Consider the following 60,948-nt stretch of genomic DNA (forward strand, 5'->3'; position numbering starts at 1 on the left):
TAAGAAGGGTGGGTACTCTGAGCTGCCGTTCGGTGCATAGACACAAACAACAGTCAGGACCCGTCCCCCCACCGGAAGGCGGAGGGAGGCTACCCTCTCGCTCACCAGGGTGAACCCCAATGTGCAGGCGCCCAGCCGGGGGACAATAAGTATGCCAACACCTGCTCGATGCCTCTCACCGTGGGAAACTCCAGAGTGGAAGAGAGTCCAGCCCCTCTCGAGAGGGCTTGTAGCAGAGCCCAAACTTTGTGTGGAGGCAAGTCCGACGAAGTCTAGTCGGAACCTTTCTGCCTCACACACCAGCTCGGGCTCCTTTCCAGCCAGAGAGGTGACATTCCATGTCCCTAGAGCCAGCCTCTGCAGCCGGGGATCGGATCGCCAAGGTCCCCGCCTTTGGCCGCCGCCCAGCTCACTATGCACCCGACCCCTTTGGCCCCTCCTATGGGTGGTGAGCCCATTGGAAGGGGGACCCACGTTTTCTTTTCGGGCTATGCCCGACTGGACCCCATGAGCGAAGGCCCGGCCACCAGGCGCTCGCCTTCGAGCCCCACCTCCAGGCCTGGCTCCAGAGAGGGGCCCCGGTGACCCGCGTCCGGGCGAGGGAAAACGACATCCATATATTTTATTCATCATAAGGGGTCTTCTGAGCCGTGCTTTGTCTGGCCCCTCACCTAGGACCCTTCTGCCATGGGTGACCCTACCAGGGGCATGAAGCCCCAGACAACATGGGTCCTAGGATCATAGGGGCACGCAAACCCCTCCACCACGATAAGGTGACGGACTCACGGAGGGGTAAAGAATAACATAAATAAGTTTTTCAAACCTTGTGTCACTCCAAATCATTCAATCCTTCAAACGTGGGGCCCTTCGGCATCTTCGTCATCCCGTGATTTAATCCTTTGTCCTTTATGTAAACAACCGCCGCGTGGCGCCGGTGACATCACTTGCAGTTCAAATGACAGTCATCCTTTGCTGCATTGCCGTTCGATTATCGCGGTTTCACTACATCGCGGATTTTGGAATTTTGAAAATTTGTGAAAAAAATCACATATAAGTCGCTCCTGAGTGACTCCATCCAAACTATGAAAAAAAACTGCGACTTATAGTCCAAAAATTACGGTAGTCCCCTCCGTGAGCTGTCGCCTTACCATGTCCCAGTGAACACAGGCTCTAAGTGAGGGTGCCCACAGTAACATTATATTTGGCCCGCCCAAAAAAATTTAACTTCATGTGCCAATAATAAAATTACAAATTGTCTTGACTAATAGAGAGAATGCTATCAAGCTTTATTACCATTCATCATTTTAAATAATTGAACAGTTTTTACTCATCTCCGATTTCAAAACTAGTCATTCTGTCATAAAGTGATTGGGGATGCGCGACCAAATGCAGCTTGGACCACGGTTTATTGAAGAACTCAAAAGACAGACTATAAGAAGCTCGACTTGGGACGAGAATAACTGAACAAAAAGACAAGAACGACGACGACAGACGAGACGAGAACAATCCGACAGGGGTGTGACACGCAGACAGGACTTATATACGCAACAGGTAACGAGAGGCAGGTGACTGTGATTAGTACATAGATTGAGAGTAGACACAGGAAGGGAGGGGCGAGCAGACAGACACTGACAGAACTAATGACAACCTACACATAACGGACTGACCGGGGGCGAGTCGTGACACATTCATCAGCTTGTTGTGGAGACAATACTGTATGGAGTCAAGAGCCCCTATCCAGCCTGATTTAGATGCATCCAGACGCACCTGATTCAAATCATCAGGATCATTATCAGGCTCACAGGCTGTATCATAGTCATCGTTTCCTTCGGCGGGTCACAATGACTGTCAATCCAAATAAATGTATGAATGTCTAATATTATATATACGTAGCAGGGTTGCCCAAGTCCGGTCCTCGAGAGCCCCCGTCCAGCCTGTTTTAGGACGTTATACTAGTCTGTCATGGTAATGAGGGAGCTGAGTTGGAAGGTAAAGCACTCAATTTGCCGGTTAATCTACATTCACCTACGATCATGACCTGTGGGGTCTTGACCGAAAGAACGAGAACGCGGGTGCAAGCAGTTGAAATGAGCTTATTTTGCAGTGTGGCACTCTCATTTCAGATAAGTCGGTTTCTTTGGTATGGACACAGAGTGGAGCCGCTGATCCACCGCAGTAAGAAGAGCCTTGAGCTGGTTTGATATCTTATTTGAATGCTTCCTGGACGTCTTCTTGATGAGGTGTTCTGGGTATGTCTGACTAGAACGAGGCCCTGAGGTTAACCCAGGACATGCTGTGTCTCGGCTCGCTTTGAAACTCCTCGGCATTCCTAAGGACAAGCTGGACAAAGTGTCTTGGGAGAGGGAACTCTGGGTTTTGCTTTTTAAGCCACTGCCACCTTGGTATGATTTCAGATAAGTGGAAAACGATGATGATGATTGTTAGGGTTTATAAACTATCTTGATCGTATGATTATGTTGAGATGTAGACTAGAATGATGAACTTTGTTTGAACCTTTTACCTTTCCTTGACCCTGAAAAGTTTAACCATTCAGTTGTTGAGACTTTTCAAATGGTGTAAAAACATCCTTGTTTTGCTCCACTAGGTTTTATTTCCACGACCTCGTAAAACAATAAACTGGGACCCTCTGCACTGATTAACCATTTGCTGAGGTGACCACCACACATGTCAAATGTCACCCCCACCTTGGCCACTCTCACCCCCACCCTTCTCTCAATAAATACTCTCTTGCATGAATCCAACGACAGACTTTGTTCGAACATTACTGTATCTACAGTAACGAACGAACTCTCCACTTTCAAGTGTTCAAAGGGCATACTGTCTCCCGTGTGGTTCTTGCAAAATAAGTTAGAGTCAGAACATCCCTAACAATGATGCTAACTTTTTAATGTTTACCACAGACAAAAGCTCCCCTTCAATTTATTGAAGACAGTATATTATTCATAGATGTGAATGTAAATGTGTATTGTCTACATGTCGCCACTATGATTGAGCAATTCATGGTATACTTCTCGTCTTTGCAGTGTTGATGTCTTCAAGTATTTAAATAACACTTGTATCTAATAATTCTTACTACCGTAATTTTCGGACAATAAGTCGCGTTTTTTGTCATAGTTTGGGTGGGGGGGGGGGCGACTTATACTCAGGAGCGACTTATATGTGATTTCTTTTCACAAATTTTCAAAATTCAAAAATCTGCGATGTAGTGAAACCGCGATAAACGAACCGCGATGTAGCAAGGGATTTCTGTCATTTGAACTGCAAGTGACTTCACCCGTGCCGCGCAGCGGTTGTTTACATAAAGGAAAAAGGATTCGATCACAGGATGACGAAGATGACGAAGGGCCCCACGTACTACCGGCATCTTGAGCGGCTTTGTTTGTAAGTGACACGGAGGACGAAGAGTTTGAAGGATTTAATGATTTGGAGTGACACAGAAGGTTTGAAAAACTATTATGGCTTTTACACACGCCCGGTCCTTCTCGACGGGAGCTCTCTTTCACCTCCGTGGATGGAAGTTGGGGGCCGGCGCTCGGCTGGGTGGCTGTCCGGGGACGGTGGATGGGGCTCGGACATGGCTTTTACGCACGCCCGGTCATACTCTACGGAGCTTTCTTTCACCTCCGTGGATGGAAGTCGGGGGCCGGCGCTCGGACGGGTGGCTGTCCAGGGACGATGGATGGGGCTCGGACATGGCTTTTACGCACGCCCGGTCCTATTTTATGGAGCTCTCTTCCACCTCCGTGGCTGGAAATTCAGTAGTTGTTGGCTCGTTGAACTCTAGTTTTGTTAAATAAAGAGCCATTTACCAAACCCACGTCTTTCCTGGTACTTCGTTAACGCTACAATATAGTTATATACTAAATCTCTGCAGCGCACGCGCTGCGTTATTGACATAAAGAACGAGGAATTTGATCGATGGATTTAATGATTTGGAGTGACACAGATGGTTTGATAATATTGTTGTAATATGATAGTTATTTAAAATATACTTTATATGTATATATATGTTGGGTGTTGGGTATGTGTTGGGTCTTCAACGTTTACAAAGAATTTCACAGAGGCAGAGAGTTGTCTTCAATGGCCACAAAGCTTCTTTTGCCAAAGGACGGTGATTAAACAACAGCAAGTGTTGCTCAAAAACCGTGCCCTTCTTCAGGCTGCCCGCTTTTTATTGAGTAAATACAATGGGTGGGGTTTACACAAATGTATAGCTTCTCATTTGTTCACAGCAGTCAGTGGAACACATAATCGCAGAAAACACAGATGTTATTACTTAAGGAGAGCAGTATAGACCTCTCAACGGTGTCAGCATTCAAATCCAGGACGTTCTTGCTTAACGACTCATGACTGTAAACATGTATATCTCGACTCATGGCTCCAGACATATACATCACAACTCATGGCTCCAGACATGTACATCCCAACTTAAGGAAGACCAAACCCAGATGTTTTTGCTTAACATTCTATAACGGTTGGAAGCTCCCTGGTCACAAGGTCAAACTGCCATACAGCGAACATTTTGCATTAAACCCATGGGATCTAATGATAATGTAGAACATTTTTCCCAACAATGGGTCTGTGGAATAATTAGAAATGCAACTTACAACGGGTCCGACATCAGCCTTTGCATTGTTTACACAAAGCAAGATCGATGGATTTAATGAATTGGAGTGACACAGATGGTTTGATAAACGTGTTATTTATGTAATACTTACTTGAATAACTCTGAATGTTACATCAGGCCCGTTCTCAGTTCCTCGTTTGTGTATATGTCACGTTAGCATACCGTATCGTTTAGCCTGTTGTTGCTGGTTCATGTCTGTTTTTGGTGTTGGATTTTGACAAATAAATTTGCCCCAAAAGTACGACTTATACTCCGGTGCGACTTATATATGTTTTTTTTCACTTTATTGTGCATTTTATGGCTGGTGCGACTTATACTCCGGAGCGATTTATAGTCCGAAAATTACGGTAATTGTTCCTGGAAATAAAGTGGTGCACTTCGATGCGCTGTGGCTTCATAGCAAGCAGGTTTTGCAATTCACTTTACTGGTCCTTTTGAGCCCTCTCTACAGATTTTAAAGGTAAAGTACCTTTGTGGTTTACTTGCACAACACGTATACTCTGTTAAGATTCTCAAATACTCTTGGCTGTAAATGACTGGGAGTAAGAATGATTGTGTGAAGTAGGCTGCATTGCATACCTAAATAGAGTCCAAACTGCTGAAAATGAAGGGACTCTAAAAAAAATGGTTGTAATGACTGCAGTCGTAGAGGAGTGGAGCCAGATATAGTTGCAGAGAATGACAAGTGGACTGTGGGGATGTCAACAGAATGCGACTAAAATTTTACACCCTGATGAGTAGCAAAGACAAGAGCACCATGATCAAAATTGAATGCTCTTCCCATGCTGCAGACTCATCTGGTCAAACCTTCTGTTTGCTCTTAAAATGCTTCAATAGCTTTTAATGCTGACAAGCAATTTTCCACAGATGACAATCACGTTAAGTTAAATTAAACTGCATGATCCCACATCCATTGAAGAGGCTTAATTACTCAACAGATGGTTGCTTTATTCTTTGTAAATGTGAATTGTGTCTCTCTGAATCTTTCACGTTTGCTCATTTTATTCATAAATGGATCCAACGTCCTTGGATCTAGTTAGTTCCTGAAGGTTAAACAATAGTAATTATAATTTGTGGTGTAATTACATTCATAAGAACACCAAATGAAGATAAACCTTCGCATTATCAAGAACAAATACTGCCTAAAGATGCAAATTTTCTGTACTCAACATAAGTGTGTTAAGCTTTATAGCATTTTGAATTCACAGTTGTATCATTCCAAGTTTGCAGTCTGAAAACTAAGTCTGTGACATGCTTTTGTCAAGATACTGCAAAGATCAACAATTCTAGCCCTGATAATACATCAAAGGCTAGACGGATTCAAATCACAAATGCTGCATGGTCATTCTTTGAATCTGTCATCTATGGTAGTCATGATGTTAATCTTCATCAGATTTGTCTTCCCTGAGGCCTACTAAAATGAATGTTGTGATCATGGTTGAGCGACAGCAGGGTCAGATTGTCAGCAAAAATCAAGGTAATCTAGTTGTGGCCAGAGGGTATACTGTTTTTTTCTCCCTGTTGTTGTGGTTTTCATTGTCCAGTCAATTATGACGAGAAACAGAGAGTGTGACAGTAGACATTCCTGTGGAACTTCAGTCCAGATCTCAAAACTGTCTGACAATTCTAAAAAGAATAGCAGGGGTTCACTGTATAGTATTTCATGGTGAACCAAAATTCGGAACTGGTGACTCAGACACATTTTCAGAAAAAGGCAGGTCACGACTCACAACATACTTTGTTTCTTTGCTTGGGGTTAAACAGGGCATGAGTGTATGTTAGTAACTGCAGTACCGTTTGTGTATTCTGTTACGGGAACAGACAGACAGGACGACCAAATGCGACACACTGTTTATTGGGGAAAAGAGGAGATCGGGCATAGAGCTCAATGAGCAAGATGGAGTCGTGGTCAATGATTGGGCATTCAGTCAGGGCTGGCGGCGTTCTGGAATTCACAAGAGGCAACAAGAACAACAAGGCACAGAGCAAGGGCACGGACAGGTAGCATACTGGGACGAACTGACAAGTGTAAACTGTGTGGCGTTTAAATAGTGGACCGGTGGAGGGCAGGAACAGGTGTGGGTGATTGACCCAATAGAAGGGGCGTGGCTGTGAATGGTGACTGAGTGACAGAGAGTTACCGGTTGATCACAGGGGGCACGGCACGTGACATGTTTGTGTGTAGTTTCTTGTGTGTGAGCCTCCGTCTACGATTTGTGATGTGCTGCGAATTGCATCTGTTCCTAATTACAGAGTGCTAATGAAAGCCTGTACTCCTCGTGGGTCCTGGGGACACTTCTCTGCCTCATGTTGGAGGTGATGTCACACACAAGTCCAAAACAAAATGAAATACACACTAATGAAGACAGGGAAAGTGATAGGCGGCAGTTGAGGATCATAGAAGGACAGCTGCTCTACACTGCAGCCCTCATGTTGACATTACATCCTTCCTCTTTCAAATCCCAAAAGGCATCTGGCAGTTCTGCTTTAATTATGCTACAGATTAAGCTTCAAAGTGCAGTTTGAGTTTAGTAGATATTCATTTACACACATGCACCATTTGCGGTCATAAATATTGTTTTAACATAGTGGACCAAACAAACCGTCCTGGCCAAATTTGCTGTTCATGCGAAATTGTGTATACATCCATCCATTTTCTGAACCGCTTTGTCCCCACGGGGGTTGCGGGCGTGCTGGAACCTATCCCAGCCGTCATCGGGCAGTAGGCGGGGGACACCCTGAACTGGTTGCCAGCCAATCGCAGGGCACACAGAGACGAACAACCATCCGCACTCGCACTCATACCTAGGGACAATTTAGAGTCTTCAATCGGCCTACCAAGCATGTTTTTGGGATGTGGGAGGAAACCGGAGTGCCCGGAGAAAACCCACGCGGACACGGGGAGAACATGCAAACTCCACACAGTGAGGGCCGGAGGTGGAACCGAACCCGCACCCTCCTAACTGTGAGGCGGACGTGCTGCCCAGTGCTCCAGCCGCCTTGTGTATACATATTTTACATATGTAATTATTTATTAAATATTTGCTGTCGAAATGTCGCAAGAAAGTGACAAAAGACAGTGTTAGAAATCTTAGTTAAAAATATTTAGCGGTGAAATATTTGACCTTTTTCAGAAATACAATGTTTTACAACATGGATTATAAAAGGAAATCTGGAGCTTTGTTATCAATTAAAATGTGCTTATACTACATAAATTGGTACACAACTTTATGTACAAACAAAAAAACAATGTTGCAAGTACTTTTTACTTATTATTTATAGTTAAATGAGCCATTTAAGCCACAGTGGTGCACTGGTTTGCACATCCGCCTCACAATTCAGAGGTTACGGGTTTGATTCCACATCCGGCTCTCCCTTTGTGGAGACCCCCGTTGGGACAAGCGGTACAGATCATTGATGGATGGAGCCATTGGGCAAATAAATAGAAATTAAATTTAACTCAAGATATAACTAGAGTGTTACAAATGTTAGGCTGGCTCCATATGTTTGCTTACAACTAACATTTTATGTGTATCACATTTCCTTCAAGTGTGTTTTAGTGTTTGCTGTAATTACCTTTGACATAGCGTATACAACTAAGCTAACATGCAAATTAGTCAGCCAGCTCTCAATTTAGAGGTCAATTGAGTCAAATACAAATTTGTTCCTACTCCTCTTAACCGGTTTAACATTTGCTTTATTGGGAATAAATGAATACAAAAATCTCCTTTCCCCTCCTGTGTGGAAAGAAATATCAAAATGTCTTCTAGGTTTCCATCCAAAGGTTGAATGCCAAACTAAGGCAACGACCTTCCATGTTACTAATTCATTTACAGATTTAATTAGATGGATGGAGCCCTTGCTGATATTAAAACAGGGAGGGGTAGAATGTTGCCAACACAACAGGACTTTTTAATTACAACTCCGCATCCCCCACTTGCTGATGTCAGGGGAACCAGTTAATTAAAATCCTCATTATTTTACTTTTAATTAGTTCCCCTCTCTTTTTGTTTCCCTGCACCATATGGCAGTGATCCGTAGTCAAATCAACTTAATTAAACTAATTAAGTTGATCAGTTTAATTATTCAAAGTATGCTGATTGGATGAAATATCTACCACACCACCTCAACGCTTCAAATTCATTTGTTAATTACTTATAATAATGGATCCATTTCAGAGCTACTGATTGTTATCGTACACTACACTTATACTGCACACACACGTGATTAGTATAATTCAAATATCATACATTAAGCACTTATGTAACTTTCAGTGTATTGCAATACAATTATGGTCTACTGACTGTATATTCAAATATATGCTTAAGAGTGCAGTACTACTTCAGACACATGGTTCATCTCAGTATAATATAGTATCTCCCTCTCTTGTGCATGTAGTTTTGAGTAAGTGAGCATTGAACGAAAGTGGGGAAAAAAAGTTCTTTTATTATAAAAAATGGACATTGTGTTGTGGTGTTCCGATGCCAAGAGAAGTGCTATTAGCTTTCCAGGTGGATCATGTTGCGTATTCGATTCATCAGTTGATGCTTCCTGCCGAGATTTCTAAACCCCCGCGGAAGCTCTTGGGCTGAAAGAATGGTGGATTACAAAGAGCTGTTTTAAACACCAATGTTCTTCTGCCCAATTCTTTATTTTCATTTACCGTATTGGCCCGAATATAAGATGACCCCCTCTTTTTCAAAACTAAAGTTTGAAAAAAAAGACTTTTTGAACACTACATTTAATTTTTATACTGAAAATAATTACAGTACATCGGAAACAAATGATTATAACAATATAGTCGACCATGTGAAAAAGCATGTTATTTTGCCTCATTCCAATCATGCAAAAACTGTCTATCACATCTTAATATCTGAACATTTAAATATATAAACTAAAGTGCAATCACATTTGTAAATGTATGGCTTCTATTTTTTTGAAATGTAAATAAACCAATCTACCGTAATAAAACAACAAAATTGCAATGACTGCATTAACCATCAAAGTAAAGTCTAACTGTAACTAGTCTTGAAACAAATCTGACGAAGGAAAAACATTGCAATAAAATAATGCAAACTGCTACCGCTGCTTTTCTTTTTCTTCTTCATGACAGGGGTTCGCTTTGGCCTGGGGAGTTAAGTTCAGCTATTGCTTTGAAGATATCTGGTGCCATCTAGCGTTGTGAATGGGTATAATGTCGAGACCCCGAATGTAAGACGACCCCCACTTTTTCAGTCTTATTTCAATGCAAAAAAACACCATCTTATATTTGTCCCAATACGGTATTTACGTTAAATGTATGGAGACTGATCATCCCTAACTGTTGTCAATGTCAGTTTATTGAGTAAAAATAAAATACAATCGTTTTTTACTTCTATGTGGTCCAAGTGCTGTGGACGCTCTTTACTGCCTCCTATTGTCTGGGAGAATATCAACTACACACTGTGACAAACTGTGTGAAATGGAGAAGAGTCGTCGGTGGCCTAGGCTCCACGGGGAGTGATGGGCCTAAGTAAGTAAGTTATCCAAAAGTTGACTGACAGCTGACTTTGGGCCAAAGTTGAGGTACACACTTGACTGGTTTCCAGCCATTCACAGAGGTTATTACGAGTTACAAGTAAATTATAACATCAGATCACAAAAACAAAATGTCAATACCAATACTTCAAAAGGCAACATTTTGTTTCAGATAAAAAGCTAAATTGAGTATACATACAAGATATAATATACAAAAATAAGATACAAAAAGCTTTGAAGCTAATTCTGTGTGCAGTATGAACACGATTAAAAAAAGCCACCAGAGTTGTGGATTTTTACTGTTTTACAGACAAACACAAAAAATGCCATAAAACTCACGAATTTTATGCATTCTGTATGCGTTGAGTTCAGTGTTACCTCCAGATTCAATATCCACTTTTTGGACAGATGGGCAAAGAGCATCGCGGTTTTTGCTGAAGTCACTGCTATGAAATGTCAATGTGTCTTCCCTTCCTTTCAGCCATGGCTAATCCTCACAACACTATTGTTGCTACAGTTCATTAGAGACAGTAAGGGAGGGGTTCAACCATCCTCCCTCAAATGAAGCAACAATTCAGCCTTCTCTCACCATGAAAAGAGTGACAAGCTGGTTTTTACAAGAGGAGGAAGGTGAATAAAGAGGCCGATAGAAGAGTTGAAGTTAGAAGCCACTCAAATTTTTCCATCCAGTTTCTCAGCATACCTGTAAATAATGGAAATAGATCATTAGCATGTACTTGACATAAATATAAATTTCAGTACATAATTTATATTTATCCGATCATAAATATAATACAGACCATAATACAAAGGCTGCTATTGTACAAAGCAGACATCTTAAGTTCAGGTCTTATGAGTTAGGGAGGTGTGTAGTGTGATTTCTAAAATGCAAATGAACACACAGAGCAAAACGCTTCTCACCTTCTGGTCGGACATCATGCCATTGGCATGCATTTGAGTTGGGTGTCCACTGAGTAGTCCACCTCCCGGCCGATCATGTTCACAGAAGATCGTTTCGTTGATGTAGTGAAAGCGATCACCAGGGACAAGGCGGTTCCGACAGGTTGCACAAATGAAACACTGACACAGAAAGACACATGAAAGATTTGTTAATAATTTCATCTACAATCATGCACCACTGACCTGGACCAAGAACAAGTACTACAACAATTGCAGTTTTATGATACAATGCTATATATATTGAGGTGATGAGACACATAATCAACCTCACCTTCAGGTGGTAAACGTTTCCTTGTGCCCGCATCACCATTTCGCTAGCAGGGATAGCCTGTCCACATGCACTGCAAGCTCCGCTGTGTCCAAAAAGTCTGTGGAAACACAAACTATTTTACTACCATCAAAAGCATTGATTCAATTTGGATGACGAGTTAAAAAAAGAGAGTAGCGGCTCTCATTTTGTGGCGGCATTAGCATTGATGCTATTTACCCTTTTTACATTTGTCTGATCAATAAGAATGTTTAAAGGTCGACTCACCTCTGAAACCTCCCTTTATGTACCTATCCTTAAATGCTACCTCTCTATCATGCTGAAGACAAATGGGAGGAGAGGAGATTTCTTTCTTTCTTTCTTTCTTTCTTTCTTTCTTTCTTTCTTTCTTTCTTTCTTTCTTTCTTTCTTTCTTTCTTTCTTTCTTTCTTTCTTTCTTTCTTTCTTTCTTTCTTTCTTTCTTTCTATTTTAGTATAATGTTCAGTCTGATTTTGTTTCTTTCTTTCTTTTACATTTGATGTACCGAAAACAGTTATGACTGCATGATTTACTCCACTTCGGTGGTCAACCTAAACAATTGTGTTAAACTTCAAAGTTTCCACTGTATCACCGTTTAAGTTTTCTGTAGAATTTCCCTAGAAGCTTCCACCTTTTTTTGTAGTAACTATTCAAGCAGCTGAACTTCCCGCACTCAATGTTAGAAAAGACATAAATTGGAATTTGCTGTTGGCTGAACTGCAATTTAATGAACTGCTCTGGCAAAGCGCCCGAGTGGTATCAGATGCACATTTGGGAGATTTGAAGCTTAGGGAGCAACGCTGTTGTTGCATAACTAGTGTTCTCTCGCCTCATAGCCAGTTTGTAGTCATTATAAAAGAAGATTGCACAACTAATGAATATTTGAGATTACCGCAAGCTTGCTTTAAAGTGAGGCTTTCTAATTTTATGATGTTGGTTACAGTCGATGAGCAAGTTTCAGATTTCAATCAACATCTTGTAACAGTCAGTGACAGGAACAGCAGGCTCAAGTTAATCCACTCCAATGATACAACATTTTCAATTAAGGTATTAATAGTTGACTGTCACAATCAATTCGAATAATAGTGTTTTATGAGCCTCAGTGCAAGCCAACCAACATCATACAAAGTTTAAAACGTTTTAAAATTACTGCACGAAAAGCTACTTGCAGAAATACTCACTACATTTGTATTCAGTACTATCTGATTTTTGTCTGATTTCTTGTTTGAACTGGCAGTCGTGGCTATTCAAATACCAGCCAAAGTGAAATTTAATCGCACAAACATAAGAAATTTAGATTAACGTGAACACACCCTAAAACCACAAAACAGGGTCAAGGTGGCTATGGGTAATTTTGGGAGATTCCTGAATGGTGAACAAAGTTACAATGACGCAGATGTAAAAAAAATGCCCATGGGCATTCATAAAGCAAAAAAAAAAAAGAATAAAGGTTCCTGGCTAAGTGAGACTCAATTGGCCGGTGGTCGCTACAGTGTACCTTTTAAAGTGAATTAAAAGAAAAAAGTTCCACAGTGTTTTCCTCGAGCTCACACCCGCACTGTCATTAGTTAAGTTGTTAAAAGGGAAGTCAAGTGAAAAAAAATCACTTACAATAATGTATTGTCATCCAGTCACTTCTTCGTCAGTTCGTTCCTGTATGATACCCATTTGCTCTCTGTGCTTTATGCCTATCAGCCTGCACCTTTTTCTCTGTTGCCAACCGCTTCCGTAAACTGACCGACCACGCCCCGACTACTTGCTCGTCCTTGACCACGCTCCGATCGCCGACTGCCCCGACTACTTGCTCGCCCTAACCATGACTACGCGCTGCGCTCTTCTGCACGAACAGCCACGCCAACCAGATCGCGAGGCCAGCGTTCCATTTCCCCTTTCCAATAAGGGTCCTGCTGCATTTGGTCGCCCTGTCTCGGTTCCTGACATGTATTATATCTGCCTCCACTAAGATGAACAGTATTCTGATTGATATTGCATCTATGGAATAGTAATTGAGCAAAACAAAACCACCAGTTTGTATCCATTTTGCAGGCATTTTGCCCTGAACTGACACCTGCTGTCGAGGGAAAATTATATCACAGTGACATCATGGTGCACCAGTTTTCTGACTTTGATCATGTGATGTGCCACAAGGCACTGTGACATCAACTTTATTGAGTTTGTGAGCTAGCTGGTGGCTAGCACCTCGCGCTAGGACTTTCTCATCATGACATGCGACATGGGATGTGTCACCGGAGCCTTTAAGTCACAGCTCAAACATGCAGAGAAGAGTAGGCATAATAAAGATGCTACGTGTAGTGGTGTTTGATTGGCCGTTGGGTTGAGTGTGGTTTGTTTGGCTAAAAAGCAAACAATTTAGCCTTTCTATTGGAAAATGCAAGGGTGAATGGGACAATTAATCATTGCCAATAGCCTATAAAATATCCACACACTCTCTTTAGTCTCCTGTTTCCTCTCCTTGGCGAATTCATTCTTTTTCTTGACAATTTTGCAGTTCTATACAGAAACTTGCAACTTATTCATTAAATTGATCCAATGAGCAAATGTTTTAAATAGTTATCCTCGTTTTCTGTCCTCTATTTTTATTGAATGTATCAATTTGTGTCACACTCAGTTTAAAACACTGTACAAAATGCTAGTAAGAATGAAATGTGCGCTCATGCTGAAGCAAAGCTTGTTCCACAGAGCGTGAGCCACACTCACCTGATGTAGTCGTTCTTGCAGAGGATCATCCCTCCTTTGCTGTAGCAGGTGCTGCTGTACTCGCCCAGCTGAGCGTGGCAGCAGGAGCACTTGAGACATCGCGTGTGCCAGTACTGCTCCATTGAGAAGAGGAGGAAGCGGTCAACTATTCGACCTCCACATCCTGCGCACGACTGACCTGCTGTCCTTCCCATTACGGCCACTGTGGGCCCCTCCATCCTGCTGTTCACCATCATCACTGAAGAGGGACAAGAGAATTGTGCAGTGTAGAACGAGAGATTTGAAAATGAATGACAATCCGCATAACATAAAGAGAAAAGAAAAAGTAAAGGCTTTGGTTCCAATTCATGATGATATATGAAAATGAATAATGCATAAATGCATAGCACGTCCAGCTCGCAGTTCTGAGCTTAAAGGTTCAAATTTGTGCTCAGGTTGCCTATGAGAAGTCTACATTTTTTCCCTCAGGCTTTCTTCCACATTCCAATTTTTTTTTATTTAGGACAATTTATGCATAGGCGCGAATGGTTGTTTATCTTTATGTATTTATAGATTTATTTATGTAAGTCCAACAAATTGGACAGTAATATGTCTTGATATCAAAGACATATTTAAAAACCCATTATCTGTTTTCAGAATTTAGTGAAATTATATTGGCCCATGCCTCCACAGAAAAGATTAGTCCAGTGTTTCCCAACCTGTTTTCATCCACAGCACACATTCATTGGAAAAATTCGCGAGGCACACCACCACCAAAAATCTGTTGTTTACACCAGGTTCTATATTAAAACTAGTTACTATATGACAATATAACTATATGACACACACACACACACACACACACACACACACACACACACACACACACACACACACACACACACACACACACACACACACACACACACACACACACACACACACACACACACACACACAGACAGACAGACAGACAGACAGACAGACAGACAGACAGACAGACAGACAGACAGACAGACAGACAGACAGACAGACAGACAGACAGACAGACAGACAGACAGACACACACACACACACACACACACACACACACACACACACACACACACACACACACACAAAGAAATATATATTTTTAATTATTTCTTTTTATGAAAGTGATTGTGATTGAAGGCGGCTCGGTGGCGCACTGGGTAGCACGTCCGCCTCACAGTTAGGAGGGTGCGGGTTCTGTTCCACCTCTGGCCCTCCCTGTGTGGAGTTTGCATGTTCCCCAAAACATGCTTGATAGGCCGACTGAGCAGTCCAAATTGTCCCTAGGTGTGAGTGTGAATGGTTATTTGCCTCTGTGTGCCCTGTGATTTGCTGGCAACCAGTTCAGGGTGTCCCCCGCCTACTGCCTGATGACGGCTGGGATAGGCTCCAGCACGCCCGCAACCCCCGTGGGGACTAAGCGGTTCATAAAATGGATGGATGGATAGATTGTGATTAAAATCCAAAAGAATCAAACAGACTTTTATTGTTTTAGACTCGCTCTATAAATATTGCCACAATAAAAACAAAGTCTTGTTTAAAGACGCCCTACTGTTCAGGCAGCAGTTATCACAGTGAAGGTATCACTTCTTGACTGTGTTATTAATGTTGGTGAAAAATGCACAATCCAGGTTCTCCGGTCAAACTACATGGTGGGATTTCCCAGTCCACAAACGCACCATGGCCGTCAGAGTGTCACTGTTATCAAAAGCACACAGCAGCAAATATGTACATAAACTGAATATGTGCCGATGCAGCACAATCCAACCGACACAGCATGAAATCTCAAGATTCTTCGATTAGCCACGCACACGTGATTAGCAAGTGGCTGACCAGGCCCTGCTCTCACTCTCACCGTAATTAATATTGGACAATTTCTCACGGCACAGCTGAACATCTCTCTCGGCACACCAGTGTGCCGCGCACAGTGGTTGAGAAACACTGGATTAGTCAATTATAAATAATAAAAGATTACACATTTTGCCTAACTGTGCAAATTAATAAACAATGACAACATGACCAAACCAAAATACAAACAAATTATGATCAGAAAAACATCAGCATTTTGTTGTTTTTACATTCATAATTTATGTAAAGGTTGATATTGGACCACCAGCTATCAAAAAGGAGGAAATATACTCTCTGACCACAATCATTAGGTACACTTGCACATTACAATAGGCTGTAATATGAGAACATTATCAGGCGCTGTGCCTTCACAAACACAATAACAAATCACTCAAGGCTGACAACTAAAAGCAGTTGTAGTTAAGCATCAATTAGTCGCAATTGCAGATATTTCATTTGTGACAAAAATGATAAAAAAAACACCTCTTTGACTTAACAACTTAATGAACAATAATTTATTCACAAATGTTTCCATTAAAACGGGAAAGTCAACACAAGTCCTTCTGAAATAATTTGTTTCAATTGTCAGTCAGGTTTATTTCTAATTGACACACCTTATATGCCACAGTACTGTATTCTAACAACTTGGTTGCAGTATTGGACTTGTGCGTTAGTAGACTTGCATGACGCAAGCGCTGTAATAGCCATTAATAATATTAATTTTTAATAACATGCTTATTTCAGTATAAAGTTCCACTATATAACGCTAATTATCACCTAATTGCTATATCCAGAGAGGTGATAATTAGCGTTATGTATTTATTTCTCAGCTTTTTGTGAGCAGTAAGTGCAATAGTAATGAATTTTGCGCACTCTTTGAATCCAGACTTTACAGTCATGAAAGTCGCCAGGGAAGATGCTTCTCTATAGCAGACTGTGACATACTAAGTGGTCAATTACTTCAGTTGGTCAAATACTACTTGACATTGGTGCGGTTAGGGTGTAGAACTACTTTAGCTAAACTGAGATCACATTCTACACCTCAACTATAGGGATCTTATTTTGATTGCCTCAAACAAAAATTAAGATGAATTAAGAACCATTATTAGAATCGTCATCAGAGACGCAGACTAGGCTCGATTTTTACTGTTTAGCTTTCCACAGCTTTCCATGCTGGTGACAAGCAACCAGTCGTCAGTTGGCAAAATGTGTACAAAACAAGATGAGTTATGATAGGAGCCACTCCCCCTCCATTGGTATTTTAAAGGGTATTTTTGTTCAGCTGGGATCTTAATAAATGTTACTCTCTATTAAGGAAAACGCCTTCTTGGCAAAAGTTAAAGTTAACAGCAGCGACGCCTTGTTTACTAGTAAAAACAAACAAACAAACAAACAAACAAACAAACAAACAAACAAACAAACAAACAAACAAACAAACAAACAAACAAACAAACAAAAGTAAATACATGTATGTTAATCAACTTACACCACTGGCCCTTGGAGAAAATGATCAAATGGTCACGGCTTTCTGACGATCTAACTTGAAATCCGCGAAATGTTGAAGGTTTTCAGTCCACTCCCGACGAGAGCCATTCAAGAAAAGAGCAACAGCTCCCTTGTGATAGGCAACAAAAAGCTCTGGGGACAGTCTTGCACTTTCACTTTCTTTTGGTCCGTTTACAACCACTGTTAGGCGGCGAAGCAAGCTACGGTCTGGCGCCTGCTTGCCTTGATAAATACGTCATCGCTACTCGCCCAGCAACGCAAAAGTACGAGGGGCGTGTCTTTTGTAAATCGATTCATCCGTTGTTCACAGCATTGAATACAAACATTGGATTCAATGAATACAATGTTTGTATTCAATGCACGAAATAAAGCGAAATAGCATAATTACTTAAATCTCCCTCATTAAAAAAAAAAAAAACGACACAAATTGTTGATCTTTTTGATGATCTCCATTAATACGCTGGCTTTAACACGAATTTATGGTTGTCATTTTTGTCATCCAGTTTAACGTTACCAAACTTTTTTGAGAGGGATGCAGACTTTTGTATGGAGTTTTTTTGTTTGTTTTGCCAATCTATAAAAATGCACAGTAACTTAAAGTTACGTTTATACATCAGTAGCTGCATTTTGGAGTCTGTATTTTTGAATTGTTACAAAAGTGCAGATTGTGAATCTACTTTTTCCAGAGTTTATTTCTTTATAATGCAGTTGTTATTTACTTCCAATTTTTAAATGGGCTTTCACTTGCGCAGAATAGCGCTTTTCTACCTTCAGTACGCAGTTGTCGTGGCGCACAAAAACAGCGGATTGTGTTTCAATGAAAGTAGAGAGAGACCTCTAGTGGACAAAATTTACAGCGTGTTAAAGCGACAGTTAATCTATACAGATCTAATCACAGATAGTGGATAACGCTCCCAAATATATACAAATGAGTTGCTCATAAAGTGTAATGTTTTAGAAATTGTTAGTTTAAAAAGTATTACAATGAAAATAGATCGAACAACTGACACTTCTGTAAGACTAACCTTAATTCCTACAGTGCACAATTGGCAAGTCTGAACTCATGCAGTTTTATCTCCAGATGAATGACTGCGAAAGCGACATTGTATGCGCCATTGGATTTATATTCTTGAGTGCCACGTTATAGTTACATTTAAAACGATAGAAATATATTTGAATTTTCCAATCCAGTCTACTAACACTTCGGTGAGAAAAGGCCAACAAAGCAAGCAATCAATCAATCAATCAACCAACCAACCAACCAATCAATCAATCAATCAATCAATCAATCAATCAATCAATCAATCAATCAATCAATCAATCAATCAATCAATCAATCAATCAATCAATCAATCAATCGATCGATCGATCAATCAATCAATCAATCAATCAGTCAATCAATCAATCAATCAAACAACCAATCAATCAATCAATCAATCAATCAAGCAATCAATCAATCAATCAATCAATCAACCAATCAATCAATCAATCAATCAATCAATCAATCAATCAATCAATCAATCAATCAATCAATCAATCAATCAATCAATCAATCAATCTATCAATCAATCAATCAATCAATCTATCAATCAATCAATCAATCAATAAGTCAGCTATTGCAACTATGTTTAAAAATGATCAAATTTATCGGAGACGTTCGCAAAGGGGACATTTTTACTCTTGCAACTGAGAATGATTACCTAGTTTGGGAATTAAATGGGAAAACAGCGAACAAAAATACTGCCAGCAGTCGGTAGCAACGTGCTGTTCTGAAGTATGGTCTACCAAAATTTAAAACGAGGAAGTCGGAGGTCTATTGTGTGTTTTGACAGAAACATATTTTACGGTAGACTTTTATCTCAAGACTTAAGGGAAATTCATGCCGAGAACGTATATATCGGATTTGGGGATGCCGATGACGAATGCCGAAGATATTGTTAGGGACAGTCGATGGGTTTTTGTCCTTTGCGTCTTTCAAATGGTCGTTGATGCAAAATGTTAGCAAAGACAAAAAACTATTTCACTCAAGAAACAACTACCGGCAAAAGTAGGGGTTTAAACTAAGTGTGAGTATAAAATGTCATTTCCATTTTTGCTGTTCGCTATAGTGTGGGATTAGCCGTGTTTGCTAATGAACAATATATTAAGGAAAACACGTAGTTGTTCCCAGTAAAACCTTATCCTTGATGTTAGTAATTAATCAAGTGTATACTAGTCTTTGCGTATTTGGAGTGAGAGAGTTGCCTGTAGTCGTTCGTTATTTATTTATTTCTAGACCTTACGGAAATTTGCGTTGCTAGCCTCGTAAATGATCCGCCCACTTTACGTCGCAGATGGAGGTCTGACCTTCAAGTACATTTAACGCAGTCCATAGCTACCCCGGATAAGCCCTCCGCCAGAAATACATCTACAGTGACTCATATGTCTACTTTAGTTAATGTTATTTAACGTAAGTATCTACAACGAGTATTCGATTTAGCAGTCACAGACTGATGCTGATTTTTAGTGCTATAACTGCATGTGCGCTCATCTCCGGTATAGACACACCCATCCATTATCAAATTAGTGCAATAATATTTTGTAAGGAAAAAAATATATCTATTTATCTTATTAGAATGAATTGAAACACAATGTAAGGATGACAAACACACACACACACACACACACACACACACACACACACACACACACACACACACACACACACACACACACACACACACACACACACACACACACACACACACACACACACACACACACACACATTTTCCCTTTTGACCTTATGACTGAGGTCAACAATTTTTTATACGGTCTCTTTTTAGAGTAAGGAAGTGTCTTGAGTGGTTCCAACTGGTCCATCAGCCTTTCAAGTGAGTGGCTGTTATTGTAGTGCACTGACTGAAGTGATCCAGCATTAACTCAGCTGACAGCAGTACAGGCCGGATACAAGATGCCTCTGTTCTTCAGAAAGAAGAAACCCAGCGATGACGCCCAGAAGAGAATTGAATATCAGCTGTGTCGGGTATGATAACTGCTAATTAATGTGTTTTACTTACAGTGTTTGTCAGCAATAAGCACTTTCATTTACAGTACAGGTTTAGAATAGACGATGACATCCCATATTTTCCGGACTATAAGCCGCCACATTTTGCACAAGCTTGGAATCCTGCGGCTTGTAGTCCGGTGTATCTATGGATTTTTCGTGATTTTCGTGATGTCCAATAGACTCGTTGGTAAAAATGTTGTAGACCACTAAATGTGTGGCACCACTTTCCTGGGTGGAGGGATATGTGAACAGACACACGGTCACTGGGGAGAAGAGTGGTGTGTTTATCGCGTGTCCGTCCGCCAGGCAAATAGTCCCACACAACTGAGACAAACAAGAGACAGAACTACAGAACATTACTGGAGAAAGGAAGCTTTTATAAACACAAAACCTCATTATGGTGGACAAAAGAAATACATGTGATGCCGGTTATAAATTAAAGGCACTCGATATAACTCTTAACCAAAGAAATAGAGCTGCTGCATCTACTGTAGAGTTTCCTCAGGCCACTGAAGTTGCATAAAAATCCCTTGCAGTCAAATCCTAAAATATGCAGATGACCAAAAGAGACTGGTACCACTAAATTCAGAGTTTGATTCTAGGAAATGCTTTTAACCTAAGTTGTGGTAGCATAAGAAGCTAAAGTCTTCTCATTGACCAAATACTTCTGAACTGCAGTGTATATGGCAATTTCCTTGTTTGGATCTCTTACTGTCAAAGTGTGATATGTGTTTACATAATGTGTTTTAAAAAAAATGTTGGCATGCATGCAAAACTCCTTTGCTATTTTTCAGTCAAAAGAAGCTGGTGCTGATGACATTCTGGACATCTCATCTTGCGAGCTGTCAGAGGTGACGATCTTTACAGTTTTACTGGTGCTTCAATTCGGTCTTTCAATTTTTCCAAACAACCTCTTGCGCAAGGTGTAATTGGAGGAATATCTTGGCATCACATGAAAGAACTTATGCCTGACAGTCTTAAAGTCCTCTTATGACTCATTTGCAATGATGATGGTGACTCAGAAAGTGACAACGGAGAAATCTTAACATAAAGCTGCTCAGTATTGCTCAAGACATTGTTGTTCTGGCATTTGGGGGTCATCCTGCTTCCAGGCACAGCATAAGCTATGAGTTATGTTTGAACCTAAAAACACAAATTTAAATGAGGAGATCATATATTGGAACATTGTTCAGAATGGGACTATTACATAGTCATAGTCATAGAAATACATCCATCCATCTTCTGAACCGCTTAGTCCCCACGGGGGTCGCGGGCGTGCTGGAGCCTATCCCAGCCGTCATCGGGCAGCAGGCGGGGGACACCCTGAACCGGTTGCCAGCCAATCGCAGGGCACACAAAGACGAACAACCATCCGCACTCACACCTAGGGGCAATTTAGAGTGCTCAATCGGCCTACCAAGCATGTTTTTGGGATGTGGGAGGAAACCGGAGTGCCCGGAGAAAACCCACGCGGGCTCGGGGAGAACATGCAAACTCCACACTGGGAGAGTTGGAGGTGGAATCGAACCCGCACCCTCCTAACTGTGAGGCGGACGTGCTACCCAGTGCGCCACCAAGCCGCCCATAGAAATACAGATAAAGTAAATTAAAAAAGCTACCATCTAAACTTCTAGATTTCCACATGAATTTAATGCATTAAAACTTGTGCAGTATTGGATTGTTTTACATTTTAATCTTTAACCTTGTAGTTCGTGTGTTAGCTTTCATTTGAGATCAGCCAATGAGTTTTTTTTTTTTTATTTCTCAGGACTGATATTTAAATTTATTATTAATTGTCAAGGAGGCTGACATTTGGAGTCAATATGACCGTAATTTTCGGACTATAAGTCGCTCCAGAGTATAAGTTGCACCAGCCATAAAATGCACAATAAAATGAAAAAAAAACATATATAAGTTGCACCGGAGTATAAGTTACACTTTTGGGGCAAATGTATTGTCAAAATCCAACACCAAGAACAGACATGAACCAGCAACAACAGGCTAAACGATACGGTATGCTAACATGACGTATACACAAACGAGGAGCTGAGAACGGGCCTGACATAACATTCAGAGTTATTCAAATATGTATTACATGAATAACAAGTTTATCAAACCATCTGTGTCACTCCAATTCATTAAATCCATCGATCGTCCTTTATGTCAACAATGCCGCGTATGCCCTCATTTCAAATAACTATCATATAACAACAATATTATCAAACCATCTGTGTCACTCCAAATCATTAAATCCATCGATCAAATTCCTCGTCCTTTATGTCAACAAAGCTGCGCGTGCGTCGCAGAGATCTAGTATATAACTATGTTGTAGCGTTAACAAAGTACCAGGAAAGACGTGGGTTTATATAACAATATTATCATACCATCTGTGTCACTCCTAATCATTAAATCCATCGATCAAATTCCTCGTCCTTTAGGTCAACACCGCGCGCGCGCGCCGCACAAATCTAGTATATAACTATATTGTAGCGTTAACAAAGTACCAGGAAAGACGTGGGTTTGGGAAACGGCTCTTTATTTAACAAAACAAGAGTTCCATGAGCCAACAACTACTGAACTGTAAGGATAAAAACATATACAAGTTGCTACACAAAATAAAATATATCAAATAAATATAACATAAATAAGTTTTTCAAACCTTGTGTCACTCCAAATCAATAAATCCTTCAAACGTGGGGCCTTTCGTCATCTTCGTCATCCCATGATCGAATCCTTTGGCCTTTATGTAAACAACTGCCGCGCGGTGCCGGTGACGTCACTTGCAGTTCAAATGACAGTAATCCCTTGCTACATTGTGGTTCGTTTATCGCGGTTTCACTACATCGCGGATTTTTGAATTTCGAAAATCTGTGAAAAAAGTCACATATAAGTCGCTCCTGAGTATGTCGCCTTCCCACCCAAACTATGAAAAAAAACACGACTTGTCGTCCGAAAATTACGGTAGTTTGCAGTAAAAAAAATGGGCAATGTTGATGTCAAAATTTGTTTAAATGGCAAAGCTTCTTCACCAACATCATTTGACATTTGCAAAAAAAAAAATGTCACTCTTAGAAAACAGACAGCTTTGTTTTGAAATTCGAGTCAAAAGTGCTCCTATGTTATATGTGCCAGAAAACATGATTGCTGATTGTCGTTTGTTCACTCAAAAATGATAACATTCTGCGGTTCACTGTACCGACTCAGTGTCCGACAAAATTTTCCAATTACTAAGTTGTTCATGTTTTCTGAAATGAAAAGAAAAAACAAATTCCACCAAGAGTATTTAAAAACCCGGAATATTTTTGCAATACAATTTATGTTGATGCGTTGAATAAGTTTTTCTGCTTTTTCACAGGTTCCTTCGAGCGCCTTTTCGATTTGCAAAGTCCTCCAAAAGAAAGTAAGGCATAATAAAGAGCTAAAAAGAACCATGCATAAAGTCTGTCTTGTTTGTCTCATACACACTTAACTATTTAATATTACTTGACCAGACATTTCTCATTTTGGCCTTCCACAGGTACTCCTCTTACACAGCAATGAGCTCAAGTCACTGCTTCCCAAAGGAAATGATATCATCTCTCTTGTCACTCTCAAGGTAAAATCACCTTCTCACACAAATATTACAATGCTTGGTTTAAACCGTGGTGTAGAATTTAACCCTAATTCTCCCACAATGTTTTGTTCATTGCTCTGAACACTCCTTTATGTAAAAGGGCAAATGTTTAGAAACAGGCTTTTTTCAATCTAAATAGAACTGTGGATTATGTTTTTAAATGAAGTAAATATCATAAAATGTTACAATGTTTTTCTTTTTAAAGTTTCCTGACCAAGCTAAATATTTCACCCCATCCCTCTTCTATTTCAGGTTTTGGATTTGCATCATAATAAGATAAATTCGCTCCCAGAAGACATCGGGAAGCTGACGTCTCTGCAGGTAGAGCTACTCTGAACTCTTGAAAGTAAACATTACTCAGTTAATGAATGGTAGTCACTCTTGTATTTTACCAATTGTGTGTTCTTAGATTTTGAATGTGGAGAAGAATCGATTAAAGGTTCTTCCAGAATCCATTGGGGATCTAAAGCACCTTCAGACGCTCAATTTGAAAGGTGGAATTCTTATTCCTTGTTTGTGCCCAAGTGTTAGCTTTCAGTTTCATGTCACTTTGAATTTACTGTTGTATTTACCCTGTCGCTTTAGGCAACTGCCTTAGTGAACTACCAATGACAATTAGCGCTCTGTGCAGTTTGCGCACTCTAGACGTGAGTGACAACCTCATCATCCAGATTCCCCAAACCTTTGCTTACATCCGCACCCTGGAGGTACGTGTCCATCTTGGAAATTCAGATCACACAATTGCGTAAAGAAGCAACAAAACACAGCGAGTGTGTGTTGTTTGTGTTGTGTGTGTGTACACGTGCTGTGACAGAACCTCATACTGGATGCAGCTACAATGACCTATCCTCCTGCATCTGTGTGTGGGGAAGGTACAGCGAGCATTCAGCACTTCCTGTGCTCAGGTGAGTATGTGTTTATTAACTACCAAATAGTATAGCATTACTACACACTCTGTTTTGTTTTTCTTTCTGTACCTCGCATCCAAATCTTAAATATCGTATTTTTCGGACTAAAAGTCGCTCCGGAATATAGGTCGCATTAGCCATAAAATGCACAATAACGTGAAAAATCATATATGAGTCGCTCTGGAGTATAGGTCGCATTTTGGGGCAAATTTATTTGTCAAAATCCAACACCAAGAACAGACATGAACAAGCAACAACAGACTAAATGATAGGTATGCTAACGTGACATAAACACAAACGAAGAGCTGAGAACGGGCCTGACGTAACATTCAGAGTTATCCTAATAACTATTACATAAATAACACGTTTATAAAACCAACTGTGTAACTCCAATTCATTAAATCCATCGATCGTCCTTTATGTAAACAATGCCGCGTATGTGCCCCGCCGCGCCGCTGACGTCGGACTCGTAAGTTGCTTTTCTAATTATTCCACAGACCCATATAACGATATATAAAGTATATTTCAAATAACTATCATATTACAGCAATATTATCAAACCATCTGTGTCACTCCAAATCATTAAATCCATCGATCAAATTCCTCGTCCTTTGTCAACAACGCCGTGCGTGCGCCCTGACGTCAGCCTCTTCGTTATTCCACAGATCTAGTATATAACTATATTGTAGCGTTAACAAAGTACAAGCAAAGACGTGGGTTTGGTAAACGGCTCTTTATTTAACAAAAGAAGAGTTCAATGAGGCAACAACTACTGAACTGTAACGGTAAAAACATATACCGTAATTTTTGGACTATGTCGCGTTTTTTGTCATAGTTTGGGTGGGGGGGCGACTTATACTCAGGAGCGATTTATATGTGATTTTTTTCACAAATTTTCAAAATTCAAAAATCTACGATGTAGTGAAACCGCGATAAACGAACCGCGATGTAGCAAGGGATTACTGTCATTTGAACTGCAAGTGACGTCACCCGTGCCACGCGGCGGTTGTTTACATAAAGGAAAAAGGATTCGATCACGGGATGACGAAGATGACGAAGGGCCCCATGTACTACCGGCATCATTAGGGGCTTAGTTTGTAAGTGACACGGAGGACGAAGAGTTTGAAGGATTTAATGATTTGGAGTGACACAGAAGGTTTGAAAAACTATTATGGCTTTTACGCACGCCTGGTCCTTCTCGACGGGAGCTCTCTTTCACCTCCGTGGATGGAAGTCGGGGGCCGGCGTTCGGCCGGGTGGCTGTCCGGGGACGGTGGATGGGGCTCGGACATGACATTTACGCACGCCCGCTCGTATTCTATGGAGCTCTCTTCCACCTCCGTGGATGGAAGTCGGGGGCCGGGGCTCGGCCGGGTGGCTGTCCGGGGACGGAGGATGGGGCTCGGACATGGCGTTTACGTACACACGCTCCTATTTTATGGAGCTCTCTTCCACCTCTGTGGCTGGAAGTTCAGTAGCTGTTGGCTCGTTGAACTCTTGTTTTGTTAAATAAAGAGCCGTTTACCAAACGTTGTTATATAAACCCATGTCTTTCCTGGTACTTTGTTAACGATACAATATAGTTATATACTAGATCTCTGCAGTGCACGTGTGGCGTTGTTGACATAAAGAACGAGGAATTTGATCAATGGATTTAATGATTTGGAGTGACACAGATGGTTTGATAATATTGTTGTAATATGATAGTTATTTGAAATATACTCTATATATCGTTATATGGGTTTGTGGAATAATTAGAAATGCAACTTACAACGGGTCTGACGTCGGCATATGTGGCGCATACGCGGCATTGTTTACATTGTAGTCATAGCTTCTTTCGGAGGGCCATTATGACTGTCAACCCAAATAAATGTATGAGCACCTCATATTTTATACAGTAAAAGCTACAAATCAAACTGACAAATAACTTGTTTTCAAATCAGACAAGTAAAAACTGGTCAAATATTAAAAAAAAAAAGATGTCGCACTCATGGACGCAAATCACTCCACGCATGCGGGGTTTGTTGTTAAAATAATAAATTTACTGAAACACACACACAACAGCGGCAGTTACAGTCAAGACCCGGCAAAACTCCTGCTCTCTGTCAACTACTTCCGGGTACTGAGAATACGTTATAAACATCACACTGTCCGTGTTATACACAAAATTATACATTGTACAACCGTAACCGTATGTACATATGTACAAACACGCACACGTACACACACACATACGCACACACACACACACACACACACACACACACACACACACATACGGTCTAATCTGTGACCATCAACCTCTAAAGCGTGTTTCTTTTGCCACAGATCTGCATCACACAGAAACGCTGTGGAAATTGAAATAATCTGGTCCCATTTTAATACACTTGATTGGTATTACCGACATGTAATATTCAAGTATAAAACTTGGTGAACCAATATGGTATATTTTTGCCTGCATATCTCTCTGTATGTTGCATTCACAGGGCTGGGGTCATGCCTCAGGTAAAGCACAGGCCTATTTGTGTGGACAGGGTGCTTTGGTTTCAGTAATGTAGATGCATGACAAATTTTAGAATGACCAGTTGTTCGGGACCACAAGAACAACCAAGTTGAGGGCCTTGTAAGGGCAGACAGCCAACCCATGCACGGGGGCTCAAAGCGTAGTTACTATTCAAAGCGATGAGATGAGTCTCACCAGGTATAATAAAGGCGTTGCCTGGCGGACGGGGGGCTTCCGAACATTGTGTCTGTGGGGCGTGAGCAAACATCTTCTGACACCGGCTGAATAAAATCTTTTTCCAACCAGCCGTGTGTCCCCGAAGCATTTCCTTCTTTAAAGCCAGCATTTTTCACCAAGTGTTTTGAGAAGTCCAGCGAAGCCACAAAGACAATTCACCACACCAACTTGGTATACCAACATAAATGTGACAATAATGTACCGCGTAGCCTCGGTTTTCGAACACAATCCGTTCCAGAAGGCTGTTGGAGAAGTGAATAATTCTAATTCCGAATCATGTTTTCCCATTACAAAGAATGGATTTTTTTTATTCGTTCCAAGCAAAAAACAAACAAACAAAAAAAAAAAACGTCATTTTTTCATTTGCGCATTTTTGTCCGATCGCGCAACTGCAGTGCACCGCCGAACGCGCAACCGTAGCGCGTCGCCGACCGCGCAAGTCGCATTATTGTGACAGAGCGGCTGCTGAAATTTAGAAAAGATTTTTAAAGTCCTGATGTAATTTCCAAAATTTAAGTAGACCTCATTGCGCAGGGAGCTTAATTTTGTCCGATCGCGCAACTGCAGCGCACCGCCGAACGCGCAACCGTAGCGCATTGCCGGCCGCGCAACTACACCGCGCTGGTCGCATTATTGTGACAGAGCGGTTGCTAAAATTTAGTTAATATTTTTCAAGTCCTGATGGACTTTCCAAAATTTAAGTGGACCTCAGTGGGCAGGGAGCTTAATTTGGTCTGATCGCGCAACCGCAGCGCGCTCACTGTCGCATTGCTTTAGGAGCGTCTTTGTGTTTTAGGATGGCTTTACTGCTCCCGCTTGCTTCATTTGGAGGCATGATTAGAGTTGATGCAATCCCCAGAGTAGCAAGAATGTAATAACGAACGGAATCAGTTGGCATGCGGGTTCTCTCGGCTCATCTTACGAGGTTCGACAACCGAATTTCGTCCGACATCCGAAGCAAAAAAAAAAAAATCTCGAATTTTTTGTTCGAATACGGAATTGTTCGAGAAGCGGGACGTTCGAAAACCGAGGCTCCACTGTATAAGCATGTCATCTTGCAGATGTAGGCCACACGTCACTTTGTAACATTCTAACTGTCACACAATCGTAAAAAGAAATTAACCACATGGAGCCAACTCGTTCTCTCACTTTTGTTAACTTAAGACAAGAGAATTGTGCCTCTCAATTTTTTTGTGTGTGAAAATTTTGGTCAAATTCCAAATTGTGTCTATGTCAATCTTGATAGAATTTCCTGAGGTTCTATCTTTTTACTCAGAGCTAGGCGAGGAGTACTGCCCTCCATCCCAGTATCTTCTCCCCGTTCTGGAAAGTGATGGTGGTAAACAAAACTCTGACTGTGTGGATGCTTTGGATGAGGCCTGGCAGGTAGTAAATCTCATTACACTGTATATGAATGGTTTAGAAGCATATCGCATTCACCTGCCGCATTAAATGTTTCTTCATTTTTTGTTACAGAATAAATTCAGTGACTATGAGAAGAGAAAGGTACGTCTTCAACTTACAGGTTTCATTTACGGTTTCTTGCTGATTGAAGTTAAACTGAAATAAAGCTGTAGCTATAATCAAGTACTGGTAGATATACATACTAGATCATCTTATAGTACCATTTACACTGTAATTTAATGTAATTGGAAAACAAAAATAAATAAAGCTGCAACATTAATATTTTTTTTTTAAATTGTTCAGCAAATTTTATTTTGCATTGTTATAAAAATTATTCATTCTCCCATTTTCTCAGATTCAGAAGCAAGAGGAAAAGCTGGCCATAGAGCGACACAGAGAGGAGAAACAAAATGAACACACCCAACTTCTACTCATGAACACCACTCGTAAAGTAAACATTCTCAACTCAGTCCGTCAGGTACTTTGTTCCCAAACGCAGTGCAATTATTCCCATTCTTTTCTCTTCCTGTACACTTAGGAACATTCTATAACAGGTCAACATTTGTTTTTTGACTCTTGCTCATCTTTGGAATATACGAGTAGTCAAATCATCAATTGCTATCAGAAACCAAAAAGGAATGAAATTTGCTCACTTTTGCACTAATGTTTAGGAGCAGGAGCGTTTGGAGCTGGGGCTCTCCCAGCAGCAGCGAGCCCAGGATTCTGAGAGGTTACTGTTGTTAGAAAAAGTGAAACAAGCCGAAAATGACATCAGCAGTCGCATCAGTAACATGCTGTTGGATGACAACAGGTAGTACATGAAAGTAGTGTGTGGATGTGTCACATGAAAGCTGCTTGTAGCCACTTGAGAATTTCATGTTTTGACCTCTGCAGGCAGAAAAAGAGTGCTGAGTTTCTCCAAGCCATGGAAGAAGATCGGTGAGTGGAAGACAATCATTCAGGTCTATCGCTGCAAAATTTGTAATTCAAGAATGTAGTAAGGACTGTAGTGAAATTCAAACAATGTTAATGGATTAACCTTCCTCCCGGGATTAATAAAGTATACTGTATTGTATGTTTAATGAATATTTTACAACTTTTTATTTGGCTGTTTAAATCAATTCAGTGGGTACATTTTACTGATTGTTTGTCTGACAGGATCCGTATGGAACATCTGACTGCCATCACACAGGAAGAAGCCAACTCTCTGAGGAAGAGAGAGGTGGCCAGTATGTCACCTTTTACTCTCCATTTATAGTAGTTTGCCCAAAAAAAAAAAAGCTCATTTTTTTTGGTTCTTTTATCACAAACAATTTAATTTTAGGTTACATTACTTGACATGTTTCGGCATGTACTTCTGCCTTCATTAGAGTGTCACTGCTGTAGTTGTGACGCGTCTTTATCAGCTGATGGATGAATGAAGGCGTGACTCACCTGTCAGATTTGACAGATGAGTCACGCCCTCTGCTGTCCCTTCACCTCTCCAAAATGTTGCTCCAGGTGGTAGAGAGCATGTAGGCTCCCTCGTCTCTGTTGATGGTCCTCGGGCCTCGTTTTCGGATCTCAATGGCCTCCCTGATCCAACGCTGATGTTTATTTTTTTCTGTGCGGATGACTCTGGCCTATTCCCAGTCCATGGTGTGGTTTTCTCTTTTACAGTGGTCGGTAATGGCTGACTTGTAGTGTTCATGTTCTGCTTGTTGTTTAATTGCTCTTGTTTGTCTTGTTGCTGTCTCCTTCTCACACTCCTTTTTGTGTTCCATTTTCCTGGTGGTGAAATTCCTCCCTGTCTCCCCGATATATGATTTATTGCATGATTTGCATGGTATCTCGTATATGGAGTTGCATTTATTTTCCGGGTTGATTCTGTCTTTTGGGTGGACCAGTATCTGACGGACTGTTGTGTGTGGTTTGATAGGTGTGTTTATGTTATATTTTTTCATGGCCCTTTTGATGCGTTCCGTAATTCCTTTCACATACGGCAACGTCACCATACCGCTGGGTTCTTGTTTCTGTGTTTTCTTTTTTCTTTCCCCCTGTGTTGTGTATTTTTGTTCTTTACCTGTTCTGCACCTTTAGTTATTGCCCATTGTGGATACTGACCTTTTTTGAGTGTGTGTTGTATGTGCTTTTCTTCCTGTGTTCTGTCCTCCGGGTCTGTGATTATTGTTGTTTATGCGTATAGTGTTCTGACTACTGACAATTTATGTATTGTGGGATGTTCTGATGTCCAGAGGAGGTATTGGTCGGTGTGTGTGGGTTTTCTGTGTACTTTTATTTTTATGTCTCCGTTGTCTGTGTGGTGTATGTTGATGTCCAGAAAGGCTATGGATTGATCTGTTTCTTCTTCGTGAGTGAATTTTATGTTGCCAGTGGTGTTGAGGTGGTCTGTAAGGTGTTGTGTATGTCCTGTTTTTGTTTTTTCCAGAATATCATCTACGTAGCGTCTCCATAGTGTGGGTTTGTATGTATCCGGGGCTGTTGAGAGTGCTTTTTGTTCTAAATCCTTCACATTCACCTTCATCTTCTTCCGCTTATCTGGGGTCGGGTCGCGGGGGCAGCAGCTTTAGGAGGGACTCCCAGACCTCCCTCTCCCCAGCCACTTCCTCCAGCTCATCCCGGAGGATCCCAAGGCGTTCCCATGCCAGCCGAGAGACGTAGTCTCTCCAGCGCGTCCTGGGTCGACCCCGGGGTCTCCTACCGGTGGGACATGCCCGGAACACCTCCCCAGGGAGTCGTCCAGGAGGCATCCTGATGAGATGCCCGAGCCACCTCATCTGGCTCCTCTCAACGTGGAGGAGCAGCGGCTCTACTCCGAGTCTCTCCCGGATGACCGAGCTTCTCACCCTATCTCTAAGGGAGAGCCCGGACACCCTGCGGAGGAAACTCATTTCAGCCGCTTGTATCCTGGATCTCGTTCTTTCGGTCACGACCCATAGCTCGTGACCATAGGTGAGGGCAGGAGCGTAGATCGACCGGTAAATCGAGAGCTTTGCCTTTTGGCTCAGCTCTCTCTTCACCACGACGGACCGGTACAGAGTCCGCATTACTGCCGACGCTGCACCGATCCGCCTGTCGATCTCGCGCTCCATCCTGCCCTCGCTCGTGAACAAGACCCCAAGATACTTGAACTCCTCCACTTGGGGCAGGATCTCATCCCCGATCCGGAGAGGGCATTCCACCCTTTTCCGACCGAGGACCATGGACTCGGATTTGGAGGTGCTGACCCTCATCCCGACCGCTTCACACTCGGCTGCGAACCGCTCCAGTGAGAGCTGGAGATCACGGACTGAAGAAGCCAACAGCACCACGTCATCTGCAAAAAGCAGAGACGCGATGCTGAGGTCCCCAAACCGAACCCCCTCAACGCCTCGGCTGCGCCTAGAAATTCTGTCCATAAAAATTATGAACAGAATCGGTGACAAAGGGCAGCCTTGGCGGAGTCCGACCCTCACTGGGAACGAATCCGACTTACTGCCGGAAATGCGGACCAAACTCTGGCATCGGTGATACAGGGACCGAACCGCCCTTATCAGTTGGCTCGGCACCCCGTACTCCCGAAGCACCCCCCAGAGAACCTCCCGAGGGACACGGTCGAACGCCTTCTCCAAGTCCACAAAACACATGTGGACTGGTTGGGCGAACTCCCATGCACCCTCGAGGATCCTGCCGAGGGTGTAGAGCTGGTCCACTGTTCCACGGCCAGGACGAAAGCCACACTGCTCCTCCTGAATCCGAGGTTCGACCTCCCGACGGATCCTCCTCTCCAGCACCCCTGAATAGACCTTACCAGGGAGGCTGAGGAGTGTGATTCCCCTGTAATTGGAACACACACTCCGGTCCCCCTTCTTAAAGAGGGGAACCACCACCCCAGTCTGCCAATCCAGAGGCACCGTCCCCGATGTCCACGCAATGCTGTAGAGGCGTGTCAGCCATGACAGCCCCACAACATCCAGAGCCTTTAAGAACTCCGGGCGGATCTCATCCACCCCCGGGGCCTTGCCACCGAGGAGTTTTTTGACTACCTCAGTGACTTCGACCTCCGAGATTGGAGAGTCCGCCTCAGAGTCCCCAGGCCCTGCTTCCACAATGGAAGGCGTGTCGGTGGAATTGAGGAGGTCTTCGAAGTATTCCCCCCACCGACTCACGACATCCTGAGTCGAGGTCAGCAGCACACCATCTCCACTGTAAACAGTGTTGACCGTGCACTGCTTCCCCCTCCTGAGACGCCGGATGGTGGACCAGAATTTCCTCGAAGCCGTCCGGAAGTCATTCTCCATGGCCTCGCCAAACTCCTCCCACGCCCGGGTTTTTGCCTCAGCAACCGCCGAAGCCGCGTTCCGCTTGGCCATCCGGTACCTGTCAGCTGCCTCCGGAGTCCCGCAGGCCAAAAAGGCCCTATAGGACTCCTTCTTCAGCTTGACGGCATCCCTTACCGCCGGTGTCCACCACCGGGTTCGGGGATTGCCGCCACGACAGGCACCAACAACCTTACGGCCACAGCTCCGGTCGGCTGCCTCAACAATGGAGGCGCGGAACAAGGTCCACTCGGACTCAATGTCCCCCGCCTCCCTCGGGACGTGGAAAAAGCTCTGCCGGAGGTGGGAGTTGAAGCTCTTCCTGACAGGGGATTCTGACAGACGTTCCCAGCAGACCCTAACAGAGCGTTTGGGCCTGCCAGGTCGGACCGGCATCTTCCCCCACCATCCGAGCCAACCCACCACCAGGTGGTGATCAGTTGACAGCTCCGCCCCTCTCTTCACCCGAGTGTCCAAAACATTCGGCCACAAATCCGATGACACGACTACAAGGTCGATCAACGAACTGCGGCCTAGGGTGTCCTGGTGCCAAGTGCACACATGGACACCCTTATGCTTGAACATGGTGTTCATTATAGAAAATCCGTGTTGAGCACAGAATTCCAATAATAGAACACCGCTCGGGTTCAGATCGGGGGGGCCGTTCCTCCCAATCACGCCCTTCCAGGTCTCACTGTCATTGCCCACGTGAGCATTGAAGTCACCCAGTAGAACGATGAAGTCCCCAGAAGGAGCGCTCTCCAGCACTTCCTCCAGGGACTCTAAGAAGGGTGGGTACTCTGAGCTGCCGTTCGGTGCATAAACACAGACAACAGTCAGGACCCGTCCCCCCACCCGAAGGCGGAGGGAGGCTACCCTCTCGCTCACCGGGGTGAACCCCAATGTGCAGGCGCCCAGCCGGGGGGCAATAAGTATGCCAACACCTGCTCGACGCCTCTCACCGTGGGCAACTCCAGAGTGGAAGAGAGTCCAGCCCCTCTCGAGAGGACTTGTACCAGAGCCCAAACTATGTGTCCAAAGCCCAGAGCTTTAGACTTTTAATTCTTTTAGATTTAGATTTATGTTCTAAATCATCCATAAAAAAATTGTACATGATGGCTGAAAGAGGGTCTCCTATGGGGAATCCCTCTTTTTGCCTGTAGATTGTGTTTCTGTATTGGAAGTATGTGGAGGTGGCGATGAAATGGAGTAGTTGCGTGATGTCCTGAGCTGTTAGATTTGTGCGTTTCTTGAGTGTCCTGTCTGGTGATAGTCTGTTATGCACGATGTGCATGGTGGCCTGTGTGGGTGTTTTTGTGAAATGACGTCGTGTGATAAAAACATTTAATCTTTCTGTACCTTTATGTGTGTGAGTTATGTGGCAAGTTGTTTTGAGTTTTTGCAGTGTTCTGTGAGTCCTAATAATGGTTTTATTATTTCTGTGAGTGCTTTTGAAAGATTGTATGTGACTGACCCTATGCTGTCTACGATGGGGCGGAGAGGTGTACCTGGTTTGTGGTTGGCGTGCCATACATTCTGGGGATGATGTTTGCTGTAGGTATTAAGTGATTGTATGACTGTTTGTCTATTTTGTTTTCAATTAGTAATGGTTTAAGTAATGCTTTGAGTTTATTTTTATTGTCTTCTGTTGGGTCTTTACATGCCGAAACATGTCAGGTAATGTAACCTAAAATTAAATTGTTTGTGATAAAAGAACCAAAAAAAGTGATCGACAAGGGAAACAAAATGAACTTAGTACAACTAAGGCAAATTATTATTCTGTTCTTTTTTACACAAATAACCTTAAACATTATTACCGCTACAAGCTCCTCACCCTATCGCTCTTTACGAAGCCAACAATACCATGACATCTACAGAAGGGAGAGATGTAATATTGAGAACACTAAACCGGACTCCCTCAATGTCTCGGCTGCACCTAAAAATTCTGTCCATAAAGGTTCAAGCCAATAAGGTTTTCTGTTTAGGTCTTCCAATTTGTTGTTGTATGTCTTGCTCTTCCCAAATGCATCCCATTTTATTTAGTTTTAAAAGTCATTCTTCTTTCTTTCCTTTCCTCAATATCACTTTTTAGCGGCCATGCAGAAAATGCTGACAGACAGCTGTGCTGTGAGTCTCCTTCAAGAAGCCAGCGACTATCGTCGAAAGAGCTTGATGTCTGAGGCCTCCAGAAGGTTTAAAATGCACACAGACGCACAAATAATATTGCAATGTGTTGTAATTAACCAAATGTTTTTCCTATTAGTATGGAGAATCTGGAGAAGAAGTTTGATAAGATGCTGTCCATCCAAGTTCTGGATAAATCTAAAGCCATTGCCCAGATCCTACAGGAGGTATAGGTCTTCAGTGACCATATAACAGTTGTTTATATTATAAATGACTGATGTAATCCATCATTTAATTAAATAATTAAATAGAACAGAAATGTTTTAAACGCAGTGAACACTCATGACTTTGCAGGAGGAGATTCAGAAAGCAGCGTTTCAAGCACTTCAGCTGCAGAAAGATTCTGTCCATGGTTATATCCGCAACCAGGTCTGTACTGTATGGAGAGATGCAGTTGGGTGGAGTCAGGGTGAAACTTGCCCTTGTTTCTTATCTGTTTTAATACATAGTTTATGGACAGGTGTATCTCAAATGCTTAAGGCTCTTTTTCCTTTTAAGATTTCAATTTTAAAGATGAGTATAGACCCTTCCCAAGGATCTGGGTTGTCTTTATTAGCGCATATTACAGAACTGTCCAGTCCTTGGTCCATTTCCTCCTGCAGACTTTCTTTTGTGCTGCTTGGTCAGTCAAATGTCACCACTTACTTACATCCCAGCATGGCTTTTTAAACACTGCTTTAATTAAATGTTCTTTTTTTTTTTGTTTTGTTTTTTTTTGTCTGATAAATTAATCACCTTTGTAGGGGGCCTTGACATACCTAAAAACTCAACAATTCTTGCAGGCATGTGGATTCTTGAGAAGATGTTAGTAATTTTGGGGTCACAAATAGGACCCCCCCCCCAAAACTTATTCGGTGGCATTACTTAAAAACGTCAAAGTAAAATTTATTGGGATGATGATGATGATGTCAATAACAAAAAGCATGAATTCTCAAGGACTGTTCAAAATTAATTGGCTAGTTTGTTTTTAAGCATCGACTTTGGGTGAATAGCAGAGTTCGTACTTTGTCAAACTCCTACTAAGGAGGCCAATTTAATATATTACCCCTGTAGCTAAAAACACATTTCATTAAATCATCATGCTTGTTCATCCTAACCTTTGCTGTCCACAGCATGCTGCTTCTCCCTGCTCGGTTCATGTTGCCTTTTCACTGTTACAGATCAAGCTTATTGAGGGTGAATTACTGCAGCTGACAAAACTTGAAGTTAAAAGACGCAATCTGGATGCTGAGACCCTGCAGGTAGGTGTCACTGCCCTTATTTTAATTTGCTTGCACTCATTTACTTTATTTTTGACTACTTTATGGGGCTGTTTTATTGCATGATTTGCTCCCTTGGTTACAATATTACATATCACGAATTAAGTGAAATAATATAAATATTAATACTACATTGTCATCCAAATGATTAAATGGACAGCATTGCTTTTGCTGTACAGTTTGTCCAAACAGTGCACACAATTCTGAAAAGTAACATTACCTTGCTGTATGTGCGATTTATACGAGTGGGTCCACAAATATTGAATATTACCAAATAATCCTTATCGGCCACCGTGGGTTGTTAAGTGACATACTGTTGGTGATGATATTAGACCCAACACATACTTTAGTTGACTGGTTCTTTTATCACAGAGAAATGATTTAGGCTCTTTTATTTACCTGACATGCTTCGGCGTGTACCGTATTTTTCGTACCAAAAGGCGCACCAGATTATAAGGCGCACCTTCAATGAACGGCCCATTTTAAAACTTTGTCCATATATAAGGCGCACCAGATTATAAGGCGCATAAAATAGAAGCTATACTGCAACAAACTGCGGTTGACTAGGGTTGCGATATGCATCCACTAGTCAATAACCAATGGGCCCTCTGTAAACAATCGCGTTTCTCAAACTATCCTATAAAATGATCAGCACTGACTAAAGTTTGATCTAACACCTTGGTGCTCCTTACCTATGTTTCCCTTCCATATCGATCCGTAAATTTACTCAAACATTAACAGAGCAGCCGATTTTGACATGAAATAGCCTCGTGCGTATAGCAGCTATCACTATAGCATTAGCCACCCGCAAACTCCCATGAGCCTCAGCAAAGTGTAAACAATCGCGTTTCTCAAACGAGGGCTTAAAAAATGATCAGAACTGACTAAAGTTCGATCTAACACCTTGGTACTGCTTACCTATGTTTCCCTTCCATATCGATCCGTAAATGTACTCAAAACATTAACAGAGCAGCCTATTTTGCCGTAAAATAGCCTCACGGGTACAACAGCTATTCAGTGACGCCCCCTGACCACGGTTGCCGTAATGCTGGTAAGCGATGCGACCTTGTAATTTATTAGTTGTACTAAAACGTACTGAAAAGTTTGGCAGAGCACTGTGTACAACCAGTATGGATCAACGAATTCATAAATTGATCCATATATAAGGTGCACCAGACTATAAGGCGCACTGTCGGCTTTTGAAAAAATTTTAGGTTTTTAGGTGCGCCTTATAGTCCGGAAAATACGGTACTTTCGCCTTCAACAGAGACACTCTGATGAAGGCGAAAGTACCGTAATTTTTGGACTATAAGTCGCACCGGAGTATAAGTCGCACCAGCCATAAAATGCACAATAAAGTGAAAAAAAAACATATATAAGTCGCACCGGAGTATAAGTCGCACTTTTGGGGCAAATTTGTCAAAATCCAACACCAAAAACAGACATGAACCAGCAACGACAGGCTAAACGATACGGTATGCTAACGTGACAAATACACAAACGAGGAGCTGAGAACGGGCCTGACGTAACATTCAGAGTTATTCAAGTAAGTATTACATGAATAATACGTTTATAAAACCATCTGTGTCACTCCAATTCATTAAATCTATCGATCTTGGTTTATGTAAACAATGCCGCGTATGCGCCGCATATGCCGACGTCAGACCCGTTGTAAGTTGCATTTCTAATTATTCCACAGACCCATATAACGATATATAAAGTATATTTCAAATAACTATCATATTACAACAATATTATCAAACCATCTGTGTCACTCCAAATCATTAAATCCATCGATCAAATTCCTCGTTCTTTATGTCAACAACGCTGCGCGTGCGCTGCAGAGATCTAGTATATAACTATATTGTAGCGTTAACAAAGTACCAGGAAAGATGTGGGTTTGGTAAACGGCTCTTTATTTAACAAAACAAGAGTTCAACGAGCCAACAACTACTAAACTTCCAGCCATGGAGGTGGAAGAGAGCTCCATAAAATAGGAGCGGGCGTGCGTAAAAGCCATGTCCAAGCCCCATCCGCCGTCCCCGGACAGCCACCCGGCCGAGCGCCGGCTCCCGACTTCCATCCACGGAGATGAAAGAGAGCTCCCGTCGAGAAGGACCGGGCGTGCGTAAAAGCCATAATAGTTTTTCAAACCTTCTGTGTCACTCCAAATCATTAAATCCTTCAAACTCTTCGTCCTCCATGTCACTTACAAACAAAGCCGCTAATGATGCCGGTAGTACGTGGAGCCCTTCGTCATCTTCGTCAACCCGTGATCGAATCCTTTGCCCTTTATGTAACGTCACTTGCAGTTCAAATGACAGTAATCCCTTGCTACATTGCGGTTCGTTTATCGCGGTTTCACTTCATCGCAGAATTTTGAATTTTGAAAATTTGTGAAAAAAATCACATATAAGTCGCTCCTGAGTACAAGTCGCCCCCCCCCACCCAAACTATGACGAAAACCGCGACTTATAGTCCGAAAATTACGGTACACACCGAAACATGTCAGGTAAATAATGATGAAGTCGAAAGTACACGCCGAAACATGTTAGGTAAATAAAACAACCTAAATGATATGTCTGTGATAAAAGAACCAGTCAACTAATTTACAAGTGAAGACAAAATGAACTTAGTACACACATACATAAGTGACATACTGTTTAAGATGGTACTTAGGTAGCTTATTTTATTCCTCGGACAAGGATGACTTTATCTTAAGGGCAACTACTTTATCCCTTATAGTTCAAACTCAAACTTGAAATACATGACATGTAGAGTATGAACCAAACAAAATCCCAGTGAATATAACACCTTGGACTGGGCAACCATTTAAAGACCTCACAATTTTTAATTCAGACCCTCTATAATTGTGGAAGATGTTCTTTGTTTTGATTTTTAAGGCTTTTGTATCAGAACTGTCAACCGGTGGTTTGCGGCCCTTTAGTGATCCGTGGCGGTATTGCAGGTTGTCCATAAAATTGGAAATGGGAAATAATTGTAACATTTTAAAAAATAAAATTTATTTGTTATTTAGACTTGATTTGTTTTCCAGCTGATTTTGTTAATCATTTACTATCCAAATTATGTCAAATGTAGCTGAGATTCCCAAAATAGACATACAGACAAATATCCTGTATAGCTCTATCCTCCTTTGGTGCAAAATAAAATAGTATTCCGCCAAAGCTGTTTTCACTGAGTTGTTTTTTGGTTATAATGGTGGTCTCTTGGACAAAACCAGTCCAAAACTACTCTCTAGTTAATAAGATGTTTGAATGAATTATGGCTGAACCCAAATTATTGTACCTTGTCAATGTTGTTGTGCGTGTGTCTGTTTATGCAGGAAGTGCTTGTGAACCAGCGGACAAGTCTTGGTGATTTGTTGCAACAACTGCTGAAACAGAAGCACCAGAGAGAGCAAGAACTACTGCAAGTTCTGGTGAGTAAACCGAACTGTGAGGTGCATTTTTTTTAAGAGGCTATCAGTGGTTTGACAACCCCCGCCCCCCATTCGAACTCAATATAGTCAATTGTGGATATGCTGTGTAAATTCTAGTATATTTGAACAAGTCTAAATTGTTCTGTATTTGTTTTAGATCCACAAGAATTGCTGAAATTTAACACCATTAAACTTTGAATTCAAACAAAAAAATCAGGGAAACTCTAATCTTATAAAGCTATGCAAAATTTGCGAATTAGACCTGCTATAATTTCAGAATGTCAGAATATCACTCACACCAGGTTTTACCAACTTTTTTTAAAATTGAGAGCTACTATCTGGCTACTGCTTCATGCGAAGGGCTACCACCAGTACTATTGAAACAACTAATTTGTTCAAATTACCTTTAATTATATGTTGTTATGACATGTTATTATTTCAGCCAAAAAATATAACAATTATTTAACAAGGTAGAATGAGTTGAATATCCGTTTTTTTTAAGACACATTTGTTTTAGTTCCTGAAAGCATTTATATTATCAAGTGATCACTTCTGCAACATCACAATAAAATCACAATATCCCATTATGATTAACTCGGCTATTTGTAGAACTGACTCACAGGCTACTCATGGTGGGGCATCCACCGTTAATTGATTTATGTAATATTTCTATTTCTTGAAATGGTGATTTGGGAACCTTTGTTAGCTGTAGGCTATAAGCATCAAAATTATGATAAAGTAAAAATCATGAAATACCGTAAATTTCTACCTATAAGCCGCACCGGAGTATTAGCCGCACCAGCTAAAATTCGTGGGTATTTCATTTTTTTTTTTTAATACAAGCCGCAGCCGGACCATAAGCCGCACGTGCGCACGAGTTATTCACAAAAAAAGACTGTACACAGAAAGCATTTTTAAAGTTTTAATCACACTAACATTTCGTTTTAAACAAGTAACATTTAATACGAGCTGGGCTAAAGTTTTAATAACATTAACATCTTGTTGTACACACAGAAGTAACAGCACTAACTAGGCGAGCAAAAAAAAAACAAAAAAAAAACAGTCAACAAAGTCACTGTCTTCCTCCTGTCCATTGAAAGCAGCAAAATATTCCTCCTGTCCACTGAAACCAGCAAAATATTCCTCCTCAATGTCCGAGTGGAATAGCGCTAGATGTACGTCAGAACACTCTTTCTCATTCTCTCTTTGGTTGTCGCTTTCATCGTCACTCTCGTCCTGAGGCAAATTCACTCCTGAGCTTGTGCTGTCCTCCCCGTCATGGTGAATTTTTTCACACTGCTCCACGCTGTCAGGATCCACTGGCAGACTTGTGTGAAAGTTGCTCTTCGCATGTGTCCAGTTTTTGTGAAGGATTTCTCGCCGCTGGTCATCCAAGCTAACTCGCTAAATCGCCAACACCATAACGCTCCTCCTTTGAAATCTTGATATTTCTTTTCGGTAGTGATCTGATCTGCACGGTGGAAACACCTAGCCCATCCGCTCTCTGTGTGTTCACCCAGTCTTCAAGAATGTTTTCCAGTTCGGATCACTGGCTTTTAAAACCTCTGAAAGCTTTCGTCGTCTTTTTACATCGTTGCAGTGCTTCCCGATGCCGTTTCCACCGTCTCACCATCGCCTCAATAATGCCAAGTTGACGTGCAAACACTCTGTTCCCTTCTTTATCAGCCAGCTCAATGGCTTTTAACTTGAAAGCTGCGTCACACACAGGCCTTCCGTTGTTTTCCATCTTTGGGCTTAGTTTACACCAACTTTCCTATTGCAAAACGCGCCACTACTGTCTTCCTCGACGCATATATTCCACCTCTCTCACTCTTACCTTTTCTGCTCGAGCTCCCCCTGATGGCTGTTCACTTACCATTTGTAAGAGAATGTACACACAAATGATTGTCAGGAAAGAGATAATTATTTAGGGACGCATAACTTTTATTAACATAACAGCACAACAGCGGCCCACGGCCTTTTTATGAGTGTATGTGTATTAGTCATGAGAAAAATCACGGAAAAAAACCTATATAAGCCGCCCCAGACTATAAGCCGCAGGGTTCAAAATTTGAGAAAAAATTTGCGGCTTATAGTATAAGCTTATAGAAATTTACAGTATTTCAATTTGGTTAATATGAGTTTTGCTTTTGCATTGCACTATTGAATTTATCACAATACGACATTCTTATAGATAATTGTAATGCTTGTCTACAGCTAAAAATATTCAAATGTTACCATGAGAAAAAATTGTGTGACTTCATCTCATTTCATTGTAGAGGAATTGTGATATCATCTGACATGCAGCAGTAGCATTTCCTTCTAATGACAGCATTAATCAGTTTTGGTTTTCTAGGCGGAAATGGAGCTGAAGTCAGAGTCCACCCAGCAAAACTACTGGATGATTCAGTACCAGAGATTGCTGGATGCCAAGCCATTATCACTGCGAATGCAGGTACTGTGCCACACAGAACATATCTGATATGCTGGAGCATCGAGAACACATTTTTTCTGATGTGTTTTATGACAGGAAGCTGGTGTGGAAAAAGAGTTAGTAAATCTACTGTGCAAACTGTCGGCACAGCATTACTTGCCCATCATGGCTCACCATCGTGTGACTACCGGGGCCCTTCGCCACATGAACTCATCTGACCTCAAGAAGGTCTGTACTACTATTTAGAAATGGATAGATTTCTCCTTGATATGTGGTCATTAAATACTGACTTTATATGTGCTAATGCTGTATAGTTGCAAAGATAACAATAATTGAAATTTTAATTTTAGGATGGACACATGACTTGTGTTTGTCAGAGCATGTGTGCATTTGATATAAGTAATTTCGAGTGCTGTTAATTTAAGGCAGGGATGGGCAACTGCATGCGGCCCTCAACCACAATTTGAGTTGCCCCTTGATTAATCCCCATGCCAAAAAAAGTCCAAACAAATGCAGATGATCATTCATTTGTAAGTGCCGAACCGCAAGTGTGCAGCAGCCGACTTTTTTAGTTTTAATTTGTAATGTCACTATTCGTGAGTAGATGGCAAACATGACTTAGTTTTGCTTACTGATACTGCCCTATCCTCCTGAGACTCAGAGGAAAACAATGTTATTGAATTCATTTTTTTACACCATACAATTCTTAAGGGTGAAAAAACATGTTTTTATTCAATTTTTACAATACAGTGGAGCCTCTGTTTTCGAACACAATCCGTTCCAGAAGGCTGTTCGAGAAGTGACTCAATCGAATTCCGAATCATGTTTTCCCATTACAAATAATGGAATTTTTTTTAAATCTGTTCCAAGCAAAAAAACGCGTCATTTTTTCATTTGCGCATTTTTGTCCGATCGCGCAACTGCAGCGCAGCGCCGAACGCGCAACTTAGCGCGTCGCGGACCACGAAACAGCATCGCGCTGGACGCATTATTGCGACAGAGCGGCCGCTGAAATTTGGACAATATTTTTAAAGTCTTGATGTACTTTCCAAAATTTAAGTGGACCTCAGTGCGCAGGAAATTTAATTTGGTCCGATTGCGCAACTGTAGCGCACCGCCGAATGCGCAACCGTTCGCGCAACCGTAGCGCGTCTTCGACCGCGCAACTGCACCGCGCTGGTCGTATTATTGTGACAGAGCTGTCGCTGAAATGTAGAAAATATTTTTAAAGTCCTGATGTACTTTCCAAAATTTAATTGGACCTCAGTGCGCAGGGATCTTAATTTTGTCCGATCGCGCAACTGCAGTGTACTGCTGAACGCGCAACCGTAGCGTGCCGCCGACCGCGCAACTGCACCGCGCTGGTCGCATTATATGACAGAGGGACGTTCGAAAACCGAGGCTCCACTGTATGTCCTTCTGAGAGGACATCAGCACTCTGTGATGGCAAAAGTGAAAAGCCGAGGGTGTCCTTTGTAAGGGCCAAAAGGAACCAACACAGTGGCATGCATAGATATGGACCAAAAACATACGTCCTCTTCCGAGGACAAAAATGAATTTCTGGGTCTCACTACGATGCGAGTAGGCCTAATTATTTTATTGCATATTTGGAATGATATGCAAGACAAACATAGGATATAGTCAATAGTATTAAAATTTTGAGCGACTTGCTTTTTGTGAGAAAGAAAATGCAAGAGAACATGCGTTTGCACTTATTTTGTCAATATTCAAAATTATATTTTTGTCATACATGTTATAGTGTGTGGTCCTGTGTGGCCGGCCCCTCTATAAAACAGAAGAAAATTTTTACCTCCTCCAGCATTTAAGTTGGCTGTCCCTATGGTATTGGCGGTCATCTACGGTATTAACAATACAATTTGGTGGTGATAAATTTGTCAAGCACAATATACTGTACGCCATTCTAGTCTTTTCAACTCTATATACTGAAAGCTTGCAACAAACTAAAACATAATTCCTTTTTTCTATCAATTTTTTCAAGGGGAAAATATATTCATATATATTAAAGTTGAAAATTGAACGCTTTTATGATTTTTTGGCTCATAATCCTCCACCTTGTTTTTTGTAGATCGGCATTACTGAAGGTGGCATCCAAAAAGCTCTTCTGAACTGGGCTCAAGAACGCAAGATTGAAGGTAAAACATGCATGCACACGTTTTACCGTAATTTTCGGACTATAAGTCGCGGTTTTTGTCATAGTTTGGGTGGGGGGGGCGACTTATACTCAGGAGCGACTTAAATGTGATTTTTTTTCACAAATTTTCAAAACTCAACAATCCACAATGTAGTGAAACCGTGATAAACGAACCGCGATGTCGCAAGGGATTACTGTAATTTGAACTGCAAGTGACGTCACCGGTGCCTTGCGGCGGTTGTTTGCATATAAGGCAAAGGATTCGATCACGGGATGACGAAGGGCCACACGTACTACCGGCATCATTAGCGGCTTTGTTTGTAAGTGACACGGAGGACGAAGAGTTTGAAGGTGTTAATGATTTGGAGTGACACAGAAGGTTTGAAAAACTATTATGGCTTTTACGCACGCCCGGTCCTTCTCGACGGGAGCTCTCTTTCATCTCTGTGGATGGAAGTCGGGGGCCGGAGCTCGGCCGGGTGGCTGTCCGGGGACAGTGGATGGGGTTCGGACATGGCTTTTACGCACGCCCGGTCCTTTTTATGGAGCTCTCTTCCACCTCCGTGGCTGGAGGTTCAGTAGTTGTTGGCTCGTTGAACTTATGTTTTGTTAAATAAAGAGCCGTTTACCATACCCACGTCTTTCCTGGTACTTTGTTAACGCTACAATATCGTTATATACTAGATCTCTGCAGCGCACGCGCGGCGTTGTTGAGATAAAGAATGAGGAATTTGATCGATGGATTTCATGATTTGGAGTGACACAGATGGTTTTATAATAGTGTTGTTATCTAAACCCACGTCTTTCCTGGTACTTTGTTAACGCTACAACATAGTTATATACTTGATTTCTGCAGCGCACGCGCGGCTTTGTTGACATAAAGAACGAGGAATTTGATCGATGGATTTAATGATTTGGAGTGACACAGATGGTTTGATAATATTGTTGTAATATGATAGTTATTTGAAATATACTTTATATATCGTTATATGGGTCTGTGGAATAATTAGAAATGCAATTTACAACGGGTCCGACATCAGCATATGCGGCGCATACGCGGCATTGTTTACATAAAGCACGATCAATGGATTTAATGAATTGGAGTGACACAGATGGTTTGATAAATGTGTTATTTATGTAATACTTACTTGAATAACTTTGAATGTTATGTCAGGCCCGTTCTCAGTTCCTCGTTTGTGTATATGTCACGTTAGCATACCGTATCATTTAGCCTGTTGTTGCTGATTCATGTCTGTTTTTGGTGTTGGATTTTGACAAATTTGCCCCAAAAGTGCGACTTATACTCCGGTGCGACTTATATATGTTTTTTTCACTTTATTGTGCATTTAATGGCTGGTGCGATTTATACTCCGGAGCGACTTTTAGTCCGAAAATTACGGTACATTTAGTATCACTGATTATGGTGATAATAAAGGAATACCAGGTCAATTTTTTTCCATGTTCCTACTGTGTTTAAAACATCCCCATACTTAAGAATTTCATATTATATAAAAGCGCAATATAAATCAGATACATTATTTATTATTATGATTAAATTCATTTTTGAATTGTTACATGCCTAATATACAATATATAATATACATTTCAAACAGTTGTATTATTACAGGTGTTTTCAGGATCACAACAGAAATATTAAAAACTTGACAGATGCACTTTGTCTCTATAGTGCCTGACTTTGTCAAACTTCATCTCATTTTTGTGGTACATTTGAGAGCAATTCATATTTGATGTGCAAAACCGAATTGAACAATTTGTTTTTAGCCCCACGATAAGAGAGTCACGGATGACGCTCATGAGATGTAAGTTTGACTACCGTTGTGGTTTAACGTTTAATATCCAACTTCTAAGGCAACACATTGTCAGTAGATCCACTATGTTTTGTTTTATGTTTTACTGATATTTGCATATCACCTCCATTCTTAGGTGCATGTAAGGTGGTGGAGCAGAGCGAAGAAGTTCCTGCTCCAGAGCCGTCTTCTTCTTTCTTTCCATCAGTTTCCAACACCTCCAGCACCATAATCCCAAGCCCGCCACTCACTCCGGGTACCCCCATTACACCATCAGCCCCGAGTCCAGTGGAGGGACCAGGAGGCTCCGAATGTGTGGTCTGCATGGAAACAGGGGTAAAATGAATGAATGAATGAATGAATGAACAAACAAACAAACAAACAAACAAACAAACAAACGCACACACACACACACACACACACACACACACATACACACACATACACACACATACACACACACACACATACACACACACATACATACATACATACATACATACATACATACATACATACATGCATAAATTATATATATATATATATATATATATATATATATATATATATATATATATATATATATATATATATATATATATATATATATTGTATCATATTGTATAGTTGCAAACCTGGATGACCTTTTACACATGTTATCTAATGAATTATTGTTTTTTGTGCTTCTCTCCAGGCTCAAGTCATATTTCTGCCATGCGGCCATGCTTGCTGTTGTCAAGTCTGTAGTGACGCCCTCCTAAACTGCCCACTGTGTCGAAGCACCATATCACAGCGCATACGCCTTTATCATAGTTAGAAGCAAATGTGGCTTATTGACTTTTTCCCCTTTGAATATGCATGATGACAATGCTGCTGTGAGTTCATGTGCAGACACGCTTTGAGTAGGTTTTCGAAATGCTGAGCCATTTGTATTAACCAAAAAGTTTATGTTGCATTACTGGGCGAAATTCATTCATTCATTCATTCATTTTCTGAACCGCTTAGTCCCCACGGGGGTCGCGGGCGTGCTGGAGCCTATCCCAGCCGTCATCGGGCAGTAGGCGGGGGACACCCTGAACTGGTTGCCAACCAATCGCAGGGCACACAAAGACGAACAACCATCCGCACTCACACCTAGGGGCAATTTAGAGTGCTCAATCGGCCTACCAAGCATGTTTTTGGGATGTGGGAGGAAACCGGAGTGCCCGGAGAAAACCCACGCGGGCTCTGGGAGAACATGCAAACTCCACACTGGGAGAGTTGGAGGTGGAATCGAACCCGCACCCTCCTAACTGTGAGGCGGACGTGCTACCCAGTGCGCCACCAAGCCGCCCATAGAAATACAGATAAAGTAAATTAAAAAAGCTACCATCTAAACTTCTAGATTTCCACATGAATTTAATGCATTAAAACTTGTGCAGTATTGGATTGTTTTACATTTTAATCTTTAACCTTGTAGTTTGTGTGTTAGCTTTCATTTGAGATCGGAGGTGGAATCGAACCCGCACCCTCCTAACTGTGAGGCGGATGTGCTACCCACTGCCCCACCGAGCCGCAATCTGGGCGAAATTGTTTTTTATTATTATTTCATGCCTCATCCTTTACTAATTGTTTAAATTGATTTGTTTTTACTTCTGTACACATTGTGCCTTTTTCTGAAAATAGTTTATTTGCTTCTTTATGGTACCTTTTATTTCTGTAAACCAAAATAACATACCCACCTATGTAAGCCAACTAACACTGACCAACCATAACATCATGAGCACTTGCGCAATGTAATATCCAATACAAGAAATTTGTCAAATATTCTACTTTAACAGAGACCATTATTGTTGTCATCGTTTGCTGTTGCTTAAAAATGTACTGAGAGCTGTACTGTACCTAATATTCATGACACATTACTCTTTGAGTTGACCAAAATATCAGACAGAGCTCTCATTTTGATGAAAGACACATGATGCAGTGTCCAAAACAGACATTAGATATCACTTGATTCATAAATTATACAGTAATAGTTATTTTAATATTTGTTCATCATTCTTTTTCCATTTGGGCGATTTTATTGAGATAGTAGTCCTGATACTGATACTACTTCTATTTATGCTGACCATGACTCTCAGAGGTTACTGCTGGTTATTCCTAGCATTTCTTCTATTTTCAACAAATTCGCAGCAGGGAAAAATGCTTAAAGCACCTTAAAAAACTTACGCTTGGTGGTATGTAGTGCTTTAGTGATCGGTGTATACATTCTTGTAAAACACACAAACATTCTGTAAACTGTAAACCAACCAACTAGTAATAACACTGATATTGTGCACTCTGCAGTCCCCTGTATTGGGGAGGACTTGCAGTAATTCTGACAGCCAGGCCCTCCAGCCTAATTCATGTTTTGGACAATTGACACTTTTATTTTCTATATTTTATGTGTGATGCACATTGCTGGCGTCAGGTGGAATCTTCGTATCTCCAAAATAATCACTTTTCAGGAGACCCCAAAATTCACAGGTTAGTTCAACTATTAGTATTGTATAATGAAAACACTTTAGAATGATCAATAATTTGTAAAGGTAACATATATGTTTCAGGACTCAGAATTGCCCAAAAAATAAAGATTTTTGAAAGAATATGAAATTCACCAAAATGTGACTTATGGGGTTTTTGGCCAACGCCAGCAATGGACTATGGACTATCGACTAACAAATCCTGTTTGCAGCCATAACTAACTGTTATAATCTCTGAAGTGCTCTTACGTACTGAACTGTACATGTAACATGTCAAAATGTGTTATGAAAATATAAACCACTTTCTTTTACTTCCCGTGTAATCGATGTATATATATCTATATATATCTATGTTGCTGTTATAATATTTGAAACTAATTGATGAGCATCATCAATAAAACGTTAATGGATTTTTGGCTTCTTGTTTTCTTATAAACACGGTCTATTTTGGTGTACAAATAACCAGCAATGTTTATCTCCTATACCACCTTGAAACAAAAACAAATTTTAAAGAAATGATCACTAATGAAACCCCTCAGCCTCATTAAGTCCAATCTATTCTAGTCATTTATTTTATTCTAAAAGTGCAGCGAGGACCTGGCAAAAAGCTGTGAAAAGCCAAAATTCCGATCATTTTTCGACCATTGAACATATCGTCATTCACTGTCCAACCACAGACTGGCTTTTTTTTTTTTTTACCGTAAAGTGTGACGGTCTTGCCGGGTATGACAAACACTGAACTTCACACTGGGACTTAGTAGGACCTTTTTTTTAAAGCGATTCTCATCATTATTGATGGTACCAAGAACCGTAAGTGCCTGGTATTTTTGGATACTTTGGTATACATGCATAAACTGAGAAAAAAAGCAGATATACAAGTGGATAATATATTATCTTATCCTGCTATTCGCTAGCAATATTTCGTATGAAGATATGTCGTGTAAGATTGCTACGCACAATTGGTCACGTAATAGGGTATTGTAATCACTGCGCAAATAATTTGAAGGTGAATATTTTTAGTTCGGTTTTGAAAACGATCGATGTCATGCAAGACTTGATGTATTTTTTGTAGCTTAGGTGTACTGTTACCTGATAAAATCATGACTCAAGTAACCGTAAAAGGGAGGCCTACTAATAATTTCTTGAGTAAGTATTCCGTAAAAAAACAAACTTCAAATAGTCACAATTATAAAATAGCAACATGCTAATTCAAATATTGTCTGTATATACAGCTATACAGTATTTAAACATAGTGTGCACATAGATATAGACAGTGCACTGAATACACATTGCAGCTCTTGATAAAGAAGTAATAGTGCTCATGTAAAAGTGATGAGTAAGGTACCCATGTTAGTGTAACAAGAGTAAATGTAGTTACTTAGTGCTATCCATCTTTGTGCTGGTTAAAAGAAAAACACTGGTGATGAGTTTACTTAGAAGACTTGATCGTAGAGCTATGCAATCAATGACAAGTACGATCATTGTACTCCATAATGATAAAATTTGCATAATCGTAAAATGAATTATTATTAATGTGTATTAATAGCCAATGCACTCTGACTTGATTGATTTTCACTTTTTATGTATGAGACAGTCTTATTTTTCCAATTTAGTTTGGGGTGACATGTTGAATTTGGGACATTGTGCTATGCACTGATGCTTTTGTTTTACCTTAACTATCTCAATTCAAGTGCATTCTTAAATTCTTACTACTCTTTCAGTCACAATGTCGGTCCCTGCTCTGCTCATCCTCTTTGGGAGTCAGACTGGGACAGCCCAGGACACAGCCCAGAGGATTGCCTGGCAGGCCATCAGAAAGCGCCTGCGAGTGCATTTGTCGTCACTTGATGACTACAATGTTGTAAGTTTTGTTAATATTTGGTTTCGAAATTGGACCAATGATAGTTTACTTTTTTTCAGGATCTCTGTATGACCTGAGATTTAAAAATGAATTTTAAGTTCCATTAGTGGGTTGAACGTCCACTTAGGATCTTGAATTTGAAGGCATACTTGCAGGCTTCTAATCTCCTACACTACAACAATTGACTATCATTTTTCAAGTACTGTATGTCTTATGTCAAGTATAATATACATTTTTGAAGAACAGAAGCAACACATTGATCAATAATTTACAGTAATTGATTAATGCTAAAGGTTGTACTCTATTGTGTTTCTTCTCATATAACAGACTAACTTAATCTCTGAGTCACTGGTTGTTTTTGTCTGCTCAACCACTGGCCAAGGAGACCCTCCTGACAACATGAAGGTAATGCATCAGTTTGCAAATGATGATTACATAATTTAGAAGTCCCTGTTTAACTGGCTGAGGTACAAATTTTAGAGACAAATGGACTTACACGATAAAGCTCATTTATGTTTCTTTCCAAAGAGCTTCTGGGGGTTTCACTTCAGAAAATTTTTACCATTTGGATCTCTAATCAGGACAAATGGACTTATACAATAAAGCCCAGTTTGCTCATTTATATTTCTTTCCAAAGAGCTTCTGGAGGTTTCTCTTCCAAAAATCTTTACCAGTTGGATGTCTGTGTCAGCTGGACTGTGCCGTACTTGGTCTGGGGGACTCTTCTTACCCAAAGTAATTTTTTCTCACTGTTCTCTTTAGCAGGCTCATTTGGAATTTCTCTTTAGAAAGGATCTCCTCCTTTTATTTTTAGGTTCAATTTCGTGGCCAAGAAGCTATACAAGCGTCTTGCGCAGTTGGGTGCCACTCTGCTGCTGCCGGTTGGACTAGCTGATGACCAAAATGACCTAGGGTATGTGTGAACTCTAAATTTGGGTGAGCTCTCAATATTTAACTTTCTGTGGTTTAATGCTTACATTAGGTGGTGGTAGAACATTTTTGGTCAAATCTGTATGTGCATATATTGTATGTTCCAGTCATATCAAAACGTCTTTATCAAACAGGCCTGATGCAGTGATTGATGTGTGGCTAAAATCATTTTGGGAAATAGCATTTGCACGGTACCCAGGTATTGCAAATATGACCCCACTGAGGGACGATGAGCCGTGAGTACTCTCCTATTTCAATATACTACTAATTGAATTAATTTATTTTTACGTGAGATTTATTGGTCAAAGCTCAAAGACCTCAGCCACCCCCTCCCCCAAATATATGAATCTGGACTGATTTCTCACCAGGCTTCCTCCAACGTACACATTTAATTTCCTGGATGATATCTATGAGAAGACAGATGATTGTCAAATAATTCCCACACAACAAACTGGCCTATCCCAATCACATCCCTTTCCTGCTAAACTGCTGTCCAATGAGAGAGTAACTGACCCGAATCATTTTCAAGATGTGAGGCTCATTGAGTTTGACATCATGGGGTCCAACATAGAGTAAGTCTGACCTTGCCATTTAAATTTGGTTTACATACTAATTCAGATCACTCACCCTTTGTTGGTTGATGCTCTGTGTAGTTTTACTGCAGGTGATGTTGTTGTAATGCGTTCTTGCAATGCAGCTGAAGATGTTCAGGAATTCTGTCGACTATTGAGATTAGATCCAAAGACTCGATTCTCTCTTACAGCAACAGATGGCAAAGCGGGTAGGTATGTGTACTCATTGTGTTTGTGCATTTTACTCAATATGCCACAGACAACCAACAACCAAGCTATTAATATAAATTAATAGTATCTTGGAATGTACTAAGCATGCACAAATGATAGTTTCAGGCTCTCATTACATTTGTCTAGTACGAGTATTTGTTCCAGTATGCATAAAAATTTCCCTCTTGAAAGATTTCAGGTTGGTTTTCAATTGGATACTGTAGGATATAGGTCACATTAAAGGTTGGAAAAAAAGTTTGAAAACTTATAATACCTAGCTTTGAACGGTGTTGTGTAGGCTTTTTATAGCCACTGTACAGCACATAAAAATGTATACTAAGTCAAGGAAATCTGTGCTTGATTGATGATTATAAACTAGCTACAGCAATGGAGTATGACAATTTGTAGAACAATTAATGTGCCAAATCAGTAGGTTTTTTTTTCCAAACAAAGACATTTTTTTAGATTTTTTTTTAACAATGACAGTTCACTCACACCTTTCATTTTTCTACATGAACGTTTTCTTACTAAAATATGGCGTATTTACAAGTTCTTGAACACCCATCATTCCATTTAGTAGACTAATCCACCATACAATGTTGATTCTTTCGTGATGGTCACATCTCTTCTTAAAAAAAATAATAATAATTTGATGGCATGAGACTTTTTGTTTCACAATTAAGTGATAACTGTGAATGATGATAATAATTAACTAATACCCACTGTGTGCTTAGTTCCTGCGAGGCTTCGTCAGCCGTGCACGTTGCATTACCTGGTGGAGAGCTACCTGGACATCGCAGCCGTGCCTCGTCGCTCCTTTTTTGAACTGCTCACCACCTTCTCCAATGATGAGTTGGAGCGTGAAAAGTTGGCTGAGTTCAGCTCAGCTGAAGGCCAGGAAGAACTGCACGCCTACTGCAACCGACCACGACGCACCGGACTAGAGGTGATGCCAAGGGTCAATAAATAAGATGTTGTATGCCTACTGTCTCGTCTTTTTCGTGTCTTATACTGAATATGATCCATAAAGGATGTAGTGCTTTGTGTCCATATCCACTAACTGAATGTACTCTTGTGCTTCAGGTTTTGGCAGACTTCCCCCATACAACAGCACAACTTAAAGTTGACTACCTGCTGGATCTTTTCCCTGAGATTCAGCCTCGTTCATTTTCCATCGCATCCTCTCTCTGGGTACACACAATAACAAGCATTTTCTCTCCTGTTCGACCATCAAGGAGTACTTTCCCGAATTCAGTACAAAAACTCGAATGACTAATTCTGTTAAGTGACTGTGATATTGCGTCTCAAACACAGGTTCACCCACACAGGCTTCAAATCCTGGTTGCCGTTGTCAAATACAAAACGAAGATGCATAAACCACGAAGAGGTCACTGCTCCACCTGGCTGGCTTCACTTGACCCCACAAAAGGTCATTTGCTTAGTTGTTTTTTTTTTAAACCTTTGTGCACACCTCAGTAATAGTGAATGTAAATAAGGTTAAATAAGTTTTTTGTATCTCATTGCTATACTAAACATTTTATCTGTAATGGAATATGGACACAATTCTCAAACACCACGACAATAGATTGGCATGTATATTTATGCTTCCAATTTCTCAAGGGAGCAAAATCAATGAAATGAATAAACAATCATAAATCAAACCTTCATTTTTAATACTTGCTTGAAAATCCTTTGTAGTCAATTATAGCATGAACATAGACCTTATCAAACTCTGGATTTCATTTGTGGTGATGTTCTACCAGGCCTCTTGTTTAACTGTCTTTAGTTCTTCCTTATTCTTCTGCCAATTTCCCTGCAGTTCTATCAGTTCAGCAAGTAAAATGCATGCTCAATCAGATTCGGTGATTGACATGGCGTAACATTTTACCTATTTGTTTCAATAACCTCTTGGGTTGCTTTCGCAGAATGCTTCAGTTAAATCATAATGCAACACAATAGCTCTTTTGTTGTTGTTGTTAATGAAATACAAGTAGAATTGCCTTACAGTATTGCTGTGTCAGCTAAGCCCCAACGACACAGACCTTATGTTTTTCCCCACTGTTCTCATACAGGAGACGTTTACGTGCCTCTCTGGGTAAAAAAGGGAACTCTTAGGTTCCCCATGGAAAAAAACACCCCAGTGATAATGGTTGGACCAGGTACAGGAGTGGCGCCCTTCAGGTCAGCTTTACAGGAGAGGAATGCTGAGAGTAAAAATGGTGACGACTTCACCTCTGCGAGCTTCTTACATTGACAGGTGACTTTGACTTGGTAATAATGTTTTCACTTTACAGCCAATGTCCTGTTCTTCGGCTGTCGATCTGAGTCCAAAGACTTCTACTTCAGGACAGAGTGGAAGGATATGATCCAAGCTGGACAGTTAACCCTCTTCACCGCCTTCTCTCGTGACCAGGTCACACCAGTACACTTCCGTCCTTTTTACTGCGCCTGCCTACGATTCATGTAAAGTATATTTGTTTGTCATTCCAGGAGGAAAAGGTTTATGTGCAGGACTGTTTACGAGAAAATGCAGGGGTAATTTGGGACCTAATAGCAAATAAAGGGGCCTACTTCTACATCGCTGGGTGAGGTCTTATGTAGAACTTAACTTGGTCACACTTGCCATGTACATGAATGCTTCCTAACAGTGTGTTCCTAACTGTGCAGAAATGCTAAAGATATGCCAAATGGTGTGTGTGAAGCATTGATGGCGGTGTTCCAACAAGAGGGAGGACTATCTGCTGAGGATGCTGAGATGATGTTGACGGCCATGGAGAAGTCTGGCAAATTCCAGAGTGAGACCTGGTCCTGATCAGCTGGTGTCAGACCTTCGACATTCACATTCCACTGCAGCAACAATCGCTGCATGTGCTATATTGTGCCAGTACTGAAGCCATGCCTTGTGAGGTGCATAGGGCATGTCTATGCATTGAATTAAAAATACAAGGTTTAAAAGGATGCAATATCATTTGGCATCTGCCACTGCAACAATAAATAAGTACCAAAACCTCTTTTTATTGTTATTCATCCAACTACTTTTTTCTATACTCTTTTGAGTCACAGCATCACGGCGCTTGATGCTATACACCCACCCATACATACATACCGCTTGTCCCCACGAGTAACACGGGCGTGCTGGAGCCTATCCCAGCAGTCATCAGGCACTAGGCAAGGGACACCGTGAACTGGTTGCCAGCCAATCACAGAGCACACAGAAACGAACAATCATTCACACACGCAGTCACACCTATGGGCAACTTGGAGTGCTCAATCAGCCTACCAAGCATGTTTTGGATGTGGGAGGAAACCGGAGTCTCTTGGGAAAACCCATGCAGGCATGCGGAGAACATGCAAACTCCACACAGGGAGGGGCAGAAGTGGAATCGAACCCGCACGTCCGCCTCACTGCAGTGCATCATAGGTAGAATCGAACCTGCAACTATGAGACTGATATGCAAACATTTACAAAACCACTTCACTGAACACATTTGACCGCCCACATACAGAGAGAGACCTCTAAGTTCTGTGTAAAACAAGTGTGAACTATGAGCAACAATAAATATTAAACAATTGCACTCATGCTCCCCACCCACATTGTAAAATAGGGTAACCTCCACCCTGCACCATCTAGAATTATTTTATTTTCCAACTTTTCTAATTTACCATATTTAATGGTATTTGAAGGGTTCTGAATACAAATTATCTGAAGATATGAGTCCATGCAATTTTTACCGCTACGCCTTCATGATGCATGTCACTTGAACCATTATGTGTAAATTCAGCTCAACTGTCCTTAATTCCATCCGCTTTGTCCCCACGGGGGTCGCGGGCGTGCTGGAGCCTATCCCAGCCGTCATCGGGCAGTAGGCGGGGGACACCCTGAATTGGTTGCCAGCCAATCGCAGGGCACACAGAGACGAACAACCATCTGCACTCGCACCTAGAAGCAATTTGGAGTGCAGCCTACCATGCATGTTTTTGGGATGTGGGAGGAAACCGGAGCACCCGGAGAAAACCCACGCAGACACGGGGAGAATATGCAAACTCCACACAGGGTGGAATCGAACCCGCACCCTCCTAACTGTGAGGTGGACGTGCTACCCAGTGCGCCACGAGTCACCTACTGTCCTTAATTGCCTATTGGAAAAGTTAACAGTCAATTGATACATTTTTATTGTTAAAAAATCCTCATAACTGAATATTCTCCTATTTTGATGCCAGTATTGTGGTGAGTGCAATGTTGCTAATTTCCTGTCATGTTCTACTGGCTCCTTCCAACCATCGGTTATAGTGTTTCAGATGCAATGTCAACAAGAATTGAGTGAGTTCACTGATGCCATTTTTAAGTTGTGTAAAAATTGTGTAAGTTGCAAAGTCATCTGCAACATAGAATCAAAATGTACTGAGAAACAGACTGCTTTTTTAATTTAGCTGATGGCTTGTGTAAAACATTCTGTCGTCTGAAATGCATTATACAAGCAATGACTGTTCAAAGGAAGGCCTGCACTCACAGCAAATGACGTAATCTTATCTTTCACATATAAAATGCTGAAATTATTGGTCAATTTCTGATTCGCAGTCCCACTGGAAAAGCATCACAATGTACCTCCATCAGCTCTGAGTTAAAATGATTTGACTATTACGTATTTAGCCCGGAACGAACAAATATGTTGAAAAATAAATAAGACCTGCAGCAAAGATACAGTCAGATGAGATGAAGCAGACCTCAATGATGAAAACATCCTGAACAGTGGACACCATCACATAATTTCAGGACTGTGGACTAGAAACATCTTAACAAATATAATTGCATTTGTTATGAAGCATTTCTTATCGGAGAGCCAGACTGTGGACTTGGAAGATCTCCTTTGGGAAGTTTACTTGTTGCTCCTCGTGGATGACACGAAGGCCCGCTCTGCTCACCAGACTGTGGATTATTTTCAGATCTCGACACACGCTGCTGTCCACCTCATCCGGCACCACCCCTTCGTATGAAACATTGTCCTTGATGACGATGAGGCCGTTGGGCCGCAAGGCTTTGTGGCAGCGCCGCAGGAATTCCACCAGGTGAATGTCAGTCAGGTGGCCTGTAGTTGGGCGTTCCATTTCAGTGTGACTCCAAAATCTCGATTACCATTGTAATTTACTACCTCTAGCTACTTGATTATGCAATACCTATTGAAGTGTCTTGTTAGAGTCTAACAGAACACGATGACCAGACTCACCAATGACCCACTGGATCCAGATGACATCATAGCGTCCACTCTCTGGTACAAAGTCCTGCAGTCCGCTACAGAAGTAGTTGCCCACTTTCTTGCCATCCTCTCCCAGGTACGTCTTAGCTTTGTCCAAGAACTCCTGCGTCACGTCCACGAGGTCAACCGTTTTGAAGAGAGGCAGCAGCAGACGCTTGGAGATCCTCCCGATACCCGCGCCGCAATCCAGAGCGCAGCCAGCGCTTGTCTTGCCCTCCCCTTCCTGCGCCAATGACAAACAACCACAGGTGTCAATAATGCATTGAGGGGATGTTGCAAGATTCGACATCTATCCAGTGTGTGGCTATTATTAGGCTGGCATGTGAAAAACAGACGCTGACATGCGATGAGTCAGGAGGGCTCACAGCGCATTTCTTGGTTGTAGAGCTGTAAAAAAATACTTTTACTACTAGCAGCCGTTTCTCAGTTTTGATTTCCATAAGCACAAAAAAAAATTGCTGTCAAAATCTGAGTTCTGAGACAAGCTTATTTTTACCACTCGTTTTTTTTGTAGGAAACAGGGGTCATGATGATTTGGGATTTTTCATTGTAGTTAGTATTTAAATGATTTTAACTTTTTTGTTTTTTTCATTTATTTTAAACAAATGTTAAAGCATGTTCGTTTTTATTTATTTTTGTTAATATTTTAGTCTGATTTTTATTGTTTTATATTTGAATATACAGTTTCAGTGGAGTTCCACATAAAAAAAAGTGAGAGTATTGCATGAGGTAAGCTACAATTCTATTAAACCTTCCTTCTTCACAGCCATGCAGTAATCGAAAATAAATACAAATGAATTGAGATTAAAAAAAAGATGAAAATTAATTACACTTGATGTATAGTTAATTTTATGAACATAAATTGCAGTTTCAGTTATTACTGTTAGGCGGCTCGGTGTGGGTTTTCTCCGGGCACTCCGGTTTCCTCCCACATCCCAAAAAAAACATGCTTGGTAGGCTGATTGAAGACTAAATTGTCCCTAGGTATGAGTGCGAGTGCGCATGGTTGTTCATCTCTGCGTGCCCTGCGATTGGCTGGCAAGCGGTCCAGGGTGTCCTCCGACTACTGCCCGATGACGGCTGGGATAGGCTCCAGCACGCCCGCGACCCCCGTGGGGACAAAGCGGTTCAGAAAATGGATGGATGGAGTTATTATTGGAGTTGTTTTTATTTTATTAACAATTTTTTTTTTCTTCCAATTATAGATTTTGCTAGTTTTTGTTAACTGTAACAACTTTGGTACGAGAGCAGTGTTTTTGAGGAAACCAAATCATGCTTCACTACTGATTACTAAAGAAGTGTAAAAGTTAGAAACAAACTTTTCTTTCTAATGGGAGAAATTAGTCTTTGTTTTTTGGTACTTTCGGTGATTATATTGTCACAAGTCAAAATAGTGTGTTCATAGTTGTTAAAAGTATTTTTAAATTAATCCTAATATAATGTATCAAGTTATGCATAGATTATTTTACATAACTGCAAAGTTTTTCTTAAAAAAATAACCTGTCACACAAACCCAGGATGTCATGTGTGTTCAGTGCAACAAGAATTGCTTCAAAAGAATTTACACCAAGGAATTTGCGAAGGAAAGCCTTGGATCCATTTATATCGATGGTGGAGATCCTCCCATAGCCTCCCAGCATGCCGTCCACTGTAGGCGGAACCTCCTTCCAGTAGCATTCAGCATTGGAATAGAAGTTTGTCTCTCCTGATGTGTCACCCATTCTGGTGGAAGCGCAATGCATTCAAGGCATTAGTTGAAAAATAGTCTGATTGTGTGAGTTTTTTTTCCTTTGATAATGTAATTGTTAATTAATACGTTTCACATTCTGTCTTAAACTCAAGCAATAACTTAATCTGGTCTTATGTTAAAATTAGGCAAAAGAACCACGAAATCATGAGAAAGACAATGCAAATACGGGCACACTCCACGAGGAGTGTTGGGGGTGTCATCTCCAATTTTGAAATCAGTAACCAGACCAACAAAACTCACCGATACTTCAAACAAATACTCAATTTACAAGTTGTAGATTCAGCATGGATGACGCCCCATGCACACAACTAAATTAAAAGCAAAATAGAGGGACATTCAAATGGGGATGGAACATTTTTAGTATTTCCATTTTCCACACACGTGGTAATAACGACACAACTACCTATGGTCAGTCCTACATTAACTTTAAAACAATCACACGTTTAGTCGAGTTAAATACACTGTCTCAAATCATATTAACTGGCGACTGGAGTAGTACTCACATGTTGCAATGTTGTTGTTTTTTTACATATATACACAGCATTGATTTTAGCATCTAGCTCGTTAGCCGATAACAAATAGTTTCCGAGGTGAAATGCAAACTCTGAAACACATAAAACGTATCTGGATTCACCTTCTGCTTTGTCACCTTCACACCCCAATTACTCCGTCTCGAACCCACGTCCACCGGTACCGGTGTCAGGTCTTGAGTTTTCTATTTGCGACCATCGCTGTTGATGCTCGACGTCATTTCCTTATTTGGGTCCTACTCGAAAGTGGTATCATGGGCGCCGCCTGTTGGTCGTATTTAGTCTCCACTCACCTTCACTGTCCTTTCCCGGTTGTGAGCTTTAGAAACAACGTCACGCTTGAATTACAGCGTCTTTAATATATTTATTGTATGTTTAATAGGTCAATTATTATAATGTTATATTTCATTCCATATCATTATAATTTGGGTAGTGTCCTTTTTTTTTTCCATTTTCAGCAGAGCATCTGCAAAAAAAAAATTTGAGTTTTTGGGCCCTCACTTTCTGATAATAATATTTTTAGTGGGCATTCACACACCTAGCAACGTAACACTG

The 60,948-nt window shown here is 41.1% G+C and overlaps 4 protein-coding genes across 9 annotated transcripts; 2 read left to right on the forward strand and 2 right to left on the reverse strand.

The window, feature by feature from the left end:
• Window positions 1-9,051: 9,051 nt before the first annotated feature.
• On the reverse strand, window positions 9,052-17,740 carry lmo4la (LIM domain only 4-like a). 3 transcript variants are annotated; one of them, XR_015067780.1, is made up of 6 exons: window positions 17,477-17,740; window positions 14,131-14,368; window positions 11,397-11,493; window positions 11,087-11,245; window positions 10,755-10,868; window positions 9,052-9,236 (listed from the first exon to the last, which is right to left on the reverse strand). XR_015067780.1 is itself a non-coding variant. In XM_085926621.1 (6 exons), the coding sequence occupies exons 3-6, from the start codon at window positions 14,157-14,159 to the stop codon at window positions 10,860-10,862; spliced, it is 294 nt and encodes a 97-aa protein (XP_085782747.1). In that variant the 5' UTR covers window positions 14,160-14,243; window positions 14,309-14,368; window positions 17,477-17,740; the 3' UTR covers window positions 9,281-10,859. The 3 variants fall into 3 exon arrangements, 2 of the variants coding, with proteins under 2 accessions (XP_085782747.1, XP_085782746.1); XM_085926621.1 differs by lacking the exon at window positions 9,052-9,236 and having other exon boundaries at window positions 9,281-10,868; window positions 14,131-14,243; window positions 14,309-14,368; XM_085926620.1 differs by lacking the exon at window positions 9,052-9,236 and having other exon boundaries at window positions 9,281-10,868.
• Window positions 17,741-19,257: 1,517 nt separating this feature from the next.
• lrsam1 (leucine rich repeat and sterile alpha motif containing 1) lies at window positions 19,258-49,425 on the forward strand. Of its 2 annotated transcripts, none has more exons than XM_085926353.1 (25): window positions 19,258-19,562; window positions 20,322-20,521; window positions 21,340-21,396; window positions 23,901-23,945; window positions 24,063-24,140; window positions 24,411-24,479; window positions 24,568-24,652; window positions 24,744-24,865; window positions 24,973-25,063; window positions 29,083-29,192; window positions 29,283-29,312; window positions 29,566-29,688; window positions 29,882-30,021; window positions 30,105-30,149; window positions 30,369-30,439; window positions 35,601-35,700; window positions 35,772-35,859; window positions 35,987-36,061; window positions 36,853-36,933; window positions 40,295-40,390; window positions 42,747-42,845; window positions 42,921-43,052; window positions 44,911-44,977; window positions 46,921-47,120; window positions 47,479-49,425. In XM_085926353.1, the coding sequence occupies exons 2-25, from the start codon at window positions 20,450-20,452 to the stop codon at window positions 47,599-47,601; spliced, it is 2,199 nt and encodes a 732-aa protein (XP_085782479.1). In that variant the 5' UTR covers window positions 19,258-19,562; window positions 20,322-20,449; the 3' UTR covers window positions 47,602-49,425. The 2 variants fall into 2 exon arrangements, with proteins under 2 accessions (XP_085782479.1, XP_085782480.1); XM_085926354.1 differs by lacking the exon at window positions 19,258-19,562 and adding an exon at window positions 19,581-19,945.
• Window positions 49,426-49,996: 571 nt separating this feature from the next.
• ndor1 (NADPH dependent diflavin oxidoreductase 1) lies at window positions 49,997-55,862 on the forward strand. Of its 2 annotated transcripts, none has more exons than XM_085926122.1 (15): window positions 49,997-50,095; window positions 51,007-51,146; window positions 51,474-51,551; window positions 51,784-51,881; window positions 51,961-52,059; window positions 52,211-52,312; window positions 52,445-52,648; window positions 52,730-52,857; window positions 53,593-53,804; window positions 53,942-54,049; window positions 54,173-54,287; window positions 54,931-55,077; window positions 55,153-55,271; window positions 55,349-55,443; window positions 55,526-55,862. In XM_085926122.1, exons 2-15 carry the CDS (start codon window positions 51,012-51,014, stop codon window positions 55,668-55,670), a joined length of 1,785 nt encoding a protein of 594 aa, XP_085782248.1. In that variant the 5' UTR covers window positions 49,997-50,095; window positions 51,007-51,011; the 3' UTR covers window positions 55,671-55,862. The 2 variants fall into 2 exon arrangements, with proteins under 2 accessions (XP_085782248.1, XP_085782247.1); XM_085926121.1 differs by lacking the exon at window positions 49,997-50,095 and adding an exon at window positions 50,146-50,431.
• A 1,190-nt stretch (window positions 55,863-57,052) lies between these two features.
• Window positions 57,053-60,634, reverse strand: ntmt1 (N-terminal Xaa-Pro-Lys N-methyltransferase 1). Of its 2 annotated transcripts, none has more exons than XM_085926273.1 (4): window positions 60,498-60,634; window positions 59,679-59,835; window positions 58,084-58,336; window positions 57,053-57,945 (listed from the first exon to the last, which is right to left on the reverse strand). In XM_085926273.1, exons 2-4 carry the CDS (start codon window positions 59,832-59,834, stop codon window positions 57,689-57,691), a joined length of 666 nt encoding a protein of 221 aa, XP_085782399.1. In that variant the 5' UTR covers window position 59,835; window positions 60,498-60,634; the 3' UTR covers window positions 57,053-57,688. The 2 variants fall into 2 exon arrangements, with proteins under 2 accessions (XP_085782399.1, XP_085782398.1); XM_085926272.1 differs by lacking the exon at window positions 60,498-60,634 and adding an exon at window positions 60,367-60,477.
• Window positions 60,635-60,948: the final 314 nt, after the last annotated feature.

This window comes from Syngnathus leptorhynchus, chromosome 12 (assembly GCF_054491065.1).
Source record: "Syngnathus leptorhynchus isolate UIUO chromosome 12, UIUO_Slep, whole genome shotgun sequence".
Taxonomy (NCBI): domain Eukaryota; kingdom Metazoa; phylum Chordata; class Actinopteri; order Syngnathiformes; family Syngnathidae; genus Syngnathus; species Syngnathus leptorhynchus.

Bases quoted from the DNA above. Each gene is read 5' to 3' on its own strand.
- ndor1 (XM_085926121.1), top strand. From the start codon at position 50,386: ATGACTCAAGTAACCGTAAAAGGGAGGCCTACTAATAATTTCTTGA. The intron at 52,649-52,729 runs GTAAGTCTGACC...TGCTCTGTGTAG, and splicing joins ATCATGGGGTCCAACATAGA to TTTTACTGCAGGTGATGTTG. The intron at 55,444-55,525 runs GTGAGGTCTTAT...CTAACTGTGCAG, and splicing joins GCCTACTTCTACATCGCTGG to AAATGCTAAAGATATGCCAA.
- ntmt1 (XM_085926272.1), bottom strand. From the start codon at position 60,419: ATGCTAAAATCAATGCTGTGTATATATGTAAAAAAACAACAACATTGC. The intron at 59,836-60,366 runs GTGAGTACTACT...CGCTTCCACCAG, and splicing joins AAACAACAACATTGCAACAT to AATGGGTGACACATCAGGAG. The intron at 58,337-59,678 runs GTAAATTCTTTT...TCATTGGCGCAG, and splicing joins TCCTTCGCAAATTCCTTGGT to GAAGGGGAGGGCAAGACAAG.
- lmo4la (XM_085926620.1), bottom strand. From the start codon at position 14,366: ATGATGGTGAACAGCAGGATGGAGGGGCCCACAGTGGCCGTAATGGGA. The intron at 11,494-14,130 runs GTGAGTGTGGCT...GTGTTTCCACAG, and splicing joins TGCAAGAACGACTACATCAG to ACTTTTTGGACACAGCGGAG. The intron at 11,246-11,396 runs GTGAGGTTGATT...TTTCTGTGTCAG, and splicing joins GAAACGTTTACCACCTGAAG to TGTTTCATTTGTGCAACCTG.
- lrsam1 (XM_085926353.1), top strand. From the start codon at position 20,450: ATGCCTCTGTTCTTCAGAAAGAAGAAACCCAGCGATGACGCCCAGAAG. The intron at 23,946-24,062 runs GTAAGGCATAAT...GGCCTTCCACAG, and splicing joins GCAAAGTCCTCCAAAAGAAA to GTACTCCTCTTACACAGCAA. The intron at 36,934-40,294 runs GTAGGTGTCACT...CTGTTTATGCAG, and splicing joins TGGATGCTGAGACCCTGCAG to GAAGTGCTTGTGAACCAGCG.